This window comes from Impatiens glandulifera, chromosome 8 (genome assembly GCF_907164915.1).
Source record: "Impatiens glandulifera chromosome 8, dImpGla2.1, whole genome shotgun sequence".
Taxonomy (NCBI): Eukaryota; Viridiplantae; Streptophyta; class Magnoliopsida; order Ericales; family Balsaminaceae; genus Impatiens; species Impatiens glandulifera.
The window spans coordinates 44,211,541-44,283,629 of NC_061869.1; the positions used below are offsets into that span (position 1 = coordinate 44,211,541).

At 29.7% G+C, this 72,089-nt stretch overlaps 4 protein-coding genes and 8 non-coding genes across 13 annotated transcripts in view; 1 reads left to right on the forward strand and 11 right to left on the reverse strand.

The window, feature by feature from the left end:
* Nucleotides 1-25,865: 25,865 nt before the first annotated feature.
* On the reverse strand, nt 25,866-31,435 carry LOC124913377 (D-cysteine desulfhydrase 2, mitochondrial). Its single transcript, XM_047453962.1, has 7 exons — nt 31,312-31,435; nt 30,747-31,090; nt 29,359-29,401; nt 28,925-29,245; nt 26,861-26,990; nt 26,592-26,768; nt 25,866-26,138 (listed from the first exon to the last, which is right to left on the reverse strand). Exons 1-7 carry the CDS (start codon nt 31,433-31,435, stop codon nt 25,931-25,933), a joined length of 1,347 nt encoding a protein of 448 aa, XP_047309918.1. The 3' UTR covers nt 25,866-25,930.
* A 3,495-nt stretch (nt 31,436-34,930) lies between these two features.
* Nucleotides 34,931-35,870, forward strand: LOC124913378 (uncharacterized mitochondrial protein AtMg00820-like). Its single transcript, XM_047453963.1, has 2 exons — nt 34,931-35,287; nt 35,781-35,870. Exons 1-2 carry the CDS (start codon nt 34,931-34,933, stop codon nt 35,868-35,870), a joined length of 447 nt encoding a protein of 148 aa, XP_047309919.1.
* Nucleotides 35,871-38,418: 2,548 nt separating this feature from the next.
* On the reverse strand, nt 38,419-42,682 carry LOC124911747 (60S ribosomal protein L17-2-like). The gene is made up of 7 exons (XM_047452261.1): nt 42,552-42,682; nt 42,376-42,412; nt 42,181-42,221; nt 39,678-39,908; nt 38,868-38,970; nt 38,726-38,793; nt 38,419-38,646 (listed from the first exon to the last, which is right to left on the reverse strand). The coding sequence occupies exons 1-7, from the start codon at nt 42,552-42,554 to the stop codon at nt 38,593-38,595; spliced, it is 537 nt and encodes a 178-aa protein (XP_047308217.1). The 5' UTR covers nt 42,555-42,682; the 3' UTR covers nt 38,419-38,592.
* LOC124913509 lies at nt 40,168-40,299 on the reverse strand. The gene has a single exon (XR_007096754.1). It is a non-coding gene; the product is annotated as a small nucleolar RNA snoR74 (small nucleolar RNA).
* LOC124913501 lies at nt 40,387-40,521 on the reverse strand. The gene has a single exon (XR_007096746.1). It is a non-coding gene; the product is annotated as a small nucleolar RNA snoR74 (small nucleolar RNA).
* LOC124913503 lies at nt 40,605-40,739 on the reverse strand. The gene has a single exon (XR_007096748.1). It is a non-coding gene; the product is annotated as a small nucleolar RNA snoR74 (small nucleolar RNA).
* Nucleotides 40,823-40,957, reverse strand: LOC124913504. The gene has a single exon (XR_007096749.1). It is a non-coding gene; the product is annotated as a small nucleolar RNA snoR74 (small nucleolar RNA).
* On the reverse strand, nt 41,041-41,172 carry LOC124913506. The gene has a single exon (XR_007096751.1). It is a non-coding gene; the product is annotated as a small nucleolar RNA snoR74 (small nucleolar RNA).
* LOC124913505 lies at nt 41,257-41,388 on the reverse strand. Its single transcript, XR_007096750.1, has one exon. It is a non-coding gene; the product is annotated as a small nucleolar RNA snoR74 (small nucleolar RNA).
* Nucleotides 41,473-41,604, reverse strand: LOC124913502. The gene has a single exon (XR_007096747.1). It is a non-coding gene; the product is annotated as a small nucleolar RNA snoR74 (small nucleolar RNA).
* Nucleotides 41,692-41,823, reverse strand: LOC124913507. Its single transcript, XR_007096752.1, has one exon. It is a non-coding gene; the product is annotated as a small nucleolar RNA snoR74 (small nucleolar RNA).
* A 26,008-nt stretch (nt 42,683-68,690) lies between the features above and the next one.
* Nucleotides 68,691-72,089, reverse strand: part of LOC124911791 (squamosa promoter-binding-like protein 12) — a 5,061-nt gene continuing 1,662 nt past the window's right edge. For both annotated transcript variants that reach the window (XM_047452308.1, XM_047452309.1), the window contains exons 2-5: nt 71,586-72,089; nt 71,182-71,318; nt 69,678-69,944; nt 68,691-69,137 (exon numbers count right to left, since the gene is read on the reverse strand). The exon at nt 71,586-72,089 is cut by the window's right edge. In XM_047452308.1, coding sequence (XP_047308264.1) covers nt 68,824-69,137; nt 69,678-69,944; nt 71,182-71,318; nt 71,586-72,089 — 1,222 coding nt within the window. In that variant the 3' untranslated portion in view covers nt 68,691-68,823. The remainder of the gene's footprint in view (nt 69,138-69,677; nt 69,945-71,181; nt 71,319-71,585) is intronic.

A 72,089-nucleotide genomic window follows, 5' to 3' on the forward strand; every position in this document is an offset into this window, starting at 1 on the left:
TTACCCCCTTCTCAACACTTATAATTATTTTTTAGTTTTTTGGGAATAGTCAAAACCGAGGGTGTTTTTAAAAACCTTCGCAATTACCCAATTCCCAACATTTAGATTTTATTAAGTTTTTTTCGGAAGAGTCAAAACCGGGGTTTTTTTGAAAAACCTTCGCAATTACCCACTTCCCAATACTTATAATTATTTTCAATTTTTTTGGGAAGAGTCAAAATCGAGGGTTTTTTGAAAAACCATTGCAATTACCCCCTTCTCAACATTTAGAATTATTTTCAATTTTTTTGGGAAGAGTCAAAACCAATAGTTTTTTAAAAAACCTTCGCAATTGACCCTTTCCCAATACATAGAATTATTTTCAGTTTTTATTGGGAAGAGTCAAATCCGAATGTTTTTTGAAAAACTTTCGCAATTACACCTTCCCGACACTTAGAATTATTTTCAGTTTTTTGAGAATAGTCAAAATTGAGGCTTTTTTAAAAACATTCGCAATTATCCCTTTCCAACTCCTAGATTTATTTTCAGTTTTTTTGGGAAAAGTCAAAACCGAGGGTTTTTTGAAAAAAAATCGCAATTACCCCCTTCATAATTTTAAGATTTATTTTCAGTTTTTTTGAGAAGAATCAAAATCGAGGGTTTTTTGAAAAACCTTTGCAATTACCTTCTTTCCAATACTTAGAATTATTTTCAGTTTTTTTAGGAAGAATCAAAATTGAGGGTGTTTTGAAAAACTTTCGCAATTATCCCTTCCCAATTCTTAGATTTATTTTCAGTTTTTTTGAAAAGAGTCAAAACCGAGTGTATTTTGAAAAAACATCGCAATTACCCCTTCCCAACACTTAGAATTATTTTAAGTTTTTTTTGGAATGTTTTGAAACTGAGGGTTTTTTGAAAAATCATCGCAATTACCCTCTTCCCAACAATTAGAATTATTTTCAATTTTTTTGGGAATAGTCAAAACCGAGAATTTTTTGAAAACCCTTCGCAATTACCTCATTTTCAACACTTAGAATTATTTTTAGTTTTTTTGGACGAGTCAAAATCGAGGGTTTTTTGAAAAACATTCACAATTACCCTCTTCCTAACACTTAGAATTATTTTCAGTTTTTTTGGAAAGATTAAAATCGAAGATTTTTTGAAAATTCATCGCAATTACGCCCTTCAAACACTTATAATTATTTTCATTTTTGGGGATTAGTCAAAACCGAGAGATTTTTTAAAAAAAAAACTTCGTAATTACCCTTTGCCAACACTTAGAATTATTTTTCATTTTTTTTTGTGGAAGAGTCAAAACCGTTGGTTCTTCGAAAAACCTTCATAATTTTTCCATTCCCAATACTTAGAATTGTTTTCAGTTTTTTTTGGGAAGAGTCAAACCCAAAGGTTTTTTAAAAAACCTTGGCAATTACACCCTTCTCGACACTTAGAATTATTTTTAGTTTTTTGGGGAATAGTTAAAACCGAGGGTTTTTTGAAAAAAACATTTGCAATTACACCATTCCCAATACTTAGAACTATTTTTTGTTTTTTTGGTAAGAGTCAAACCCCGAAGGTTTTTGAAAAACCTTCGCAATTAAACCCTTCCCAATACTTAGAATTATTTTCAGTTTTTTTGAGAAGAGTCAAAACCGAGGATAATTTGAAAACCTTCGCAATTACCCCCTTCTCAACACTTAGAATTATTTTCAGTTTTTTGGAAAGAGTCAAAACCGAGGGTTTTTTTTGAAAACCTTCGCATTTACGCAATTACCCAATTCCCAACATTTAGAATTATTTTCAGTTTTTTTTTCGGAAGAGTCAAAACCGGGGTTTTCTTGAAAAACCTTTGCAATTACCACTTCCCAATACTTATAATTATTTTCAATTTTTTTGGGAAGAGTCAAAATCGAGGATTTTTTGAAAAACCCGCAATTACCCCTTTCCCAACATTTAGAATTATTTTCAGTTTTTTTGGGAAGAATCAAAACTAATGATTTTTTTAAAAACCTTCGCAATTGCCCCCTTCCCAATACATAGAATTAGTTTTAGGAAGAGTCAAACCGGAAGGTTTTTTGAAAACTTTCGCAATTACCCTTTCCCAACACTTAGAATTATTTTCAGTTTTATTGGGAAGAGTCAAAATTGAGGCTTTTTTAAAAACCTTCGCAAGTATCCCTTTCCAATTCTTAGATTTATTTTCAGTTTTTTAGGGAAAAGTCAAAACCGAGGGTTTTTTGAAAAACAATCGCAATTACCCCCTTCCCAACACTTAAAATTATTTTCAGTTTTTTTGGGATGAGTCAAACTCGAAGGTTTTTTGAATAACCTTCGCAATTACACTCTTCCCAATACTTAGAATTAATTTTAGTTTTTCCGGGAAGAGTCAAAATTGAGGGTTTTTTGAAAAACCTTCGCAATTATCCCTTCCTAATTTTAGATTTATTTTCAGTTTTTTGGAAAGAGTCAAAACCGAAGGTTTTTTGAAAAACCATTGCAATTACACCTTTCCCAATACTTAGAATTACGTTCAGTTTTTTTGGGAAGAGTCAAAACTGAAGGTTTTTTGAAAAACCTTTGCAATTACCCCTTCTCAACTCTTAGAATTATTTTCAGTTTTTTGGATAGAGTAAAATCGAAAGTTTTTTGAAAATTCATCGCAATTATCCTTCCCAACACTTAGAATTATTTTCATTTTTTTTGGTATAAGTCAAAACCGAGAGTTTTTTAAAAAACACCTTCGTAATTACCGATGGTTTTTCGAAAAACCTTCATAATTTCCCGTTCCCAATGTTTAGAATTGTTTTCTGTTTTTTTGGGAAAAGTCAAACCGAAAGGTTTTTTGAAAAACCTTGGCAATTACCCCCTTCTCCACACTTAGAATTATTTTCAGTTTTTTTGGGAAGAGTTAAAAACGAGGGTTTTTTGAAAAAAAATTCGTAATTACCCCCTTCCCAATACTTAGAATTATTTTCAGTTTTTTTGGAATAGTCAAAATTGAGGGTTTTTTTCAAAAACCTTCGCAATTATCCCTTCCCAACTCTTAGATTTATTTTCAGTTTTTTTAGGAAGAGTCAAAACAGAGGGTTTTTTAATGAAAAACCTTCGCAATTACTACTTTCTCAACACTTTAAATTATTTTCAGTTTTTTTTTAAGAGTCAAAACCGAGGGTATTTTGAAAAACCTTCGAAATTACCCTTTCACAACACTTAGAAATATTTTTAATTTTTTTGGGTAGAGTCAAAACCGAGGGTATTTTGAAAAACCTTCGAAATTACCCCTTCCCAACACTTAAAAATATTTTTAATTTTTTTGAGAAGAGTCAAAACCGAGGGTTTTTTTGAAAACCTTCGCATTTATCCAATTCCCAACATTTAGAATTATTTTCAGTTTTTTTGGAAGTGTCAAAACCGGGGTTTTTTTGAAAAACATTCGCAATTACCCACTTCCCAATACTTATAATTATGTTCAATTTTTTTGGGAAGAGTCAAAATCGAGGGTTTTATGAAAAACCATCGCAATTACCCCTTCCCAACATTTAGAAATATTTTCAATTTTTTTGGAATTGTTAAACCTAAGAGTTTTTGAAAAACCTTCACAATTACCCCCTTCCCAACACTTAGAATTATTTTCAGTTTTTTGGGAAGAGTCAAAACCGAGGGTTTTTTTGAAAACCTTCGCAATTACCCAATTCCTAACATTTAGAATTATTTTCAGTTTTTTGGGAAGAGTCAAAATCAGAGGTTTTTTGAAAAACCTTCGCAATTACCCACTTCCCAATACTTATAATTATTTTCAATTTTTTGGGAAGAGTCAAAATCGAGGGTTTTTTGAAAAACAATCGCAATTACACCCTTCCCAACATTTAGAATTATTTTCAGTTTTTTTGGGAATAGTCAAACCCGAGAGTTTTTTGAAACCTTCGCATTTACCTCCTTCTCAACAGTTAGAATTATTTTCAATTTTTTGGGAAGAGTCAAAATCGAGGGTTTTTTGAAAACCATCGCAAAATTACCCCTTCCCAACATTTAGAAATATTTTCAATTTTTTGGGGAATAGTCAAACCCGAGAGTTTTTTGAAAAACCTTCGCAATTACCCCTTTCCCAACACTTAGAATTATTTTCAGTTTTTTGGGAAGAGTCAAAACCGAGGGTTTTTTTGAAAACCATCGCAATTACCCACTTCCCAATACTTATAATTATTTTCAATTTTTTGGGAAATGTCAAAATCGAGGGTTTTTTGAAAAACAATCACAATTACACACTTCCCATCATTTAGAATTATTTTCAATTTAGTTGGGAATAGTCAAACCCGAGAGTTTTTTAAAAACCTTCGCATTACCTCCTTCTCAACAATTAAAATTATTTTCAGTTTTTTGGAAAGAGTTAAAATTGAGGGTTTTTTGAAAAACAATCGCAATTACACCCTTCCCAACATTTAGAATTATTTTCAGCTTTTTGGGAATAGTCAAACACGAGAGTTTTTTGAAACCTTCGCATTTACCTCCTTCTCAACAGTTAGAATTATTTTCAGTTTTTTTGGAAGAGTCAAAACCGAGGGTTTTTTGAAAACCTTCGCAATTACCCAATTCTCACATTTAGAATTATTTTCATTTTTTTGGGAAGTGTCAAAACTAGGGTTTTTTGAAAAACCATCGCAATTACCCTTCCCAACAATTAGAAATATTTTCAGTTTTTTGGGAATAGTAAAACCCGATAGTTTTTTGAAAACCTTCGCATTTACCTCCTTCCCAACACTTAGAATTATTTTTCATTTTTTTGGGGAAAAGTAAAAATCGATTGTTTTGAAAAACCTTCGTAATTTCCTTCTTCCCAAAATTTAGAATTATTTTCAGTTTTTTTGGAAGAGTCAAATCGAAGGTTTTTTGAAAAACCGTCACAATTACTCCTTTCCCGACACTTAGAATTATTTTCAGATTTTTTGGGAAGAGTCAAAACCTAGGGTTTTTTGAAAAACTTCGCAATTACCCCTTTCCCGACACTTAGAATTATTTTCAGTTTTTTTGGGAAGATTCAAAACCGATGGTTTTTTTGAAAATCTTTCACAATTACCCTATTCCCAAAACTTAGAATTATTTTCTGTTTTGGGGGAAGAGTCAAAATTGGGGTTTTTATGAAAAACCTTCGTAATTACCACTTTCTTAACACTTAGAATTTTTTTCAGTTTTTTGGAAAGAGTTAAAACCGAGAGTTTTTTTTTTAAAACCTTCGCAATTACCCAATACCTAACATTTTAATTATTTTCAGTTTTTTTGGGAAGTGTCAAAACCGGGTTTTTTGAAAAACCTTCGCAATTACCCCTTTTCCAATACTTATATTTATTTTCAATTTTTTTGGAAAGAGTCAAAATCGAGGGTTTTTTGAAAAACCTTTGTAAATACCCTCTTCCCAAAACTTAGAATTATTTTTCAGTTTTTTTTGTAAAGAGTCGAAACTGATGGTTTTTTGAAAAATCATCCCAATTACCCCTTTCCCAGCAATTAGAATTATTTTCAATTTTTATGGGAATAGTCAAAACCGAGAGTTTTTTTAAAGCCCTTCGCAATTACCCCCTTCCCAGCACTTATAACTATTTTTCATTTTTTTAGAAGAGACAAAACCAGGGGTTTTTCGAAAAACTTTCGCAATTACCCCTTTCAATACTTATAATTATTTTCGAGTTTTTTGGGAATAGTCAAAATCGAATGTATTTTGAAAAACCTTCGCAATTACCCTCTTCCCAACACTTAGAATTATTTTCCGTTTCTTTTGAAAGAGTAAAATCGAAGGTTTTTCAAAATTCATCGCACTTACCCCTTTCCCAACACTAATAATTATTTTTCATTTTTTTTTGGAAGAGTCAAAACCAATGGTTTTTTGAAAAACTTTCGTAATTTCCCCCTTCCCAATACTTAGAATTGTTTTCAGTTCTTTTGGGAAAAGTCAAACTCGAAGGTTTTTTGAAAAACCTTCGTAATTACCCCCTTCCCAACTTTTAAATTTATTTTTTAAATTTTTTTGGGAAGAGTCAAAATCAAGGGTTTTTGAAAACCCATCGCAATTACCAATTTCCTAACACTTAGAATTATTTTTAGTTTTTTTGGGAATTGTCAAAAACGAGGGTTTTTTGAAACCTTCGCAATTATCCCATTCCCAATACTTAGAATTATTTTCAGTTTTTTTGGTAAGAGTCAAAACCGAAGGTTTTTTGAAAAACCTTCGCAATTACACCCTTCCCAATACTTAGAATTATTTTAGTTTTTTTGAGAAGAGTCAAAACCGAGAATAATTTAAAAAACCATCGCAATTACCCCATTCTCAACACTTAGAATTATTTTCAGTTTTTTTGGTAAGAGTCAAACCCGAGGGTTTTTTTTTAAAACTTCGCTATTACCCAATTCCCAACATTTAGAATTATTTTTAATTTTTTTGGGAAGAGACAAAACCGAGGATAATTTGAAAAACCATCGCAATTACCCCAATCTCAACACTTAGAATTATTTTCAGTTTTGTAGGAATAGTCAAAACCGAGGGTTTTTTTTTAAACTTTCGCTATTACCCAATTCCCAACATTTAGAATTATTTTTCGTTTTTTTGGGAAGAGTCAAAATCGGGGGTTTTTTGAAAAACCTTCGCAATTACCCACTTCCCAATACTTATAATTATTTTCAATATTTTTGGGAAGAGTTAAAACTTAGGGTTTTTTGAAAAACCTTCGCAATTACCCCATTTAGAACACTTAGAATTATTTTCAATATTTTTGGGAAGAGTTAAAACTTAGGGTTTTTTGAAAAACAATCGCAATTACCCCCTTCCCAACACTTAAAATTATTTTCAGTTTTTTTGGGATGAGTCAAACTCGAAGGTTTTTTGAAAAATCTTCGCAATTACACTCTTCCCAATACTTAGAATTAATTTTAGTTTTTTAGGGAAGAGTCAAAATTGAGGGTTTTTTGAAAAACCTTCGCAATTATCCCTTCCTAATTTTAGATTTATTTTCAGTTTTTTTGGGAAGAGTCAAAACCGAGGGTTTTTTGAAAACTTTCGCAATAACCTCTTTTCCAATACTTAGAATTATTTTTAGTTTTTTTGGGAAGAGTCAAAACTGAGTATTTTTTGGAAAAACCTTCGCAATTACCCCATTTCCAACACTTAGAATTATTTTCAGTTTTTTTGGGAAGAGTCAAAACCGAAGGTTTTTTGAAAAACCTTCGCAATTACACCTTTCCCAATACTTAGAATTACTTTCAGTTTTTTTGGGAAGAGTCAAAACCGAAGGTTTTTTGAAAAACCTTCGCAATTACCCCTTCTCAACTCTTAGAGTTATTTTCAATTTTTTTGGAAAGAGTAAAATCGAAAGTTTTTTGAAAATTCATCGCAATTACCCCTTCCCAACACTTAGAATTATTTTCATTTTTTTTGGTATTAGTTAAAACCGAGAGTTTTTTAAAAAACACCTTCGTAATTACCCCTCCCAACACTTAGAATTATTTTTCAATTTTTTGGTAAAGGTAAAAACCGATAGTTTTTCGAAAAACCTTCATAATTTCCCCGTTCCCAATACTTAGAATTGTTTTCTGTTTTTTGAGAAAAGTCAAAACGAAAGGTTTTTTGAAAAACCATGGCAATTACTCCATTCTCGACACTTATAATTATTTTCAGTTTTTTTGGGAAGAGTTAAAAACTAGGATTTTTTGAAAAAACATTCGTAATTACCCCCTTCCCAATACTTAGAATTTTTTTCAGTTTTTTTGGAATAGTCAAAATTGAGAGTTTTTTGAAAAATCTTCGCAATTATCATTTCCTAACTCTTAGATTTATTTTCAGTTTTTCTGGGAAGAGTCAAAACAGAGGGTTTTTTTATTGAAAAACCTTCGCAATTACTAATTTCATAACACTTTAAATTATTTTCAGTTTTTTTTGAAGAGTCAAAACCGATGGTATTTTGAAAAACCTTTGAAATTACCCCTTCCCAACACTTAGAAATATTTTTAATTTTTTTGGAAAGAGTCAAAACCGAGGGTTTTTTGAAAAGCCTTCGTAATTACCCCTTTCCCAATACTTATATTTATTTTCAGTTTTTTTGGGAAGAGTCAAAATTGAGAGTTTTTTTTAAACCTTCGCAATTACCCCTTCCCAACTCTTAAATTTATTTTTTCAGTTTTTTTGGGAAGAGTCAAAACTAAGGGTTTTTTGAAAACCATCTAAATTACCCCTTCCTAACACTTAGATTTATTTTCACTTTTTTTGGGAAGATTCAAACCCGAAGGTTTTTTGAAAAACCTTCGCAATTACACCTTTTCCAATACTTTTAATTATTTTCAGTTTTTTTGGGAAGAGTCAAAACCGAAGGTTTTTTGAAAAACCTTCGTAATTACCCCTTCTCAACACTTAGAATTATTTTTAGTTTTTTTTGGGACGAGTTAAAATTGAGGTTTTGGAAAAAAAAACCTTCGCAATTACCCCATTCCCAACACTTCAAATTATTTTCAGTTTTTTTGAAACCGGGGATTTTTTGAAAAACCTTCGCAATTACCCTCTTCCCAACACTTAGAATAATTTTAAGTTTTTTTGGAAAGAGTAAAATCGAAGGTTTTTTGAAAATTCATCGCAATTACCCCCTTCCCAACTCTTAAATTTATTTTTTTAGTTTTTTTGGGAAGAGTCAAAACTAAGGGTTTTTTTAAAAACCATCGCATTTACCCATTTCCTAACACTTAGAATTAATTTCAGTTTTTTTGGGAATAGTAAAAAACGAGGATTTTTTGAAAACCTTCGCATTTACCCTTCCCAAAACTTAGAAATATTTTTCTCTTTTTTGGGAAGAGTCAAAACCAATGGTTTTTGAAAAACCTTCGCAATTGCCCCATTCCTAATACTTATAATTATTTTCAGTTTTTATGGGAAGAGTCAAACCCAAAGGTTTATTGAAGCAATTACACCCTTCCAAATACTTAGAATTATTTTTAGTTTTTTTGAGAAGAATCAAAACCAAAGGTAATTTGAAAAACCTTCGCAATTACCCCTTCTCAACACTTAGAATTATTTTCAGTTTTTTGGGAAGAATAAAAACCGAGGGTTTTTTGAAAACCTTCGCAATTATCCAATTCCCAACATTTGAAAAACCTTCGCAATTACCCACTTCCCAATACTTATAATTATTTTCAATTTTTTTAGGAATAGTCAAACCCGAGAGTTTTTTGAAAAAACTTTAGCAATTACCCCCTTCCCAACCCTTTGAATTATTTTCATTTTTTTGGGGAAGAGTAAAAACCGATGGTTTTTTGAAAAACATTCGTATATTCCTTCTTCCCAAAACTTAGAATTATTATCAGTTTTTTTGGAAAGAGTCAAACGCGATGGTTTTTTGAAAAAATTTCACAACTACCCCCTTCCTGACACTTAGAATTATTTTCATTTTTTGGGAAGAGTCAAAACCTAGAGATTTTGGAAAAACATTTGCAATTATCTCCTTTCCGACACTTAGAATGATTTTCAGTTTTTATGGGAAGAGTCAAAATCGAGGGTTTTTTTTGAAAATCTTTCGCAATTACCCTATTCTCAACACTTAGAATTATTTTCAGTTTTTTGGGGAAGAGTCAAAATTGAGGGTTTTTTGAAAACCTTCACAATTACCCCCTTCCTAATACTTATAATTATTTTCAATTTTTTTGGGTAGAGTCAAAGTCGAGGTTTTTTTGAAAAACCTTCGCAAATACCCCATTCCCAACACTTAGAATTATTTTCAGTTTTTTTTGGAAAGAGTCGAAACTGAGGGTTTTTTTTGAAAAATCATCGCAATTACCCCCTTCCCAACAATTAGAATTATTTTCAGTTTTTTTGGGAATAGTCGAAACTGAGAGTTTTTTGAAAACCCTTCGTAATTACCCCTTCCCAACACTTAGAATTATTTTTCTTTTTTTTTAGGCAGAGTCAAAACCAATGGTTTTTTGAAAAACCTTCGAAAATGCCCCTTCCCAATATATAGAATTATTTTCAGCGTTTTTGGGAAGAGTCAAAACCGAGGGTTTTTTGAAAAATCTTTGGAATTTCCCCTGTCCCAATACTTATAATTATTTTCAATTTTTTTGGGAAGAGTCAAAACCAAGGGTTTTTTGAAAGAACATTCGTATTACCCCCTTCTCAATACTTAGAATTATTTTCAGTTTTTTTGGGTAGAGTCAAAATTGAGGGTTTTTTGAAAAACCTTCACAATTACCCCCTTCCCAATACTTAGAATTATTTTCAGTTTTTTTGGGATGATTCAAAACCGAGAATTTTTTGAAAAACCTTCGCAATTTCCTCCTTCCCAACACTTAGAATAATTTTCAGTTGTTTTGGGAAGACTCAAAACTGAGGGTTCTTTGAAAAATCTTCACAAATACCCCCTTCCCAATAATTAGAATTATTTTTATTTTTTTTTAACAGTCAAAACCGAGGGTTTTTGAAAATCTTTCGCAATTACCCTTTCCCAATACTTAGAATTATTTTCAGTTTCTTTGCGAAGAGTCAAAACCAAGGGTTTTTTGAAAAACCTTCGCAATTACACCATTCCCAACACCTACAATTATTTTTAATTTTTTTGGAAGAGTTAAAACCGAGGGTTTTTTGAAAAACCTTTGCAATTACCAATTTGGGGAGAGTTAAAACCGAGGGTATTCTAAAAACCTTCGCAATTACCCTTCCCAACACTTAAAATTATTTTCAGTTTTTTATGGAAGAGTCAAACTCGAGGGTCATTTGAAAAACTTTCGGTGAAAACTCATATCACCAAAGGTTTTACACATCTCTCGGAATTTATTTTTAATAACGAAAGATTTCTTTCTCTCAAGACCAATATCGAGAGTTTTATAAAACTCTTTGTAAAATCTGTCAGTAAAGATCCTTTTTTCACCGGTGATAGTTTTCTCTCGCTTTGATCACCAGGCCAGATTGGTTTATGTGTCGCGTTTAATGTAATCCAGAACTGTTAAGATAAAATGGGTTTGTTTAAATTGGTATAAACTACATTCATCACATTTGGTTGGTGACTTGATGTCGTGTCATATATCATTTACTCATACACATTTAATCTATCATTATCACCTAGCAAATGTCGTTTACGTAGATAGTTGTATACATTTGAGTCTTCAATTGTTTCCCCATGAGAAGCCCACGTATAATAATTTTTCATGAATCTATTTCTTAGCAAAAAATTGTGGCATAATTTAAACGGAATGAACTTTTGAATAAGGATTTTTTTGCAAGGGCACCTGATTTTTTTACCATCCATATAAGAAGGTTGAGCTATGACAAATGAAATAAACTCTTCTAAATCTCTTTAAAATATTTCAATGTATTCAGGTTTATTATTGTACACCAAACCCGATCCTCCCTCATTTTGCAATCTACAATATATATATATATATATATATTATCAAATATAAGATTAAAATGTATTTATCCAAATATATAAATGATGTTGTATATAAAATCATGTATAAGAATAATATATGATATATATAATCAAAGACAATATAAGAATAATATGTTAAATATATAAAAATGTATTCAAGATCTTGATCTTTGTTCATCAAATGGTGAAGATTCAAAAATGTGATACAATATGAAGACATACATTAAAATGAGAATATTATTTACTTTTAATATATATGATGCTGAAGATAGAGACATATATTTACCTTGATATTAAATGAAATTATATATATTGAAGAACTTGATGCTTTTGATCAAAGGATGAAGATAGAAAATAGAGAGACATATATATTATAGTGTGTAATTGTAGAAGATGAAGTGAAGGAAGTAAGTACACAAGTACATTGGTAGTTGGTGGTAGTTAGAATTATTAAATAGTTTGTTAATGCTAAAATTGTTGTTAGTGTAATTAGTTTTAACGTGAAATAGAGATCCTCAATAGGTTTCTCAATATTATATAATATTAATTATTCAAACATTAAAGTAATTTGGCGTTAAACACGGTTTAGTGCAAAGGTTATTGCACTCTTATACAGCGGAATTATAACAGAGAGTTGAAAATATTTACTAAAAATGTCATTCTCTATGTACTTGTTTTCACAATAATGCGTATTATTGATATTGCAAACATTAAAGCAATTCGATGTTGAACACGGTTTAGTGCAAAGTTTATTGCACTATCAAACAGGGAAATTATAACAGAGAGTTGAAAAATATTTACTAAAAATATCATTCATTCTGCACTAGTTTTCGCAATAATACGTATTATCAATATTACAAAGATTAAACCAATTCAGTGTTGAACGCGGTTTAGTATAAATGTTACTCCACTCTCAAATAGGGAAATTATAATAGAGAGTTGAAAAATATTTACTTTAAATGTCATTTGTTTTGCACTAGTTTTCGCAATAATGTGTATTATCACTATTGTAAGGATTAAAGCAATACGGCGTTGAACACTGTTTAGTACAATTTTTACTACACTCTCAAACAGGGGAATTATAATAGAGAGTTTAAAAATATTTACTAAAAATGTCATTCGTTTTGCACTAGTTTTTGCAATAATGTGTATTATCAATATTGTAAAGATTAAAATAATTCGACGTTGAACACGGTTTAGTGCAAAGTTTATTTCACTCTCAAATAGGGCAATTATAACATAGAGTTTAAAAATATTTACTAAAAATGGCATTCGTTCTGCACTAGTTTTCGCAATAATGCGTATTAACAAAATTGCAAAGATTAAAGCAATTCGGTGTTGAACACAGTTTAGTGCAAAGTTTACTACACTCTCAAACAGGGTAATTATAATAGAGATTTGATAAATATTTACTAAAAATGTCATTCGTTCTGCACTAGTTTTTGTAATAATGTGTTTTATCAATATTGCAAGGATTAAAGCAATTCGGTGTTGAACATGGTTTAGTGCAAAGTTTATTGCATTCTCAAACAGGGCAAGAGTTCTTAAATAATTTCAACATATTATTATTGCAAAAATAATAGCAATGAGACGATGAAGGTGGATTAATGCAAATGTTATTATAGATTGATACTATAGCCGAGACTTGAAACATTTTTTTTGAACTAGACATTGATCATCGATATTATTTGCAATAATTTCTCTGGAAAATATGCCTAAAAACAGTGCAAAGTGTATATAAATGTATGTAAAATTTAATTTTTTAAAGAATAAACTATATGAATAAACTATAACCATAAAGTTTTCAAAAATTATGTAAGCAAAAATATAAAAATCATAACCATAACATGTTAAGAATAAATAATCATATAACCAAAAATCATAAATATTTATAAGCATTCAAACACCACAAAATATAACTCTTCATAAACAAATTGTTAAAAACATTCATAACCAAAACATTCATAACCAAAACCATTCATAACCAAAACATTCATAAAACAAAACAACCAAACTATTGTTCAAAAATTTAATACAAACCATTCAAAAGAAGTAAAAGTTCATAAATTAAATTTTATTCATTTTGTTGCCTTCCAAAATGCTTTCCATGTTCTGTGCATCCATGACACCTAGCACATATTCAATCAAATTGATTTCCACCGATAACACTTCTTTGATCTAATGAATATAAACAACAAAATTAGTACTATCAAAACTCGAAAAATGTAACATTTTAATAAAAAAATCAAAGCATCCACAAAATATGACATATATTTTTCGTCGTGTCATTGACAACCTTAATAGTTTTACTATTTATTTTCCGTATATCAACAAGGACATTATATATACCTTCATTCGTATCCTTCATCTTAGCTTCTAAGCTTGTAATTTTTGATTTAAATGTTGCAAGCTTCGCTTTCATGGTTTTGATCTCAGTAGATGATCTCTCTGGTGTGGTTTCTTTCTCATTTTCGGAGCTTATGTCATAAAAAGGAGTGGATGAGCTTGGCCTACATGAAAGAATATATTTTATAGTAGATCTTGTTTAAAATATGATAAAATGAAGAGAAAAAAGGTTTAGAGAGATAAATGGGATGAAGAAAATATTTGATGAAGAGATGGAAAAGATGAAATGATGAAATGATGAAGAAATTTAATGATGGCGTGTAGAAGTTGAAAAGAAGGTTATGGTTGACCGAATTGATGGTGAAATGGGAACCGAGGAGACTTAATTTATTAAGACTCGCAACTAATCTTGCATTGAATATTTATTAATATTTTCAAAATTTATGTTTCATGTGAAAATTCTTATAGTTTAATTCATAATTTAATGCTAAGAGATTATTTATAAAGTTTAATGTGAAACCTACTAGTAATAGATTAATATTAAAAAAAATTTAAATTATTAAATATGCTATATTGCTGAACTTCTTGCGAAAATATTATATATAATTTTTATTGCGAAACGTATTGTTGTTATATTATAAATATGTCAAACGAAATTTTTAAAACTAATAAATATATATGCAATGTAGTTTGCATTAATAAAATTTCATACCATTGCAGAACTGGTTGCGAAGAGATTATATATAATGATTAATGCATAACTTAATGCTATAATATTACAAATATTTCAAAAAATATTTACAAAACTATTATATAAAATTGTAATATAGTTTGCAGTAATATATTATAATAGAATTGCAGTACAAGTTGCGAATATATTATTTATTTATGTTAATGCAATGTTTATTACAAATGATTTATCAATATTATCTCAGTTACTTCCGATTTTAATTTGCAATAATCACAGCCTTATTTATATAACATTTGATAGAATAGTAAATGGAAATAAATTTTATTGCAAAACTTTTTGTAAACATTGACATGAATATATGTTAGTATTATTATCAGCATTATTCCGTGTCTTTCTTATTACTTGTTTAATTGTAAGGATATATATTAATATAAATTTAGAAAAAATATCAGATTTTTCCATTTTAGTAATATATTTTTATTAAATATTTTCCAAATTATATTTTCAAATAAAAATACATTTTCGTTGAAAATATAGTTGAAAGATTTGCAATATTTTAAATTTTTATTGCAATGAAGATTAATTGCAGTTCTTCAAAACTTGCATTAAAAAACAAAATTATGCAACTATATGTTGCGATTTGACAATTTTTTGTACTGTAAATTTATTGGGAAAAATTAAGTAAAGAGTTAATTAACTTAGAAGAAATTGTTGATAAAAACTAAGTAAAGAGTTAATTAAATAGAAATTATAAAATATTAAACGACTAAGTTTTAATGATGTTTAAATAAGAATAAAGCTAAGCTGTCTAATTGTTTCTATGCAGGTGCATCAAACTCTAATAACTTAGACATGGTCTATGTAGACTAATTAGACGTGATACGTAGTTAGACGTTGAGTTCTAACTCCATTAGACATGGTAGTCTAATGGAAAACGTAGTTAGGCGTTGGCGTCTAATTCCTTCAGACAAGTCTGAAGTGATATGTAGATAGACGTTGAAGTCTAACAGATACGTAGTTAGACGTTGAGGTCTAACTCCATTAGACGAGGTAGTATAATGGGTAACGTAGTTAGACATTGACGTCTAACTCCTTCAGACAAGTCTGAAGTGATACGTAGTTAGACGTTGCAGTCTAACAGATACGTAGTTAGACGTTGAGGTCTAACTCCATTAGACGTGGTAGTGTAATGGAAAACGTAGTTAGATGTTGACGTCTAATTCCTTTAGACAAGTCTGAAGAGATGCGTAGTTAGACATTGCAGTCTAACTTCATTAGACTTTTTGGTCTAATGGAACACGCTATTAGACGTTGACGTAAAACTCCCTTAGACTAGGTAGTCTAATGGACACGTCTAATGCCTCACTTCAGCAGTCGTTTAAAGTTAGCATACGTCTACCCACGATCAACTAGATGTTTACTACTCTGCTTTACTCACTCATGTGCAGTCTAACAAATCAGCTAATTGCATCAAATGAACAAATGCCACGTACGCAAATGTCCTTCCAACGGTTTGTCTAGTACAAGACAATATCATAGAGTATATTCGGAGCACTACCAGTTCGGTACAGCCACGATCCATTTGCTCAGAGTCTGTTGTACTCTTGTACTATAGGTGGCCTTCCAATAGATGTTTGCCATGTGTCCATGAAGAAGATTCGATCGTTAGTGTCCTTATACTACAAATAGATGTTCAAGGACAACGGACGAATCACCAGCTATCGACTATCAATCTTACTTGCTTACACTCCTGCACTTACTGATTTCTATCATCTTCTAAGTTCAAGAGAGAAAGAATCAAAATACTGTTTAGTTGAGAGATATTATTGATAATATTGTAAGTTAAATAGAGGTTGTTCTGTTCAACAGAGTGTTAGATGGTTCAGTAAACAGTATTTGATTCAAAGAGTTTAGTTAAATCCTTCCGGTTGTGGAAGAAGGGGTGAAGTAGGAGTGTTTGCTCTGAACATCTATAAACAATCTGTTGTGTTCTTTACTTTCTGTCTTTCATATTTCATTGGTTCAAGCTTCAAACCCGACGAACACTTCCGCCTTGAATCTGTTTCAAGAGTTCGAAGGATTTGTGAAGAATAGAAAGAGATATTAATCCCTAACAGGATTTCTATCGAATTGTTTGTCATAAGCTGTTAACAATAGTCAGACCCTAGTCTCTATTGGAAACACTAATCCTATCAAGTGGTATCAGAGCCCTGTTTTCTATTCTCAAGCATCAAGAACCTAAATCATGTCTAAAGATTTCAGCTCCTCCAAGATTTACTACGGTTTTAGGAACCGCATTTAGAGACTATTAACTGCGGTCTTATAAACCGCAGTTAGAGACTATTAACTACGGTTTTATAAACCGCAGTTAAAAGCTAGTATCTGCGGTAAATTTACCGCCCTTAATTGTCAAAATCTCTTTAACGGCGGAACTATTAACGGCGGTTGACTACGGTAATTTTACCGCCGCAATTGTCTTTTAGCAGCGGTAAATTATACAATAACGGCGGTAAAAACCGCCCTTAAATGTTACGTTTTTACTAGTGGGAGCATGTCTAATGCCTCGCTTTAGCAGCCGTTTGAAGTTAGCATACGTCTACCCATGATCAACTAATTGTTTGCTACTCTTCTCCAAGCAATCATGTGCAGTCTGACAAGCCAGCTAATTCCATCAAATTAACGAACACCACATACACAAATATCCTTCCAACGATTTGTCTAGTACAAGACAATATCAGAGAGAATATTTAGAGCACTACCAGTTCGATACGGCCACAATCCATTTGTTTAGAGTCTGTTGTACTATTGTACTATAGTCGGCCTTCCAATGGATGCTTGTCACGTGTCCATGAAGAAGATTTGACCGTTGGTGTCCTTCTACTACAAATAGATGCTCAAGGACAACGGACAAATCATCATCTACCGGCTATCAATCTTACTTGTTTACACTCCTGCACTTACTGATTTCTAACATCTTCTAAGTTTAAGAGAGAAAAAATCAAAACATTGTCTAGTTGAAAGATATTGTTGATAATATTATAAGTTGAATAGAGGTTGTTCTGTTCAACAGAGTGTTAGCTAGTTCAGTAAAATGTATTTTATTTAAAGAGTTTAGGGAATTCCTTTCGGTTGTGGAAGAAGGGGTGACGTAGGAGGATTTGCTCCGAACATCCATAAACAACCTGCTGTGTTCTTTACTTTCTGTCTTTTATTTTTATTGGTTCAAGCTTCAAATCTGACGAACACTTCCGCCCTTGAAAATGTTTCAAGAGTTCGAAGGATTTGTGAAGAATAGAAAGAAATATTAATCTCTAACAGGATTTCTCTCGAATTGTTTGTCATAAGTTGTTAATAATAGTCAGACCCTAGTCTCTATTGGAAACACCAATCCTATCAAAATTATATTCCTTTCAGCGAGTGGGACGCCCTATGGATGTAGGAGAAATTATCATAAGTTACGGTGATCATTTCTTGTTTTTGTACTTTATCTTTTAGTTGAAAACCCAATAAGATAAAAAAAAAATCGTTTTCAAATAAAGTAGTTGTAATGTTGACGACATGTAGAAGAAGAAGATAGCCCATCGTTGTTGGTCGTGCGTTGCGTGAGGGCTGAACCTGGGCAGGAAATCTTAGTGTTGGACAATGCTCGACTCTAGGGGCTCATGGGCCTTGCTGCTTGAGCGTTGGGAAGTGACCTAGTTCGATTTCTGTCTTGGCTAAGTTGTGGCATTTTCAAGCAAACATTCTTCTAACCTTAAAAAATACATACAAAAATTAATTAATAGATATAAACTTATTTTAGTTTATATAATTTATTTATATATATATATATATATAATTGAGTTTTATTTAAAATTAGTCTAGATTTTAATTATTTTTTAACTTAATGGATACAACATTTTTCCAAAATAACTATTTCTTTCTTATTTCGTGCAATGAGCTCGTACAGAAATTTTAGAAAATCGTTGTGATGGCTCGAATTTGTTTAAAATATTTATAAATCAGGATAGTTAAAAATTAATGTTTACAGTTGTGAAATTTGTTATCTCATATAAAAAATTGTATTTTCTTAATTTATAAAAAGAATATACAAATAATCGAATTAATATATAAATTGAATATAGATAGGAATAAATCAATTTATTTAGATAGTAATTAAAATGTATTATCATGATATACATGCAATCGAATTAATATATTAATATAACAAAATTATTGTAACCCCGAAAAATATTTTTTTCGAAAAAATTTATTGTTCGAGAAATTTCAACATCGGTGTGTGTCATGAATTTTTTTAAATTAAAATATTATTTTAAAAGATTTTAAATAAATCTTGACAGTTTGAAATTAATTATTAAAATAATCAATTTGGATTCAAGTTTAAATAATCTTTTTAGATTTGCAATAATCAAAATAAAATTCGATTTTTAGATATCTATATTTAAATTAATTTTTAATTACTTTAGAAGATTATTTATTTGAAATAGAGTCGCCAATTTATTTTTAAAATCAATAAAATGTGTAAGTGTACGAACGCATTTTTCACTAGAGTTTTGTTTAGTTCGAAGTTTGGTAATTTTCGGGAAAGTACTTTTGTGTTTCATCCTCCGTATTAGTTTTAAAATTGTCTCTACATTATAAAGTCTTAGCTTTTGAAAATTGGTTGTATAACGTTTCATTTTAACTAGTTATTCTTCTGATCCTAGACATTCACGTGTTTTTGTGTATTTAAAATTGTAAGAACAATATTTAAATATTGGTACATATTGATGATGATGACGACTAAGGAAGAGTATATTTGAAGAACATCAGTTTAAAAGGCACTAGGGTTTAAAAATAAATCCAAACTAACCGTTGTCAAAATATTTTGTGAAAAATATTCCAAAAATATTTTGAAATCATTTTTATTTTTTGGGAGTTTTTAGAAAATGGTTTGAAGTCCCAAAATTATAAAAATAATTTTGGAAATTGAAAAAGGCAACCAAACAAGCCCTAGGACTAGTGTCCTCCTTGGGTGTGTTTTTATCGATCGGGGCTAAGAGGCCTCGATCCTAAGTCAAGGATCCTTGGTCGGGGTCTGGAGATACTCGGTCGAGGTGCGGAAAAGCCACCGGTCATGGGTTACCTTGGGGCTAACTTCATCAATCATAGGTCTGGGAGTTCTCGTTCAGGTGCGAGACTCCTCGGTTCTTGGTTAGATTTCTCGGTCGGACCTCTTGGTCCTAGTTGAAGAAAACTTGGTCAAACTCCTTTCGTCCTGATTCTTTGAGTTGAGGGTTAAACCTCCCGGTATTAGCTGAAATTCCTTATGCGGACCTTTCGATCATAGCTAAAATTTCTCAGCCAGACCTGTTGGTCCTCAAGAACATCAAAACTACAAATTTTGCAGTTTTGATTGAGGCTTGTATTCTTTAATCCAAGGGTCGGGATAGCTTTACAAAGCTCTCATTAACATTATGAACATCATCTCAAGGTATCATTCGGTCTGGGTGATGTTCAATTTGTTCAAAATAGTTTTAAGGCCAAAAAATGAGTTTTTGGTTTTTAAAGTTTGAGGAAGTGTAAGGAGCTTTCCAGTAGCTTCCTTATACTTCATATGATTGATTGATACCAAATGATGAACACGAAAGGTCAAATTATTTTATTTATTTTTCTTGGCATTATCTTTAATTGATTATGATTTAATTATTACACTAATTAATCTAATTAATTGTTTAATTAAGTTTTGGTCTTCAGATTAATTAATTTGATTTTGTTTATTCAAAAATAATTAAAATAATTATTTTAAAATTTATAAATTGGGTATGTGGATTTTTTAATGCTTACAATTATGCTTGTAAATACGAATTGAATCTCGGATATCCATAATTAGGGTGGGTCGGTACGGTATACCTTAATTTTTTATTCATACCTTATACTTTACCGAACGTTTCGGTATAACAAAATACATACATTTATCGTTCCTTGATTTTGGCATACCTTAATTTTTGTATAATTTAATTTCGGTACAATATCTTAATACCTAAAAATGTATATGGATTACATATATGGAATAATATTAAAGTATAATAATATTTTGATTTAATTTAATTTTTTAAAATGATATTTTTATAATTGAATTAAAATCAAATCTATTTTAAATAAATAAATCTTTTAAATTTAGAAAAACAAAATAGATATCTTGAAAGTTGAGTCTCTATGTTCGAAGAAAAAAATAAATTTAGTAATTAGTTGCTGAAAATTTCATAATGAATGGATGAATTTAATTTTTGAAATAGAAATTAAAGCATTAATATTTAATATTTCATTGATTATTTTATTTTTTTATAAATATTATTTATGTATATACCGATATACGGAAATTTTGAAAATCTCATACATTTACTGTACCTATAATTTCGGTATCGGTATCACCTTAATTTTTTTCAGTATACTAAAAAATTGATATTTTTAATAGTTTGTGGTACGGTGTTTTTGATATACCAATAATATAAGTATTTTTTAACCCCATATATAATTACATAATTACAAATATAGATAAAAAAAAATAATGATTATTTGCACTTATGAATTCCAATGTACTTACTTATAAATGAATGAAGTTAAGAGAATTTATCATAAACTAGCATGTATCACGTGCATTTTCACGAGTATAATAATATAAAAAATCGTGAAAAAAATATTACGGTAAAAATGTGATAACATTTTTAATTTTATTTTTAACCGTTTTAAATTTATGGGCGGGTCAACCCATAATCCGACTCAAGTATCTATTTACTCTCACAATGCAGAACGATCTCTTAAACAATTGTTACAATTTGATTTCTCAACTCAATTAGTTTGACCTCTAAAGTCCACTTCTTCTCCATACTACGAGTGAAAAAGAAAATGTAAAGACTACAATTAAAGTAGCCCAGACGAGACTTACTATATCCATATGAATTATGTCCTCTATCTTTATAAATATGACAGAATTCTTCCATTATTGCTCACTAATAATAGTAAAATCTATAGCGCATAGTCAAAAGAAAATAATGGCCGGTTAAAAACTATTGATGAACCACCGTGTTTATTAGATTTGGTGTTGAATTTAAAATATAAAGTGTTATTAGTCTAGTTGGTTAAAGGATTGTACTTATTTTGTTAGGTTGCAACATACCTATAACATTTTTAATTTTATTTTTAACCGTTTTAAATTTATGTGCGGGTCAACACACAATCCGACCAAAATATCTATTTACTCTCACATATATGTCCAAATTAACCACAGTTCTCGACCTGACAATCCAGACACTTATATATATATATATTGGTTAGTTAAAAAGTTAAACTTATATTGTTAAAATGTCTCGCGTTCATCACATTTGATGTTGAATTTAAAATATAAAGTATTATTAACTTAGTTGGTTAAAGAGTTGTATTTATTTTATTAGGTTGCAAGTTCGAACCATACCTATAGCATTTTTATTCTTATTTTTTAAATTTTATTTTTAATCGTTTTAAGTTTATGGGCGGGTCAACCCAGAATTCGGCCAAAGTATCCATTTACTCTCACATATATATCCAAATTAACCACAACTCTCAACCCGGCAATCCGGACACTTTAAAAATGAAGCATCATTATATATATATATATATATATATATATATATATATATATATATATATTAGTTAGTTAAAAAGTTGAACTTATATTATATTATTAAAATATTCTGCATTTATCAAATTTGGTGTTGAATTTAAAATATAAAGTGTTATTAGCCTAGTTGGTTAAAGAGTTGTTCTTGTTTTGTTAAGTTGCAAGTTCGAATCATACCTATAACATTTTTAATTTTATTTTTAACCGTTTTAAGTTTATGGGTGGGTTAACCCAAAATTCGACCCAAGTATTTATTTACTCTCATATATATATATCCAAATTAATTACAGCTCTCGACCCGACAATCCGGACACTTTAAAAATGAAACATCATTATATATATATATATATATATATATATATATATATATATATATATTAGTTAGTTAAAAAAATGAACTTATATTGTTAAAATGTCTCGTGTTTATCAAATTTGGTGTTAAATTTAAAATATAAAGTGTTATTAGTCTAGTTGGTTAAAAAGTTGTAATTTTTTTGTTAAGTTGCAAGTTCGAATCATACTTATAACATTTTTAATTTTATTTTTAACCATTTTAAGTTTATGGACGGGTCAACTCAGAATCCGACCCAAGTATTTATTTACTCTCATATATATATCCAAATTAACCACAGCTCTCGACTCAGTAAGCAATCCGGATACTTTAAAAATTAAGCATCATTATATATATAAATATATATATATATATAATAGAATTGGATATAATTTAAAAAAAGTTATTATTTTAAAATATAAATTATTCATTTTAAAAATAGAATAACTTTAATCAATCATCTTTTACGAAGATATTTAGAAATTCTTCAGGGAATTCCATTAATCAGTCATAAAAAAGATTTGAAAGACACTCCATTTGAACTACATCGGTTTGCACATGGTTGTTGTTGTTGTTGTCAGATATTCCCTGAAGAAGGTAATGTTTTTTTTTTTTTTTAAGTTCTTTGTTAATTATTCCATTAATTAGACTAATCTTAATTAATGTTTACTATAACCTATGAGAAGTTTGGTTGTATTAGAAAGACAAAGCGTAATTGATGTCTCTATCTAGCTCATTATATTATCTTATAATATTGAGAAGTTCAAGAAATTAACCATGTAGTTGTTTAAATATTAGTGACATTAGCTTTGAAAGAGACGCTGCCCTTTTTATTTGTTTGTAAAACGCCAATATATACACATTAGAAATCTAACTGTATGGCCAATAAAACAAGTAGTTGTTTGGTTTTAGTCTTATTTAATTCTAATCTTGAAGTTTTATAACTATAAGCTGGTTTGGCAAAAATTTCATAACCCGGCTTAAAATATAACATATCTTTTACAAAAATGAAATATTTAGTTGTTACTTAATAAAATAATTTAATATTAACTACTTGACATTATGTAATTTTTTGGTTATAATAGATTAATAAAAAAAAAATAGTTTCATTTATAAAAATAAATAATTAAATACAGTTACAGAAAAGTTCAAAGTGGCACTTACCACAATATGAAAAGGGTTCATTTATTGAGAAGTATCTATAGACTAAATCTCAAAAGATGCCTTATTGAGCACTTGTTATTGACAGGGACAATCATCATTTCATAACATAGAAAATTGTAGTTGTAGTCATAGTTTGTCACATTTACTCATATAGAAACTAAATTAAATACAATAATATATTTTATTATATATATTTGTGAAAGTCACAAATTTACAATAAAATTCCAATAAAAATTTTATTTATGTCCTAAATTAGTCATAAATTATATACATCTACTAATTCAAAAATAAATGTCAGTTAAAACAAAAAAAAAAAAAAAAAACATACAAAGTTACAAAATATATTACAAAAAAAAATGTTATGACATGTTTAGTGAAGAACGGTGTTATGTGTAAGGTCATAAAAGGCAAAATCATAAATTATATTAACAATTCATTCAATTATCGACTAGAATAATCATAATCGAGATGATCCAAATGATTAAATTAAGAGTACTTCTTCAAAATTTAATTATCGAATAGAATGGACATATGTAGAAATATTTTTTATTTTTTCTTTTCTCATTTTCATGGTATTATTTGTATTACAATGATTAAATATAATGAATAAATATATGAAAAATGATTAGGAGAGAGAATTTGGGTGAGGGAATAAGACAGGAAATAACGTGGTATAATCTGATTTGCTGAAAATTCAAATAATTTCTCTCTTTTCTCTCAACTTTTTCATTTTTCTAACCAATGAAGTGATGTCAAGTCATTCCTTCTCTCATTCTCTCCCCCAAATTCTCTATATATCTCTCTTCTAAATATTATATATATATATATATATATATATATATATATATATATATATATATATATATATATATATATATATATATATATATATTTATTTTATTTTATTTTTATGCCATCACATGATGGATGCCTTGCACATTTGTTTATGAAACCTTAAAGAAGTGATAGGTTGTGATTTGGTCATATATATATATATATATAACATAAATTATTTTTTTACACTGGTTTTATTTATTTATATATATATATCCTCTTATTTTGGTACGCTTGATTAACCTATTAAATTGTCAATCTATATTTTATTTATTCCCTTTATGCAACTATATTATGTATATTAAATTTTTTGAAGTATTTAGCAAAAATATTTTAAGTAAATCAAATGTTAGACAAATGTGATGGGAATAGAATCTCAATATATGCTCTATAGAGAACTTGCTAATAAAAGGGACAACCCACATTTTATAATATATTAATATCCTAGTCTATGTCACATTAATCATATAAATATATCTGATTTTGAACAAAAGTATTGTTTATTACAAATGTCAATATTAAGAAGAAAAAAAAGTTGGCATTTTTACATTATCTTCGCTTATCGTGTTTAGATAAAAATCGAACACTTAATATTTATTTTTTAAAACACACTTAAATTACTTTAAATTTTATCTAATATAATAAATATTTAACTATAATTTTTTCTATTTTATAAAATTAGCAAGATGTCTCAAATATTAAACAAACAAAAAAAAATTATAAGGGTCAAGAAACAAAAGTTCACCCTCAATTCACACAAACTCTTTCTAGACCGCTAGATAAACGAGTTTAGACACATTTTGTATCCCTCTTCTAGTTTAGAGACAACAAAAGGTGGATATCTCCAACCTTCGTGAAGTTTTGGGTTCGAATCCGTTAGGTAACAAATTTTGCGTCTAGTTAAGTGGTTAAGTGTGTCTCCGATTATGTGTTTACCGCGGGGATTAGTTGCACTTCATAGAAGAAGTGAAACTCAACGTTCTCAACCAAAAAATAAATAAATAAATAAAAAATAGAAAGTAATTTCAATGGAAGAAGTTAGCAACTTGGCATGACTATGTTATAACCTTCGCTTCAACTTAAACGTTATAGATACTTTTTTTTAGAACACTGGGTTCCGCTGCTCTTATAGAGTGCGACTAATCCCCGCGGATTAAGTACATAGCCCGCAAACATACTTAACCATTAACCAGGCGCAGAATTTGTCGTCTGACGGGCTCGAACTCAGAAGCTCATGGAGGCCTAGGGGGTATCCACCTCTTGTTGCCGCTAGGCTAGAAGAGGGGATAACGTTATAGATACTTAAACGTTATAGATGAGAATCTAACCCGTAATTTTTAATATTTTAAATACCGACTCTTGTCATTTGAACTATCAAATGGGTTAATTGTGATATTAATTGTGACAAAATATAATTATCTAAAAACTCAATTATTGTTATATAAATTTTTAGAAATAATGAATTTACTAACATTAATTTCAAAATTTTTTAGAAATAATGAATTTACTAACATTAATTTCAAAATTGATGAAAAATACATATTAAGATTTCAACATGTGAAAGAAGACCTGTACCTTTGTGCAAGGCCAAACATACCAAGTGTGCCCCCAGTGTGAAGCATTGCAACTTTTGTGTCCAAACAAAGACTAGTTGCAACCTCCCATGCTGACAGAGTATATATTGGATCAACCAGAATGCCTGTTTCTTTAGCAATTTCTTGGCATTTCTTCACTTCTCCTTCTAAAACCTTCCCAAATCTACAAACACCAATCAATATATATATATAAGATTAAATAATATTCCCCATTTGAAAACACTTATTGTTCTTGTCTATGTATATATAGATATGTGTCCTAACACAATTTAGTCAAAAATTTATTTATGTTTCTATAAAAACTGATTTCAGGTCACAAATGGGTACTTTGGGTTTAAGGAACCGAGAATTAATTTTTGGATAAAAAGTATAGCTTTTGGATTAACAAAAACATTATGATACATTTGAGCACCTGAAAAGATAGTTTTATCATTTGAACCGAATAATTCAATTTATTTTTTCAAAAGCTAGCACAGCCTCTAAATTCAACTTTAAAAGTTTTTAGTGGGAATCGAATTAGAGGACCTATATTCTCTTAAGCAAGACTATTTCTATTGAACTACGTGAATTACCAAATAACTCTTTTTTCATCTAACGTGATCAATCAATGACTTACTTTCTTGGGCGGTTGCGCTCTATCCATTGAACAATTTCCCCATTTGTTGTGTTCAACAATTCATCAACAAATGGAGATGGAAAGGATCTTTGAAAATCAAATATTAGCTTCTTCTCTTGTTTTCGATATCCATCAAGTGTATCGGCTAACATTACAGCGGTGACCTCCCATGGAAGCCTGAAACTCAAAAATCAAGATATGAGTAAAATTGTTCGAAAAAGAGAAAAAGGAAACTGAGAATCATTGAAATTTGAAATAGAGTGACACACCCTAAACATATTACTCCAAGAGCTAAACCAACAGCAGTTGTCCCAGTACCCGCATCTACAACAATTTTTAGTTTTTCTTTCTTCCCAAATACATTATCCCGAGACAAATAGTCTACAAGCCGAATAACACCTGTCATAGTGTGATTTTTTTAAGAATAAAAAGAAAAAAAAGGTTGCATCTTGATCTCATTGAAATTTACCAAACTTACAGTTGTAACAAATAATCTCACCATTGGTAAAAGGTGTGAATGGGTAAGATCACAATTTCAAACAGATACATTTTTGTTTATAAAAAAAGTACTGTAGTTGAATTTATTGCTCAAACTTTTTACTACCAAAATAAGACTGCAACTAAAACTACATAACTTATCTAAGAGTAACATAAGAGTGCATATCCAATAAAAACATGAGAAAAATGGCAGAAGGATGAAGCTAATCAATATCTACAATCAATTCCATTAGTGTCCATTTTCTTAGTGGAAATGAATAAAACAATTTGGGATTAGGTCCATAAATTCATCATCAACTCAGATGATAGCATCTTGTTGTAACTTTAAAGGAAAAATAGGCTCCTCATTTCCACAAGGATATTTACTGAAAATTGTCGTTACTGTAAGGCACAAAATTTCACCAAAGACAGAAAACAATCTAAGCAAGTTTTAGCGAATCGAGGAAATGAAATATAATAAGATTGTAAATCAAGACTTGAAAAAGAAAAAAGGAGATTGCATTTTTTTTTGGCAAAAAAAGAAAAGACCTTCTAAAACCTACAAATAAGAAGAATTTACAAAAATTGAACGAGATGTTGAATATGATCGGTTCTCATTTTTAGAAGATAGAAAATGTACATCATAAAATTTCATCAATGATTATTAAATGATTCAATCCAACCTAATCAGTTACAATCCTAATGTGTCATGGATAACGTCTAATTAAGGTCATTTTTTCATTCTTCGAACAACTCATAACTTGCATTTGGTGAAGTTGTTTGGACTATATTTTCACAATTTACTATGAATCAACTCATAACTTTCATTTGGTGAAGTTGTTTGGACTATGTTTTCACAATTTACTATGAATCAACTCATAACTTTCATTTGGTGAAGTTGTTTGGACTATGTTTTCACAATTTACTATGAATCAACACGTTAGAGTATATTCCTTTTCGGAGATTGTATATTTGCCTTAATTAACTACGTCAATAAAAAAAAGGAGATCTTGAAATGGAAGCAGTAGATCAGAAATTTTTTGTTTTGAATGGAAGAACGCATGCATAGTGCGGGCAAGAGTGTCTCGGAAAGAAGTTTTGTGTCTCTTTCTTTTTGGTGGTGTGGATGAGGCAGCTGAAAGAAGAGTTGAGAAGATCCTAGTGAGTACCTTCGGAGTGAGGATAAGAAGAAACTGAATATTGTTAAATCAAAACTCGATGAGGAGAAGAAAAATGTTGTAAGATTGGTATTAATTACGACGAAAATAATGTGAAGTGGAAGACAATGTCAACACTGCTGAGGGAATCTCTATTCAAGTGGATCTAAGAAATTTCGAGAACTTTGAATCTCAAGAAGTTGATATGAATGGGGTTGGAACAATTGGGTTCCCCTTCCCCAGAGGATAGTCCGGACCAACATTTTGTTTTTACTGTACGCTTAGTTTATAATAACTATTGTTGTGATTTGACCGAACTAATTATAGGTTTTCAACAATATGTAACCTTACATTTACAGTGGTTTAACAAAAATCTTTGATTTTCCAAAAACAATGGCGAAAGGATTTGATTTTGGTATTGATCTCGACGACATCAAAGCTAAGGGAATCCATCTTGAAGTGGATCCCAGCAGCTACAAGACCTGATTCTCATTCATTGACATCCCTTTGATTTGAGTGACGTGAATCGATGATATGATGATCATGAGGGTTGTTGATCCTTATGTGTTGATGATGATGGCGGGAGGTAACAGTGAGATTACTCATTATTCGTAACAAGAGCTCTTTGGTTTTCAAAAAGAAAATGCAGGAAAACTCATATAACCTAACAAGAATGGTATCTAGAGTTTAGCCTCTTACCTAGCAATGCTAGCACCTCTCCAGCCCCTTCATTGACAATGACAACTTTCTTTGAGCATTCATCATGGTGCTGAACTTCACCTGTTACAGGTAGAAAAGTTTCCTCACATAAATCACTTAGCCAATTAACATGACCATTAGTGCCGGCTATCAAATTGGCGTGTTTCAACAACATTTCCAATCTCTTGGCATACTCAGACCTAGGGACATAAATGACATTTCCATATAGCATTGATATGAGGTTGTAGCCGGTAGGGATTTCAGGTTGTTCTCCTCTGAGAAGCAAATGTGGCTTTACTCCTCTCTCCGAACATGAAACAGCTGCCACATATTGAAGCAAATGGATCAAACCATTTCATAATTCTATGGAAATGTTCTAAAACTCACCAAAATTCAATTATTAGTTTGTTATCACCATTCACATATATTATTACCAACTGCTGCTGCATGTGCACTTTGACAACCTCCACATGTAACCTGAAAATTCCACAATATGGTGTAACAGTGGTAGTAGGGATACTTTATAGACTAAATAAGAACATATTCTAATTAGTAGAACAAGTTAGGAGTTAATGTAACAGACCTCTAGAGTTTATACAAGAAATATGATAAAGTAGGGTTTATAGAAGAAAGGAGATGAGAACCAAAAAATATTATGAATGATAAGGAATAGCCTAGGCTAAAGGAGAAATAGTTTTGTATTTCAACATACATAATCTAATAAGAAATATCCTACCTACTTCCTCTATTCTATTTATAATAGTAAGTTAGCAATATCTAACAATTATATTCTTCTAATTTGTAACAACCCTTAGGTTATGTTTGGATGTGAATAACTGGTCTTAGAATTAGAATTATAATTCCAATTTTATATAAATTGATCATAAAATTGCAATTCAGAAGTGGAAAAGAAGAAATTGAAAATTAAAAAATCATATACATTCAATTCCATTGGAATTATAATTCGAATTATAATTCATCAAACAAACAAAGGATTCGAAATTGGGCCCCAATTCCAATTTAATTTCAACTCTGCACCAGCCAAACATGGCCTTAGGAGAAACACGCCTTACGCCTTAATTGCATAAGTGTTATAACACTGTAACTGGAAAGAACTGTGACACTTTCTTGGGTTTAGGGTTGAAATTAAAAGAAACGATAAGGTGAAAAAAAGAATGGCTAAGCCCTTAAATGAGAAAACCATGAATAACCTCCATAGTTAAGAGTCTGCACTCTATTCGTATATTGATAAGCTTTCAACTAACTCGCCTTATTTATAAACACATGGATGCACCACATGTACTATTAGTTATAACAAACTATTGAGCTAACTAAAACCCTCTAACAACTTTGGGTACAAGGAAAGAAGCTCATTTTTTGCTTCCTGAAATTGCGTCAAAAGCCTTCCTCAACTTGTGATAGACTCGTTTTGCTTTGTGAACTTTTAAACAATGCTCAATTTACTTCTCACCGTCTTTTCTTGGTTAACTCTATTAATTCCTTTACGTAAATTATAGAGATTAAGGAGTTGCAAATATTGTATAGAGATGATTTAAGAAGTTAACCAAAGAATGACAGTAGGAAATAATTTGAGCCATTTCTAAAAATGCAGTGAGTAAAACGAGCTTGAAACAAGTTGAGGAAACTAAACGAGACTGTGATGCAAGAAGGAGAAAAATGAAGTTCTAACTAACTAACATAATAAACTTCAAGAACCTCCTAACTACTAACTTAACCTACTAATCCTTAACAGAAACAAACAGCAGAATGAATAGGCTAACAGGAAGCTTCCACACCAAATTACAAGCAAGAGTAATCTCACCATATCAGTCACTGCATGATCTTCTATCAGAGGAAACAATGCATCCAGTTTTCTAGCCTTATTTCCATTGACGAGTGGGTGCAAAAGATCATCCCTCACCACATAGAAGGACGGTCTATGATCATAGTCTACTTTGCTACCAGCCAAACAAGGATTGACATTATTAAAAAATGAAGTATTTTCAGGGGCTTCTCTGTTGTGATTCTTAAATATTATTTGATGAATTTCTGCATCAGGCTTGGCTAGTCTCCATCTTCTATCAAGCAACTTGGAGATAAGCTGGTTCCAACGGATTTTGATGTTAGAAAAATCACAAAAATGTTCCAAGACATTTGAGATTAAATCTAATAACCATTGAAATAAGCATAGAAAATAGCATGAGTAATATACAGGAAAGCGAATGAATTAGATTATGTTCAGCTGCAAAGGCTCGTTAATTCCTCAAACGGAATAGAAATCCTGCTAAATTTGATGCAAAATCAGCGAATCTGATGCTTGAAGAGTATTGCGAAGTGTGATATGTATATATATAGATATAAAGAGAAGAGAAGAGAGACCTGATGGCCGTTTTTGAGGACGGAAACTACAGGAGCTGTTGATAACTGAAGCATTTTCATCTTGCGGATAACTGAGAAAGTCTGAGGCGAGAAGGTTGAAGATTTTAAGGAGAAGCTCTGAAAGCTCTGCATTTCAAGCTGAAGACATTGTCGTGATTAAGATGAAATTGTAAAGCTTAAACCCTAAACCCTGAATTTCCGAATAACAAAAATAGTTTCGGAACCTATTTTATTTTTTCTTCAAGCATTCAAAACCGATTTATTAAGTTTAAAATAAAATTTAAATATAGAACCAATTTGAGCAGCGAAGTTGTTACGAAAATAAGTACACAAAATTTAACATGGTCACTTGTCCAGAACTAGAATTAGACATTGTCGTCGATTTGTCACTTTTCTCACCTCTCCTCGTGAAAAATCGTCTTCAAATCTAAAACTGTAGATTTATTTATTGCGTGAATTTAAAGATTACAAATATTTTCGCCAAAATAATAATTTTTTCAGCTTTATATATATATATATTTTGCATAGTCATATTTCTCAAACTTTTATTCAGAAGATCATGTTTAACGCCTTACAACGTTATAACGTTAAGTGTTTCACAAAGCCATGTTTAGCGTTAAACAAAACAATGTTAAGCGTTTCCTAGTAATATATGCACCGAACTATTGTTCAGATGTCCATGTTTAACGTTAAATAGAGTCATGTTAAACCTTTCGAACTAATTTGAAATGTCTTTTTTTTTACTAATTTTAGAGCAATAATCAACCAACAAATCGTCAATAGTTACTTCTTATGAATGAAAGATAATAGTCATTTATTGACATATTCAATAATTGTTGTTCAGAAGTCAACGTTTAGAGGTAAGTATAGTCATGTTTTTATCGATGTATTAAGTCATGTTAAGCCTTCCGGATTAAGTTGGAATTAATTTAGATTTACTGATTTTAGACCTATAATCTATCAATCAATCATGTCAATAGTTAGTGTTTATGAATGAAAGATATCAATTCATTGACATATACAACAAATTGTTTTTCAGATGCCCATATTTAATGCTAAATAGAGCCATATTTAACATTTTACAAAGATATGTTAAGTCTTTCAAACTAATTTGGAATGAATTTAAAGATAAATTCTAAGTCTTTACTACCAAATTAGATGTTTGACATGGCTTTTCAAACAGTTGTGTTGTTGTTCATATGGTCATGTTTAGCGCTTTACAATGTCATGTTTAGCGCACCAAATAGTCATGATTAGTGTTTTACAAAGCCATATTTAGGGTTTCCTAGTAACTTAGAATTTGAATTGAAATAATTTTTGGCTTTTTTCTCTTTTTTAGCTCTCTCGGTTTGGTAATGTTATGAGCGAACCTTCTCATTTGTTACCTAGAGCCAAATTCTCAATGTTGGAATGACTTTTTCCTTCGAAGAAGAATTTCGTGAATTTTATAAATCATATGTCCAATCAATTGGATTCGGCATTTATAAAATAGAGACCAAAAATGGTTAAAATAGTAATCAGAAATACTTCACAATTATTTGTGCCAAAAGTGGCATGAAAGCATCACGGTCCAAAAATGTTGTATAATCTAGACCTACAACTAAGACAAATTGTAATGTTAAGATTAATGTAGTTATCTGGAATAAGATAAATTTGTGATAACAAATGTATGTCTTGAGCATAACCATATATTAAGCACTAGGAGACACGACATATTAGATCCTACAAAATAATAGACATAAATGTAAAGAGGGGATTGAAATTAAACGATGAAGCTGAAATAACTTTGACCAAAATTTTCAATCGTTTGTAGTGAAAGCTGGTGTTGGGTTGAATTTTTTAATGAACTCAACAAGTTTTGATAATTTAATTTAAATAATCAAAAAGGGGGAAATTGTTGGGTTGAATTTTTTAATTGATTTAAAAATACTTAACAATCTTGATTTGATGATTGATGAAATAGTTTTGGATAAAACTAAGTTCAATAATTGTTAGTAATATCAAATATATTAATTACGATTCAATAATTGATTCTTATTCTTGTATCATTTGCAAGAAATCAAATCATGAGTCAAAAGATTGTTATTTCAAATGCAAAAGATGCAAAATCCCTAATCATTCTCAAAGAGATTGTCAATTTCAAAATCAGGAGAAAAAAGAAGATAATACAAAATTTGTGAAAGAAGATTATGATGTTATGTTTGTTCTCTAAATGGTGAAGAGAAGTCAAAAATTCGATGGTATCTTGATAGCGATGCTAGCAACCATATGACAAGCAATAAAGATATGTTTGTGGAGCTCAACTCGGACATTACTTCAACCGTTGTTCTTGGAGATGGTTCTTATCAAGATGCGAAAGGAAAAAGAACCATTGTTAAACCAACTTCGGGAGGTAACAAAAGCTTATCACGGATGTTCTATATGTCCCTAATATTTCATATAATCTTCTTAGTATTGGACAACTTATTAAGAAGAACTTCTCGGTATATTTTGATGATGTAAGTTGCAAAATATTTGACAAAAAGAAGAATGAAAGATAAAACATTTTCTCTTACGTTTCCATTAAAAAGTGAGTGTGCATTAAAAGTGGAAAATGAAGATTTGAATAAATTTTGGCATCTTCGATATGGTCATCTAAATCAACGGGGACTTCAGTTATTAAAAGAGAAAAATATGGTGGTTGGACTTCCTTCTATTCAAGTGATGAATGATATATGTGAAGGTTGTATTTATGGAAAGATGCACAAGCTCCCATTTCCCAAAACTACATGGCGAGCTAAAGGACCACTTGAACTTGTCCATTATGATATATGTGGCCCGATGCAAACTCTTACTCCTAGAGATAAGAGGTATTTCATTCTTTTTGTTGATGACTATACAAGAATGATGTGGATTTATTTCTTTAATCAAAAGTCCAAAGCATTTTCTATTTTCTTACGATTCAAGTCTCTAGTTGAAAAGGAAAGTGGTCATATAATGAAGTGCTTGAGAACTGATCGTGGAGGAGAATATCTCTCAAATTCCTTTACGGAATATTGCAAAGATAATGGTATCAAAAGACAATTAACCGTCAGTATATCTCCACAACAAAACGGTGTAGTTGAACGAAAAAACCATACGATTGTAGAGATGACGAGAAACATGCTGAAAGGAAAGGGAATTCCAAATCTATATTGGGCCGAAGTTGTTCACACAGCTATATATATTCTCAATCGATCACCAACCAAAGCGGTCAGAAATAAGACTCCATTTGAAGCTTGGTATGATAAAAAGTCCGTCATTGATCATTTTAAAATATTTGGGAGTATTGCTTATGCTCTAATCTCATCTCAAATTCGGGAGAAGTTTGAAGAGAAAGGCCAAAAACTTGTGTTCATTGGCTATAGTGATGAATCCAAGGGATATCGATTGATGAATCCATTGACCAACAAAATTATTGTATCTCGAGATGTTATTTTCGATGAAAAAGCTACTTGGAATTGGAAGTGAAAAAAAGTTGAAGACTTGAGATCACAACTATCTACTGATCCAATTGCATCCCAAGCTAGTACATCCCAAGCTAGCTCATCTCAACCTTCTGCACAAGACTCAGAACCTGATTCAGATAGTCCTCCAAGAAAGACCTGAATGGTTCAAGACATTTATGATGAAATTGAGTTTGGATTATTTTCTTGTGAGCCACAATCATTCCAAAAATCTTCTCAAAAAGAATATTGGCAAAAAGAAATGAAGGACGAGGTATCTACAATTGAGAAAAATTCAACATGGGAACTTGTGGACTTGCCAGATGGAAAGAAAATTATTGGTTTAAAATGGGTCTACAAAGTAAAGTACAGTGAGGATGGTTTGATTCAAAAACATAAAGCTCGACTTGTCGCAAAGGGTTATTCTCAACAACCGGGAATTGACTTCTCAGAAACTTATGCTCATGTTGCAAGAATGGAGACAATCCGTACTTGTGTAGCCATTGCAGCTCAATTGGAGGTAAATATATTTCAACTTGATTTAAAAATCAGCTTTTTTAAATGGAGAAATTCAAGAAGAGGTGTATGTTGAGCGGCTCGAAGGTTTTTTAAAAAGAGAAGAAAGTTTATCGATTAAAAAAGACACTATATGGGTTAAAGTAGGCACCCCGAGCGTGGAACAACAAAATCAATACCTCCGATTATATCTTTTGTCTTGGATCAAATGTAATATCATGGAGCTCAAGAAAACAAAAATTTGTAGCATTGTCATCAGCCGAAGCAGAGTATATAGCATGTACTGATGCAGCTTGTGAAGCTGTTTGGCTTCAAAGATTTTTAAAGGACATGAAGTTTAAACAATGTGAGCCGACAATTATTTATTGTGACAATATGTTAGCTATTGCAATGACAAAGAATCATGTTTTAATGCTCGGTCCAAACATATTGAACTACGACATCATTTTATTCGAGATTTGGTTACTTAAGAATTAATTTTCATGAGGTTTATCAAGATGGAGAATCAGCCAACAGATATCATGACCAAAACCGTCACGATTGATAAATTTGACAAATTCAAGAAGAAACTCAAGATTACTAATTAAGAGGGGTGTTAAAAATAATAAATAATTAATAAATTTTGGAAAACATTTAATGTGATGGTGAAACTCAGGAGTTGAAGATGAAGCGTGAAGGAAGATGAAGCTCAAGAGATGCATTGTTTAGTGTCATGAATTGTATTTAATTTGAGTTCTAGATCCTTCTGTCTTATCCTTTAAATTGAGGATCACTTATTAGTTTTTCAATATCAAAATTAAGTGAGTTGTAGCTACTTAAGATTTCTATCAATAAAATCTTATTTTCTTAGTTATAATAGTTTCCGCACCAACATCATTCTCCACCATATGTATTTGGAGAGACTTGTCTAACATTTGCAACTGATTTTTGATATACATGGGGTGTTCCTTCTATAGAGGTGTTTTAGAGATTGTCTTTGTAAGGATTTTGAGGAGGGAATCTTTCCTAAATTCATTTGTATTTATGACATCGGATAAAACATTGATCCCGGTTTCAAATATTTCAATTGCATTCATGTTTTGTGCTTATGTTGATGTTTCTATATCTACCAACTTTTATGTGACATCTGCCATCTTTTGTGCAACAATGTCAATTTGATTTGTAGCTTCTACAATACTCATTAATGCAGTTGTAGGTTATTTACCTTTGCTAGGCTGGTTCCTCTTTCTTATACTCATTCTCAATTACTAACATCACCCCCAGGTCATTTACATCCCCTTGATTTTTCACTTGATGCTCCACCATCTCAGGCTCATCACTGCCCTCCTCTATCTAGTGGGTGCTTGGAAATGGACGCGTCCAACAATTCTTCTAAATTTGAATACTCATTCTCTCACATGTTTGATTAAGCGTTTACATGGCTTAGTTAAACGTTAATCATGACTTAGTTAAGCGCTAAACATGACTTTATTTAGCGCTAAAATGACACTGTTTAACTCTAAAATACTCTGTTTAACGCTTAATATAGCATTCAGAACTACAATTTCAAATTTTTTTTTTGACAGAAATCTAGTCTGCTGAAATTTTTAACATTCATTTGTTAAATATTTAACATTAATCTCTTAAGCGATTAATATGTTAAGCGTTAAACATGCATCTCGCTTAACATGGCCTTACGGTTAATTTGACATGACAAGCACTACAAATGACATAAAATTTTGTACATAAAAAGAGTTTTAACTTAAAAATTGTTTCAACTAAAATTTCAAATCATCTTAGTTTAAAACTTATTTTAAGACAATACATTTTAAGCTCCTTAGAATGACATCAATATAAATTTCAAAACATATTTATTGGTCTAAATCTCATTTTAAATACATATAACTTACCGCTACAAACTAAAAAGATAGAACATAAATCTTGTTTCAACATGTAACACTTGATTGAAATACGAATATTGGTTTTACACTTTTAACAACTAAAAAGCTAAAATATCTACAACAGAAACAAAACAATAAAAAATTAGAAATAATTTATCTTAAAAAATTTTGATAGACGTGTTTGATGTAGTTTCAAATCGATATCCTGAAAAGGAAAAAACAAAACATTGTTATTTTTGCAACAGAAAAATAAATTTTGAATAACAAAAGACAAATAGTGTTAAAACTTACTATTTTCGAACGTCAAAAGATGAGAGAGTATTTCCGAAAGAGTTTAGAAGACGGAAGAATGATGAACTAGAGTTCGTTGAAGAATAATAGCAAAAAGAACTGTGAACTACGAAGTTTCTTTGCAAACTTGCTCGTTTCTAAAATATAAAAATCACAGAAGAAAAAAATATACGAAAAGACGAAAAAAAAGCACTAACATAATTATATATTTTTAACATTATTTTTCCTTTTTCTTTTATCAGAAAATTTTAAAATGTTAAATTTTCAATTATTTTAAAATTAGTTTATAAAAAAATTAATTTAAATTAATAATTTAAAAAACTATTTAAACAGATTCATTATCTTATGCAATACAAAATAGAGTTTAAACAATTAAAATATCAGTTTAATCTCACAATCACTCTTAAGAACACTATGATAACCTAATAAAATTTAACTATTCTTACTAAAATCAACATGAAACAATTGGTACAGTTAACCGTTTGTTTAGTCTACCAACTAGAATAATATTTTAATGTAGTACAATTTTTGTCATAAAGGATTAAAATATTTTATTAAACCATGTTTTTCGAAAACACAAAATTATGGTACAAAACTTCTAGAAAAAAGTAATTTAGTTACAATTATGACATGATTAATAGCTAGAAACACTAATTAAAAAGTTTAAAAGAAAAAATTCTCCAAAAAAAGAAAAACTACAAATCTCACAAGAATTCAAATTGAAATGACAAGAAAATACCAAATAATTTATGACATTAGATCATGATAAAATTAATGAGATAAAAAATTATTTTCTCTAAATCAATTGCAAATCAAAACCAACCTAAAGAAATCAATCACTAAAGCAATGTCTAGAGTTTAAATTCAAATCAACCTAAAATTTTAAAATCAAATGGAAATAATAAATCAAACTATTTAAAGTAATATATCTACATTATAAATAGACAAAGAAAAAGAAGAAAAATCAACAAAATAACTTAGTTCAACAACATATCACAGAAAAAACAACATTCAAACAAAGATCTGATTAACATAAAAAAAAATGGTGAAAACCTCTTTGTACTTGAAAATTATCCATACAAGAAGTCAAAATAGTTACTAAAACAGTAAAAAAATCAATTCAAGAAGATGCACCACTTCACAAAGCTTGAGATTTCCTAGATTTACCGCTGGTTGCAATCTGAGTTTCAGGCTGCAAGCATAATGTTCAAATCAACAACATATAATGAATAAAACTATTTATGATATTAGTTATTTACAGAGAAATTTACCTCTTTCTTAACAGGCTCTTCCTTCTCAGACAAGGTCAGCTCAATATGGCAAGGGGAAGACATATAGGCTGTGACATTATTCAAGTAACAATTTTAACTACGGTTATTCTATAGAGAACAATTAATTAAGAAGACAACTTACGGTTGATTCTTCCGTGGGCTCGGTAAGTACGGCGTCTCTGCTTCTGTGCTTGGTTAACCTGAATGTGGGAAATGTGAAGTGATTCCACATCCAAACCTTTCACCTGAAGAAAATAATCCAATGGAATTATAAAAAGGTAGGTTATTAATATAAAACAAATTATATACTTTTATCAAAAGAAATGGTACTTTAGTATTTTGAACAATAATTTGATTAACATCATCAATTATAGTTGAAATGATGGTAACTTATTTGAAGATTATTCAAATAAACATCACCTAACAAGACTATTGTGCATTTTAGTCATTTAAATCAAATCATGAAATTTCTTAAGAAAAATAAATATAGGACCATGTAAAAAGATTTTTACTTTGTAATCAGAAAAGATTAATTTCAAATAGTCCAATTTTAGATAAGAGTTGTTAGGATTAGGATTATTAAATGTTTCAAGTTATTATTTTGAGAAATGACTTGGGTGAAAAGTTTAAAGAGAATTTTGGTTGATAATTTGATTGATGAGAGCATAGGTGAAAAGATAATGTGTTATTTGAAGATTATTCAAAAAACCCAAACTTTACATGGGCTAAGAATATTTTGGTCATTTAAACCAAATAAACAACCTTCTCATCAAACAAGTTGAATTTTACATAACCAAAATATTTCAAGAAATCACATAGCAAAGAGAGTTCAGTTGTGGGATATGAGTAACTATCAGTGATTCTAAAAATATTGTTGTCATTTGAAAAATATTAAAAAATTAAAACTATAAAATTTCATCTGAGAAAAAAAAGAACATAAAAGATAACCTACCTCAGCATTACTTTCAGCATTCTTGAGCAAATCAAGAATGAATTTTGCAGATTTAACAGGCCAACGTCCTTGGCCATTAGAGTGTCTGTTCTTAGCCTGGGCAGTTCTTCCAACGCCTCTACAAAAACGAGTGAAGGGGATAGCTTGCTTGTGGATTAAAACATCCTCCAAGTACCTCTTTGCCTTGATCAAAGGTAACTTCCTTATGGCGTGCGCGGTTTCTCTAGTATTCTGTGTTAGATAAAAATATCACCATTAGAGAAAAACATAAATTTATATTACATTATTATAAAAATATGATTAATCATGTAATAAACAATCCCATCATAGCTTATAAATGCTTCACCCAGAAACATAGCATTTGTTTTCCATGAAGATTACAAGTGACAGGGCAAAGAGGCAACAAAACCCACATCAAAAGGAACTATGAAATGAAGTCTACAGCTAATTAACAAAATGTTGCAAGAAATACATTTCATATATATATTAAAATTGTAGCATCGATTACTGAACCTTTCTATCAGTGACTACTCAAGGGATTCACCCAATATCAATGCACAAATCAGTTTCCCTGAAGTATACGAGAGGCAAGGCTATAAAAGTCCCAGGCCCCTGCTTTTTTTATCAGGTTTAAAACCACAAATTAAAAAAGAAATGCAAAATCGACAATTCAAACATAGATCAACACATAAACATTTCAAATATATGAACATGTAGCATCATTTACTGAACCTTCCTATCAGTAACTAATCAAGAGATTCACCCAATAACAATGCACATATCAGTTTCCCTGAAGTATACGAGAGGCAAGGCTATAATAAAAGCACCAGGTCCCTGCTTTTTTATATCAGGTTTGAATCAAAAATTGATAAATGAAAATTCTACAATTCAAAACTAGATCAACATGTCAACATTTCATAAATATGAGCATGTAGCATCGTTTACTGAACCTTCCTATCAGTAACTAATCAAGAGATTCACCCAATAACAATGCACATATCAGTTTCCCTGAAGTATACGAGAGGCAAGGCTATAATAAAAGCACCAGGTCCCTGCTTTTTTATATCAGGTTTGAATCAAAAATTGATAAATGAAAATTCTACAATTCAAAACTAGATCAACATGTCAACATTTCATAAATATGAGCATGTAGCATCGTTTACTGAACCTTCCTATCAGTAACTAATCAAGAGATTCACCCAATAACAATGCACATATCAGTTTCCCTGAAGTATACGAGAGGCAAGGCTATAATAAAAGCACCAGGTCCCTGCTTTTTTATATCAAGTTTGAATCTAAAATTGATAAATGAAAATTCTACAATTCAAAACTAGATCAACATGTCAACATTTCATAAATATGAGCATGTAGCATCGTTTACTGAACCTTCCTATCAGTAACTAATCAAGAGATTCACCCAATAACAATGCACATATCAGTTTCCCTGAAGTATACGAGAGGCAAAGCTATAAAAGCACCAGGCCCCTGCTTTTTTATATCAGGTTCAAATCTAAAATTGGAAAAATGCAAATTCTTAAATTCAAAGATAAATCAACATGTTAACATTTCATAAATATGAACATGTAGCATCGTTTACTGAACCTTCCTATCAGTAACTATTCAAGAGATTCACCCAATAACAATGCACATATCAGTTTCCCTGAAGTATACGAGAGGCAAAGCTATAAAAGCACCAGGCCCCTGCTTTTTTATATCAGGTTTTAATCTAAAATTGGAAAAATGCAAATTCTACAATTCAAAGCTAGATCAACATGTTAACATTTCATAAATATGAACATGTAGCATCGTTTACTGAACCTTCCTATCAGTAACTAATCAAGAGATTCACCCAATAACAATGCACAAATCAGTTTCCCTGACGTATACGAGAGGCAAGGCTATAATAGCACCAGGCCCCTGCTTTTTTATATCAGGTTAAATCTATTAATGGAAAACTAAATTCAACCTCTACATTTCAAGTCTAGATTAACATGTAAACAATTCATAAATATAAACATTTAGCATCGTTTACTGAACCTTTCTATCAGTAATTAATCAAGAGATTCACCCAATAACAATGCACAAATCAGTTTCCCTGAAATATACGAGAGGCAAGGCTACAAATGCACCAGGCCCCTGCTTTTTTTATCAGGTTTATATCATTAATAAAATGCAATTCTACAATTCAAACCTAGGAGAATCAAACAATTAACCACAGTTTTGTATCATTTACTAAATAAGATGGGTCATTGGGAAACTGCTTTTTTCATCGGGTTTAAAATGTATAAATACATTTAAATGATGGCTGAAAACATTTATACCTAGATTAATTATAGAAGTTACTAAGCAGCATGATCCAAATTCACAAACCAATAATTATTTCAATAACAAAGTAATTGGCAGCAGAATAATCCAGGAAATATAAAAGTGCATGTTGATCAAATACTAACTACTGATCACAGAAGTCAAATAATGAACGGACATGTCAATGTAATTATTATACCTTAAAATGAACTCTGAGGTCCGCGCCTCTAGCTTTGCAGGCTGAAAAGAGGGAGAACAAGAAAATGTAAATCTTAGCATCCGTAGATATGTAACAATTATCGAATCGAAAGAAATAATAATAAAATCGTAAAACTTTATCAGATCTAGTGTAATTTTACATCACAAGGTAGAATTGCTAGAAAAAATCCCTTACACTTGGTAGGATTGTCTGGTTCTTTGGAATACTTCACCTGAAATAAAAACAAGTGAAGAACTTAGGATCTACGAAGACTAAAATTGCAAATCGTACACTCAAAGACAGTCGACAGATATACAGAAATTTATATCATAAGGAAATGAAAACATTTGAGACAAAGAGATCGGACGAACCATTGGTACTGCTACTCCTTCGGCGGCGACGAGCTAATGCAGTAAACCCTAACTGGTTTGTTCCTCTTTTGGAGAAGAGCAGACGAGATATTACGGCGATGATTTCAGTCATATATACGACACAGATAAAAAAAAAACCCTAATTGGTTCATCGTTTTAGGCCCATATGTGATTTGGGCTTTATCATGGTCTTTCATATTATTCAAATTTTTTTGGTTATTAGTTATATATATTAATATTTAATATAATACAACACTTTTATGATTAGAAAAAGAAAATTATTGAGAAATATTAAGTTTTGACATCTCTAGTTACTTTTATAATATTGAACTACAATCCACATACAATAATTATAAAAATGAAAAAAATAAAAATCAGAATAACTAAAATCCTTTTTAGAAAGAAAATACATCATTAATTGGATGCACTTCCACGTAACCATCGGAACTAGAACAAGAATTAGTATTAGAACGATAACTTCATCGTCACTTGAGTACTCAACGAGTTAAGTTGCAACGTTATTCTTTTGATATTTTATATTTTAATTTTTCTTACTTCATTCAGATATGAAATGTCTACTTTGATAGAATCATGATCTTCCTTCCTTTTATATCGTTTAAATTTGAGATGATATTATATTGTATTCGATGCGATATTATGCTTAGTCGGTTTATATTTATCTTCTGAAAAATACTCATAATCATTGGTGGATAGTTTATTATTCATACTCCGATTGCGATTGTGATGATGATCTTTTCTCAAATTTATTTATTTTTCGTTCTTAATAACAAAATATATTGTCGCATTTAGAGTTATTTTTTAATATTTTAACAAATATTTATTGAAATTTATCTCTATTTTGAAAGTTATTATTTATACGAGTTTCTCGTTATTTTTATCATATATAAAAATAATTAGTTATATCTTAATAAGACATTTTTCGACATTTATTACCAATACACGGGCAAGGACAATTTTTCCGTTCAAAATATTTAATATAATATAGTTTGTTCCACTTATTTACTTCACTCATTATTATTGAATCTCATACGAGTTTTTATCTTTAAAATTACCTTAAGAATTGCAAAATTATTGAATTTTTTCTATTATAATTTTAATTTTTATAAAAACATCATATTATATTCTCATTTAGTTATTTGAATTTATATATGATATTATTTGTAAATTATTATTTATTTAATTTGTTAGATGTAACTCTATTTTAATTAATAAGAATTAATTTCTTATACAAAAATAAATAATATTTAAGGAGAGAAGTTTAATCGCACACCTTGTGCATTTGAATCTATTTATGAGATAAAAGAAACCAAATTAATTTTTGCGAGTGCATTTGGATCTCTTTATGAGATCAAAGTTCATCGGTTCGGTTTTCGGTTTTTTTAGTTACTCGGTTCAGGTTTTTCGAATTTTTTTTTAGTCAATTCGAAAATCGACCGTAATCGAATAAATTTTAATAAAATCGAACCGAATTCAAATTGGTTCAAATAATTCAAATTCGAACCGAATTCAATTATTTATTATTTATTGCCAAATGTTGAATTCGAAATATTATAATTAAACTAAAATTTATTTATTTTTCAATTAAATTATAAAAACAATTAAACTAACATAAATAGGGATGGCAACGGGTACCCTACCCGTCGGGTAGTGAAGTACCCATCCCCGAACCCGATTTTGATTTTACTACCCGACCCCGAACCCGACCCCGACGGGTATATGTAATGTTATCCCCATCCCCGATTCAACGGGTACCCGATCCCCGACGGGTACCCCATTACCCGATTAAAAACTTAAAAAATGTAGAAGTTGAAGAAAAAGAAACATAATAATTGTAATAAATAATAAAATTATTAATAACGAAATGTTAAAAATATAAACAAAAACATTACTTAACTAAGTATTTATGTTATAGATCTTGAAAAAAAATAAAAACTTTGTTTGTTGTTGTTAAAGTGAAGAAAAGTTAGAATAAATGTAAAAAAAAATATTGACTTATGTTGAAGATCTTGAAAGAAATAAGAATTTTGTTGTTCTAAAGTGAAGAAAAGTTAGAATGAATGTTAAAAAAATAAACAAAAACATTACTTACCTATGTATTTATGTTGAAGATCTTGAAAAAATAAGAACTTGGTTGTGTTAGAGTGAAGAAAATATAATGAATATTAAAAAAAAAGTTAAAGATTGAATATGAAGAGTGTTGAGATTGAAATACATCTTATTATTAAAAGAAAAATTGAAGATGATGAGAGAAATAACTTTTTTGGGGAATATAAAGAAATAATGTCTTGTTGGGGAATATAAAGAAATAATGTTTGAGTGGAGTATGGATAAGAGCAAAATATTAATGATGATATTTGTAATAATGAGATATTTGAAATGTCACATTAAACTATAATAAAAAATATATTTTATTTTTCATATTAATATAATCGGGTATCGGGTTTGGGTTTCACACACTCCCCATCCCCGACCCCGTACCCGATCGGGTATCTTCTCTCATACCCCATGCCCGACCCCGACCCCATACCCGATTTAAAATACCCGAACCCGACTATCGGGTACCCACGGGTATCGGGCATACGGGTACCCATTGCCATCCCTAAACATAAAACCCAAATTACATAAGTTTTTTTTTGAATTAAAGAAAAACTAGAATGAGACCCCACAATCATGGTCCCCGCTTAAATTCAAAGTGCTTCCAGATTGAATCGAACTCATGACATTTTGGTCTCTTAATCCGACTCTTAACACTAGGCTACCATTGTGGGGTAACAAATTACATAAATTATTACATCATAATTGCCATATTTAAAATCTAATTCATCATTAAATAAAATATTCCATAGATAATCACAACATCATTCTTTGGCCACCAAAATTTAGATATTTCACTAAACAACAATCATAGTGGACTTAAATATCGATTGTTTCAATTCTGCAATAAATTGAAAAAAATAAATTATACAACTTATTAATAATTAAATAAGAACTCAATTGCAAGCAAAGTATGTGCTACCCTTAATGTGCATGCACGCTAAAAGGAGTAGACGCCCATTAGTACGTCTAGACTTTCTAAAAGCTAAAATGAATTCAAATTGACGCGACACGCTTGTCTCCTTCTCCACATTGTGACAAATCCCACTTTTGAAAAAATACTTACTATGAACTCCGTAGTGAAGAAGTGACGCTCTAGAAGATAATCTCAATCACTAAGGAGATCTCGGGAGAAGGATTGGCCCGAATCGTTGCCTCGTCACCTTCACGAGCCCTAATATATTGGGTGTTCAATTGACACTCCACCTATCTCAAATTTATTTTGCGTGATGTAGCCCTTGGCTACGATAGGTGTCGATGTGCTCCCCACAAGCTCGAAAGAATCCTAAAAAGTCAACAACTTTGTAACCCCCAACTTGATCTCAATGTCGTCTCATAGCTTAGCACGCGCCGTAGTGAGGCGGACACGTGACAATATGGGGGAAGATCGCGGGGTGGATCGATATTCGATGCGTTTCAACCTTGGTTTACGTGTCATACATCTTTTAAAATGAAACATTTAGTTTTTAAAAGATTTTAAGAATACCTAGAGTGGTAAGAAATGAACTATGTAAAAATAATTAATCCTTTATTCAAATTTTAATAATCTGGGGCTAAATAACAATTTAACCAGAACCTGGTTTAAATTAATTAAACATAACTTAATTTAAAAGATTATTTATTTCAAAATCAGAGTCGACAAGTGATTTTATGAAAATCAATAAAATGATACATGTATAAACGTATTTATACTAGAGTTTCTAAAAAGGTGGTTCGTTGTCTGTTTACGCTCATGAAAGGACTTTCACGCTATGTCCTTTACACCCGACTAATGATGGTTTTTAAAAATTATTCTAAACAAAGTCTGACTATCATAAATTCATTTATAACATTTATTACATTTAATTAGTAATTCAAGGGTCCTAAACAAGGATGAGTTTAAATAGCGTAAATAATTGTATTAAATTATTTAAAAGGGGTGTGTACATGTTGAAATGATATTTAGATTTAAAAAAACCTGAAAATATCAGAGGGAAACGTTAGAATTTAAAAATAAATTTTAAACGGGGCCTTTTCCAAAATATTGATTTAGGAAATATCCCAAAAATATAAAAAAATATCATTTTCTGACCTTTTGAGATTATTTGAAAATGGGTACAAGTTCCAAAATTACAAAAATAATTTTAGATTTTGAAAAATGGAACCAAACAAGCCTTAGGACAGGAGTCCTGAGGTTTAGGTTCGGTTTAGCCGATTTAGGCTCGGTCGGGCTTGGTCAAGATTAGGATGGTATAAACCATGGTTTAGGTCGTATGGGTTAAGAGACTAGAGAGCTCGGTCTTGGGTTCGTGAGGATTGGTCCCAAACTCGAGTTGCTCGGTCCTAAACTTAGGAGGCTTGGTCCTAAGTCAAGTCTACCAGTCTAAGTGCTCGGTCCTAGAGTTAGGTAGTTATTAGTCATAGGTCTAATGTTAGGGTTAGTTTTACCGGTCCTAAATCTAGGAGGCTCGGTCCTAATAATTGGTCCTAGGATAGAGGTTTTTGGTCTTAGTCCACGGTCCTAGGCTAAAGGCTCTCGGTCCTATGTTAAAATAATGATTGGTCCTATGCTAAGGGAAAGACTCAATCCTAAGTTAAAAAACTTGGTCGGGCTCCACGGTCCTAGGCTAAAACCATTAGTCTTGGGGCTCAACCCTTCCTCAATAACACTGATCCTGATTCTTGGGGCTAGATTTTCTCGGTCGTGACTAGATGTTCTTGTTTTGGTTAGAAATTTCAGAAGTTCATAACTTTTGATTTGGATAATGCAATCATGATATATAAGCTACAGTTAGTTCATATGATCATGAAGAACAAAAACACTAACATAAAATACGATTTCAATATCTTAACAAAGATCAATTTCAAAACATTATTTCTAAGTTAAATTTTGGAATTTTTCAAATTAAGCCATTTCAAGACCTGATTTTTATTCCATTATCTTAGAAATGATGAATATAGTTGAACTCAACCAAAACAAGAACATCATTCAAACATTAAAACAGTTTTTGAAGATTGAATCAAAATCCAAAATTTTTAAAAAATACAATTTGATCAAACATGATCAAAATAATGAAACACTTGTTTGGAAATCATTCTAACGCATCAAAAACATGTATAACAACTAATTGGATCAAAAAATCCAGATTATACTCAAGAACACAAGATTTCAAAAATCTAGTTTTTAAGCTTAAATTTTAAAAATTGCAGTTTGATCAAACATGTTCAAAACGTTATTACAGTTGCATGAAAACCATTCTAACATATTAACAAACATGTATAGAAACTAACTAGGTCAAAAAAATCAAGAGTAAAACCAAGGAGACATTTTTTAAAAAATCCAGTTTTCAAACTCCAATTTTCAAAATTCTTAATTTAAGTTTATTTGATCGATTCTCTTTCAACAAAAAGTTTATATAAAATGATTCTAAACAAAGAAATTGCATAATCAAGCTTAAGAACATATCAAACCCGATCAAACAAGAAAATTTGAAAAAACTCAAAACTTTCAATTACAAATTGATTTATAGGCGTTCTGGATTCATACCAACACATGGAGAACACTCCTAGGAGGTGCTGAAAGCTATCTAGAAGTCTGGTTCAAAGCAAGAGTCGTTGAAGAATATGATAGGATCAGTGCTATCAATAGAGACTGGGGTCTGTCTATTGATAACAACTTACAATAAACGATTCGATTTTAACTCGGTTAGAAGTTAAAATATGTTTTCATTATTCACAAATCCTTCGAACTCTTGAAACGGTTTCAATGGCGGAAGTGTTCGTCGGATTTGAAGATTTGAACCAATGAAAAATGAATGACAGAAAATAAAGAACACAGAGAGTTGTTTATGTGTTCGGAACAAACTCTCCTACATCACCTCTTCTTCCACAACCAGAATGATTCACTAAACTCTTTGAATAAAATACAGTTTACTAATCTAGCTAACACTCTGTTGAACAGAACAACCTCTGTTCAACTTAAAATATTAAGTACAATATTCTCTTAACTAGACAATTTTTTATACTTTCTCTCTTGAACTTAGAAGATGATAGAAATTAGTAAGGCAAGAGTAAGCTTATAAGATTGTAAAAATGAGCAAAGTAACCGGTGATTCGGCCGTTGTCCTTGAGCATATATTTGTAGTAGAAGGACACCAACGGTCGGATCTTCTTCTTGGACATGTGAAAAACGTCTATTGGAAGGTCTCCCAAAGGACAAGAGTACAGCAGACTCTAAGCAAATGGATCATGACTGTACCGAACTAGTAGTGCGCCGAATATCCTCTCTAATATTGTCTTGTACTGGACAAACCGTTGGAAGGACATTTGCGTATGTGGCGTTCGTTCATTGGATGCAATTAACTGGCTAGTCAGACTGCACATGAGTGAGTGGAGCAGAGTAGCAGATAACTAGTTGATCGTGGGTAGACGTATGCTAACTTCATATAGCAACTGAAGAGAGGCATTAGACGTGCTCCATTAGAATATCTAGTCTAAGAGAGTTAGACATCAACATCTAATAGCGTGTTCCATTAGACCGACAAGTCTAATGGAGTTAGACTGTAACGTCTAACTATGCATCCCTTCAGACTTGTCTGAAGGAGTTAAACGCCAACGTCTAACTACGTTACCCATTAGACTACCACGTCTAATGGAGTTAGACTGCAACTTCTAACTACGTAGCTGTTAGACTGCAACGTCTAACTACGTACCATTTCAGACTTGTCTGAAGGAGTTAGACGCCAACGTCTAACTACGTGTCTATTAGACCTCAACGTCTAACTACGTATCTATTAGACCACAACATCTAACTACGTATTTGTTAGACCGCAACGTCTAACTACGTATCTTTTAAACTGCAATGTCTAACTACGTATCTGTTAGACCGCAACGTCTAACTACATATTTGTTAGACTACAACGTTTAACTACGTATCTGTTAGAACGCAACGTCTCACTATGTATCTGTTAGACTACAATGTCTAACTACGTATTTGTTAGACCGCAACGTCTAACTACGTATCAGTTAGACTACAACGTCTAGCTATGTATCTGTTAAACTGTAATGTCTAACTACGTATCTATTAGACCGCAACGTCTAACTATGTACAACTTCAGACTTGTTTGAAGGAGTTAGACGCCAATATCTAACTACGTGTCTATTAGACCTCAACGTCTAACTACGTATTTGTTAGATCGCCACTAGTAAAAAAACCATTAATAGTAACCAAAAATAGTAACCGTTTGTTCAACGGTTGATATTGATGGGGGTAATACCAACCGTTTTAAAAACCGTTGATATGAAGGGGATCAATATCAACCGCTCTTAAAACTGTTGATATTAACTCATCTATATTAATGGAATTTTAAAACGGTTGATATTGACTCAACTCTATATCAATAGTTTAAAAAACCGTTGATATAAAGGGGGTCAATATCAACCGCTCTTAAAAACGGTTGATATTAACTCATCTATATTAACGAAATTTTAAAATGGTTGATATTGACCCACTCTATATCATCAGTTTTAAAAACCGTTGATATTAACCACATCTATATCAACCACTTTAAAAACCGTTGATATTGACCCACTCTATATCAACAGTTTTAAAAACCATTGATATTAACCACATCTATATTAACCACTTTAAAAACCGTTGATATTGACCAAATCTATATTAACCATTTTAAAAACCATTGATATAAAGGGGCAATATCAACATGTATTATAAGACTTATTCTGATATGTATTATTTTAAATTAATTATTTTTATATTTTGTATATTTTATTACTGAAACTTTTGTATAAATTTTGTTATATTATATTTTATTATTGCAGCAAAATATTTGAATAAATTTTATTTTTTAGTAAAAAAGAAATTATTCAATATTTTTATTAAAAGTTGTTTTGAGAATTTATTTGTAATTTTTGAGTTATTTTTATTTATTTTATTTGAGGAATAAAAGTGAGATAAGATAAATATATATATATATATATATATATATATATATATATATATATATATATATATATATATATATATATATATATATATATATATATATATATATATATATATATATATATATACGAAGGAATATTTTTTGTAGGGAAAGTAAAAATAAAATATTAATAAATTTATTGTTTATGAAAATATAAAATATTAATAAATTTTAATATTTAATAAGAATAAAAAAATACTATTAAAAAGGAGAAATTAAAATTTAAGATTTAAGATTTAATGAAAAAAATTGATAAATGGATAGATTAGAGAGAAACTATGAAAGATATATAATCATATATTTTTATTAAATTTAAAATATAATTAATAATTATTTATATAAATATATATATGAATTTATTAATAATTAATTATATGAATTATATATATATATATATAATATAAATATTAAATAATAATAATAATAATAAGTAAAAAAAATAAAATTTTATGACAATATATTTTAAATTTAAAAACACAATATAATTTCATATTTTATGTAATAAAATAAATATATATATATAATTAAATTTGAAATATTCATATTTATTTAATAAAATATACATATAAAATATTTTAAATTTAAAATTTTTATATAAATTAATTTGATTTGTTATTTAATAGAGTATATATATATAATATGGGAGCTGCTTTTCCCACCCCCCTCCCTCACTTCTCAATCAACTCTAAAATGACTTATTTATCTCTGCCATCTTTATATATTTACATTTCTTATTTTATTTATTTTACTTATTTTATTTTATTTACTTATTAAGTTTTTTTATTAAATATAATTAATTAATTAATTTTTAATATTTTTTAACTTTATTTATTTAATTAAAAATACAAAATATTATTATTTTTATATTATAATTATTTAAAATATATTAAATATTAAAATGTGTACAAATTTAATAAAATATAAATATTTATTATTTTATTATATTAATTATATATATATTTTTTAAATACTTATAAAAATCATTTTTTTTTATAAATAAAATTATCTAACAAATAAATAAAAATAAATAAGATAAAGTCTTTAATATATTATACAGTAATAATTAGTGATAATGCATAATATTTTTAATAATATTTTTTATTAAAATATTTTATATTTAACTTTTTAAAATATTTATTTTATATAAAATTATTATTTTATTTTAATTTATTTATTATAATTTTATTATTAATATATAATATTTAAAATTAATTATATATCTTTTAGATTTTTTTATCTTTTAATTTCTTAATATGAAGTATTTTAACCCAGTTTAGAAAAGAGTACATGTGTCATAAAAAAATACACCAAAGTAAATAAAAATTTTAAAATAAAAATTCTAATAAAAATACACCAAAGTAAATAAAAATATAAAAATAAAAATTCTAATCTATATTTCCTCCAAATTCAGAAACGTCTTTAGGTCATGTACCTGTTATTTCGTACCACAAATTAGCACGTGTTATATAACTAGTTGCCCATCCTTTAACTTGTCAGATGAATGATTACACCACCACATTAGAAAGGTGATAATGAGGGTGTAAAAAAACTTGCAGCAAACAAAATAATTATTAATATATAATATTATTAAATAAAATATTATGATTATATTAATTATTAATTATTATTTAATAGATAATTTTATTTATAAAAATATTAATAATTATTAATATTATGTTTGACTAATTATTAATATATAATATTATTAATTAAAATTAAAAATAATTATTAATATATAATATTATTAATTAAAATTAAAAATATTATGTTTGACTAATTATTAATATATAATATTATTAATTAAAATATTATGATTAGACTAATTATTAATTATTACTAGATAAATAATTTTTTTAAGTATTTTAATATATATATATATATATATATATAATTAATATAATAAAATATTAAATATTTATATTTTATTAAATTATTATATATTTTAATATTTAATATATTTTAAATAATTATAATATAAAAATAATAATATTTTGTATTTTTAATTAAATAAATAAAGTTAAAAAAATATTAAAAATTAATTAATTAATTATATTTAATAAAAACACTCAATAATAAAATAAAATAAAATAAAATAAATAAAATAAAATAAATAAAATAAGAAATGTGTAAATATATAAAGGTGGTAGGGATAAATAAGTCATTTTGAAATTAATTAAGGAGTTAAGCGGGGGTGGGAATATGGGAGGGGGTGGGAAAAGCAATTTGCATATAATATTACCATTTTAAAATAGTTGATATTAAATATTTTTTAATATTTTGAATTTAATAATTTATATTTATATATAATATTTAATAGTTAATATATATATATATAATATTTAAGTAATTAAATTTGTTAAAATATAATATATATATATATAATTAAAATAAATAAATAAAATATCATTAAAATCGTGGGTTGTTATACAAAATAATTAATTAATTCTCCATTATCTGATAACTTCTCCTCCTCGATAACTTCTTCTCTCCTCAATCACCTCTCTTCCCACAACTTTTATTTTTATGACCTTGATTACTTATTCTCTCCTCAATCTCTCTCATCCCTCAACATGTACTCTCAAATCTCACCGACAACTATCCTCCTTCAAATCAATGCTCTTAATTCCTTTCTTATTTTCCTTATAGGTAATTACACTAAGAAGTTATTAAATAGATTAAACAGATTCTCCAACAATGTTTATATTATTAACTTTAATTTTTAATTATTTATGTTGTAAATATCTTTATATGTAGGTATATCAAATTTGGACGGATGTAGTTAATTATGAAGAAGATGAGGTTTATGATAGAAGATGAAGATGAGGAAGAAGAAATAGATGATAGAAGATGAAGATCGAATTATTATTTTTTATTTTCTGTAGTATGAATTTTTTTATTTATTTAAATGTAGTATTTGTATGTATTGGAATTAAATTGTTTTAATGTTAATTTTGGAATTATATTTAAAAATTATCTTGTCATTTGAAATTTTGTATAAAATAATTAAATTTATTTTAAAGTGATTTTTAATTAAATAATTGAAATAATTTTTTTTATAAATTCGGAATAAAAAATGTCAACAACCATTATAATTAAGAAATTACAACTACAAAATGGTTCTTAATAACAACTGCCTGATTGATATTTCTTAATAACAACCGCCCACAAAACGGTTGTTATTGAGTAATAACAACCGCCCCAAAATGGTTGATATTTCATGTTTGAGCAATGCCTACGGAGGCTCTGGTAACGGATGTCAACCGCTTTTTGAGCTGTTGTTATTACTCAATACTAACCATTTTTTGTTTAATAACAATAGTAAAAACCGTTGATATTGACCTTTTTTTTACTAGTGCGCAACGTCTAACTATGTACCACTTCAGACTTGTCTGAAGAAGTTATACGCTAACGTCTAACTACGTGACACATCTAATTAGCCTACTTAGACCACATCTAAGTTAGCAAAGTCTAATGCACCTGCACAGAAACAATTATACAACTTAGCTTTATTCATATTTAAACATCATCAAAATTCAATTGTTTAATATTTCGTATTTTCTGTTAATTAACTCTTTACTTAGTTTTTCCCAACAATTTCTTCTAAGTTAATTAACTCTTTACTTAGTTTTTCGCAACATAATATTTTGACAAAATCCAGTTCTTGACCGGATTTTTAGAATTTGATACCTATTGTTATAGATGTTTGATGATTTTCATCACATAGAATTGATGAGTATTCATAGTAGGGTTAGGTCGGTTGAGGAGGGGTAGATCAGGTCGAAATTACCCTTCAATGAGCTTGTCTTCAAAGTCTTATCCATTGAAGGATAATGCTTTTAAATAAGGCAATTTCGTTGGAGATGACGAGGGGAGCACGTGGCCGAAAAAATCAACGGATTTGATTGTCTGTGGAGAAAGATGGAGTTTCTAGAAGAAACGTGTCGACGACGATCGCGAATCCGGCGACCCTTGCACTCGATCGGAGACGACGAGTGAAACGACGCTGTTTTGGGTGACAAAACATCGGGTTCCGTCGGAGTTTCGTCCGTAGTCAACTCGTTTGACTAACGGGGTTAGTCCATCCCGTTAGTTGATTGAGTGTGGCAGGCACGCACTTAAATTCATTCTAGCGGGCTACGTGGAAGCGTCTGGGCTGTTGGATGAAGCTTGGGCGCTAATCTGATAGTCCAAGATTCTGCTGTAGAATTTTAACAAAACTCCGGCTACACTGGATTATCATATTTTATTTTTATTAAAAAGGTTATAAAAAGTCGATTTTAATTTCTTTTTTTACGTTTTTCTTCACCAATAAGTTCACAAATTTTTTTTAGAATCATAATAGAAATTATGATCATATTTTATTTTCTAAGTTTTTTAAAGAATTTTGGGATATTTTATTTAAATGCTTTAAGTCATAAATTAAACATAATTCATGATTAAATCACAATTAGATATTTTTAACCTTTTCTTTGGTCTAGTTTGGATAAAATAAATATAATATTTTATCCTCAAATTATTTTTAGAATTTATGACAATTTTCCTAATTATGATTTAATTTCTTCTTTGAGTTATTTAGAATATAAAAATTCAACATATTGTTTTAATATTATTTGAAAATATTAAAACAATATTTTGAATATTATTTGAAAATAGAGTAAGTCAAATTTTCATGCTTACATAATTCCCTTCTCGAATCGAGTTTGAATAAAACAAACTTAGCTTTTGGAAAATGTGGGTCCGAAGTTTGACCAAAAAAATTTGTACCCTAACCTATATTGAGGTAGAAGAATAAAACCTGGATGACACTAGATATTGGTGAGGAGTCATAAAAATGACTCATAGCTGGGGATAACATGTGTGATAGGATCGGCGTAATCAATAGAGACGGGGTCTGGCGATTGATAATGGCTTAGGAAAAACGATTTGATAGAAATCCTGTTAAGAATTTAGATCACTTTCTATTATGCGCAAACCCTTGCAAACTCTTGAACGATTCAAGTGCAGAAATATTTGCTTGGGTTTGAAGCAAAGAACCAAGAATGATAAGATGACATAAAGAAACAACACAACAGTTTGTTTATGAATGTTCGGAGTAAACTCTCCTACGTCACCCCTTCTTCCAACCACAAGAAGGATTCACTAAACTTTCAATGAATCAAATACAGTTTGTTTTTAGCGTTTGTTTGATGATTTGCTTCACAGAGCATTGAGGAGTATTTATAGTAGGGTTATGTCGGTTGAGGAGGTGTAATTCAGGTCGAAATTACCCTCCATTAAACTTATCTTCAAAGTTTTATCCAGTTCACTGACAGCCTTATCTATGACAGGATAAGACTTTTGGATAAGGGGATTTCGTAGGCAATGATAAGGGGAGCACCTGTCCGAAAAAATCAGTAGATTTGATTGTTTGTGGAGGAAGCTAGAGCTTCTAGAAGAAACGCGCTAGTGACGATCGTGAATCCGGCGACCCCTGCGTTCGATTAGAGACGACGAGTGAAACGATGCCGTTTCGGGTGACAGAATGCCAGGTTCCGTTCGCGGTCAGCTCGTTTGACTAACGAAGTTAATCCATACTGTTAGTTGATCAGGTGCGGCATGCGCACTGTTGATCTGTTGTAATGGGCTGCGTGGGAGCTTCTAGGTTGTTGGATGAAGCCTGAGCGCTCATCTGATTGTTCAGGATCCTCCTGTAGAATTTTAACAAAAAATCGACTACACTGGATTATCATATTTTATTTTTATTAAAAGGTTATTAAAAGTCAATTTTAATTCCCTCTTTTACGTTTTTCGTCACCAAAAATTTCACCAAATATATTTTTTGAATCATAATAAAAATTATGATCATATTTTATTTTTTTAGGTAATTTTGGGAATATTGAGGTATTTTATTTAATTGCTTTTAAGTTATAAATTAAACATAATTCATGATTAAATCAAAATTAAATATTTTTAATCTCTTCTTTGGTCTAATTTGGGTAAAATAAATACAATATTTTATCCTCAAATTATTTATGGAATTTTGGACAATTTTCCTAATTAAAGTTTAATTATCACAATAATTAACTTTTAATTAAGTTTTAATTCCTTTTTGAGTTATTTTGAACATAAAAATTCAAAATATTATTTTAATATTATTAAAAATAATAATATTTTTTGAAAATAAGGTAATTCAAATTTTCATACTTAAAAACTTTATATTAAATTATAATTTAGCTTTTTATAGATAGTGGTTAATACCCCAAAACGAATAACTTACCGTGATAGCCCGCCATATGTGATCCAATTGTGTGGAGCTCAGGTCCGTCCAACGTAGGGTCATGTGCAGTAATATAGTGGGGTTCTAGATGATACACCCAATATGCCTCGACCATGTCGTCATATTATCACACATGGGCTTACCATCTATCAAGTTGAACTATAGAGGCATATTTTGCTCCACCTACAACTTACCAACTGCAATGTTTTTTTTCTTACCTCGTCTCCTCCTCGAAGAAGATCTTAAAAATGAACACAGAATTATATAGAATCATAAGAAAATACATAATCAAACATCGGTACCCGTATCATGTTCAAACGGGGGTTGTGTCTCATCATCATCGAAGTTAGTATTCTATAAACCATTAATGATCATATCATTATCACTCTCTAATATCTCATCCAAATCGATGTCACCGATAGAGTCGAGTAATGCTAAAGGGTCCTTAGACGATTCCTCATTTCTCTATATGAGGTCCTCTAACTAGAGGCCAAAACCCTTACTTGTTACTCTCCCTTTAGGTGTCATGTTTGCTGCAAATATAGAATATAATGTTTATTAGAAAAATATACAATTTGCCCCCGTGCCTTAATAAACATTATGAAACCTTAATTAAGGTAACGGAGATTTATTGGTGTCACAATTTTCCATCCAGGCATTGATGCCATATCCGTAAAGTAAAAAACTTATTGTGGTTTGGCTTGCCATAATGAATGGTTCATGCATCTGAGTTTGTAAAGTCATGTTCATATTTATACAAACATAACCATACTTATCAACCTTAATGCCCGATCTTTGTGATAAACATCGAACCATCCACACTTGAAGAGAACCACTCGTCTTCCACTAAAAAATGCTACTTGTATGATTTCATTGAACACTCCATAGTAGTTAATTGTCTTGGCCCCATTATTTCCAAGAACCAATACATTGTTATTTTGGGTGGTCAAGCTCCTCGTCGTGTTTCTTAGTGTTAAATATGTACCCATTTTTTTTGCACAAGATATACTTCTTAGCATATATTATAGGCCCACCTCCTAAAATTTTAAGATTCATTATTCTATCGGAGTCATCGGTTAATTTCTCCACCTATTCAGTAGAAATTATTGTTAAACACATTGTATAACTATTAAAAAGAAACTGTTGAGACGATTTACTTACTTTTTCTTTGAAATAAGTAACATAATGTTTATTTCGTTCTTCATTAGAAATATTGGGTTTGCATGATTGCATGAAATCACTGCACAAGTGTTAAATTAAATTATTGTTAAAAGTACTAAAACCGTAGCTAGTAATGAACAACATAATGAAATCACTGCACTTATAATATTCTTTAGCCTCGCGACAATTTTTTAAGATGTACGAATGAGCATGATCAGGATCCCCCGGTTTGTATGTGTATGCCGTGACATTAGATAGCTCTTCCATAGTAAAGAATATGGACAATGTTGTACTAGTGTATATCGAGGCATCCCGTGACTCTTAATCCTCCAAATAGTGGGCACACAAGTTTATACTCTCATTCATAAGGTAACTCTCGATAATTGAACCTTATGGAAAGTTCTTATTCATAAGGTATTTCTTTAGTGTGCTCATATATTGCTCAAGTGGATATATCTATCGATATTGGACATGCCCTCCAAGGCAAGCCTCAAAGGCTAAATGAACTGGCAAGTGCACCATTATATCAAAAAAATAAGGTAGAAAGATCTTCTCCAGTTTACAAAGTGTCAAGACAATTTCGTCATGTAGTTTTTCCAATTGATCGCGTTGTAAACTCTTTTAGCAAAGCAACCGAAAGAACCTTGACAAATTCACTACAACATTATACACATCATCGGGAAGTAGGCCACATATAGCTAGTGGAAAGAGATACTATAATAAAATGTGATAATTGTGACTCTTCAATCATGACATTTTTTTCTCCTCTATATTTACACACGCTAATATTTGAATAAAATTGTCCGGCATTTTAACATCTTTCAGAAACTAACATAATCGTTTCTTGTGTTCCGATGACAGTGCATAGGGGGGTGATGGACACTAAAGAACACCCTCAACCTCAACAGGATGTAAGGAATACTTTATGTTCAATAAGACCAAATCTTTCCGAGCTTTAATCCCATCCTTGGTCTTTTCTTTGAAATTCATTAAAGTTCCCAACACGCTATCACATATATTCTTCTCAATATGCATGACATCCAAGTTATGTCTCAACAACAACGATTTCTAGTAAGACAATTGGAAAAATATACTAAGTTTGTTCCAGTTATCACCCTGGGATTCATGAGAAATTTTCATTCTCTTGGGACAATACTTTATCAAGAAAATGTCTTTTAGATCTTGTGCTTACATCTGAATTTCGGTGCCCAATAGTAGTATAAGAGGCGCTATATGTTCAGTATGCCCGTCAAACGTATCACTCTCTTTGCGCCAACGATGATTAGGCAGGAGGAAGCACTAGTGACTCATGTAACACTCTTTTTGGCAATTTGTTAACCTCAATGATGTAGTATTCTTAAGACGGACATACAAGTTTGCCCTTTCTACTCCATCCAGACAAATTTTCATATGCCGGGAAATCATTGATAGTCCACATAAGAGTTGCCCATAAGTTAAAATATTGTGATTTTCTTGAATCGTATGTCATCACTCTATATGTCACAACTTCATCATCTCTTCAATAAGTGGCTCAAGAAACACGTCAATGCAATCTTTAGGGCCTTTTGGTCCTGAAATTAACATGAACAGAAGAAAGTTGTTTGTGTTCATACATATAGTGGGAGGGACATTTTAAAGGATGACAATTAATGGCCAAATGATGTACGATATTTTCTCATTAACAAAGGATTGGAAACCGTCACTTGCCAAAGAAAGTCGCAATTTCGAGGGTTTGTTGCGAAAATTGGGTACGAGTTATCAAAGATCTTCCATGTCATTGAATTAGCAAGATGCCTCAATACATCATCTTCGGGATTGCTATCTTTATGCCAAGTCATCCATGGAGTGGTTTTGGAATACATGTAAAGTCTTTGCAGACTCGATTTTAATGGAGAATATCGCAACACCTTATTGAGAATAAACTTGCCATTCACATTTTTTTTGAATTGCACCACTAGATTGATTGATATTCCATCTAGAAATCCCATGTACTTTATAATTTTACAAATCCTTATGTTCTTTACGAAAAAGCATACAATTATTCTTACACGCATCAATTTTTTGTATGATAGACCCATGTTTGTAATGAATTTCTTACACTCATAATACGAATTTGGCAGTTGATTATGAACTGATAATATTTTTCCTTCAATAATCTCAATAACAAATTAAATGAAGTGTTTGTCCATTGGCCTACATTCTTTATGTAAAAAAGTTTTAGTAGAGATGAGGCTTTGGAAATTCGAGAACCTTCATACAAAGGTAGTTTCGAATCATCCAACAATTGATAAAATGCCTTAGCATCATCAATGGGATGTTCATTGTCATTGTTCAAATTAAGGTACAAATCAACAATAATCTTCCATTAGGTGATCATCACAAACGCCAACAGGTTCATCAATGGTATTACTCTCGTTATTTTGTTGTACATTGATCGATTCGTCTACAAGCTCATCATTTGATTCATCTTCACACTCTCACTAACAACATTTACACTCTCACGTTCAATTCTTCTTTCCCCGTGAAAATACCAAAAACAATAATTCTGTCTTATTCCGAATACAATTAGATAAGTTCTAACGGCTGTCTTATTCTCATATACTCGATTTGCACACTTTACATAGAGACATGCAATCAAAGATCTTCCCGTAGACATTTCCGTAAATTTTATGAAATTGTCAAACCTCTTGAAATATTTTGGATCAGTCCGACGTAGGGTCATCCATATTTTATCAAGAACTTCCATTGAGACTAGACAAAATATTACTATATCAAATAAAGCATATCTTTTCTAATATCATACAAAATTCTAATATCATACAAAATATACGTAAACCATATATCTAACATGCATATTTTTTCAAACGGAAACATCACAATTTAAACCAAACAAGGCATATATTGATAAATCTAAATCTAAATCAATATATTGCAAATCTCATATCAAACTCACCAAAAATAATCTATCATACTAAAGCTAATATAAATACCAATTATAAATTAGCATACAAATCCTAACTATCATACAAATCATACGACGAGCCAATGAAATGAATCCTAATCGGTTTGTTTGAAGTTTTTCATATTATATATATACAATATGAAACTGAAAAAAATTGAGTGTTTAAACTCGTATATTCATAATTTACTAAATAGTGAAAGTTTATTTTAAAATAATATTAGTTATATATTATTATTATTATTTATATATATAATTAAGTATTTTTATATATAAATAATTATAATATATATAATTAAATATAAAATTAATTAAATAATAATAAATAATTGATAATATAAAAAGTTATATTTATAAAATTAATTATTAATTTATTTATCTGAATAAATAATATTTTTTTTATAATTTATAAATATTAATTCATATTTTACTAATAAAATCGTAAAATTAAAAATTATTTAAAATTCATAAAATCGTACCCACATAAATTTAAAATTTAAAGACTTCAACTACTTTGAGAATTTATCTAAATTAAATTCATGAGTGTACCCTATAATCATAAAATTATAAGACTTCAAAAATAAACTAAAAATTTTAATGGTGTCTTCATCATAGATTCACGCCAATAAAACCGTCTTCCTCTAAGCTGGTGTGGTTTGGTCCTTATCATGAACTTTCAAATGATTCCCATTAAAATAAAATAATTTATTCATTATTATTTTTCTATTACATTAAAATTAAAAAAGTTTTTATTTTTTTTAACAAGAGTTTAATATTAGGAGGAGGAGGCTAGTTAGCTAAATATTTTATATTGATTGCTTCAATAAATGAAATATTCAAACTTTTTAAATATCAATCTCTCAATATTAAATAAACTTTATCACTTGATCGATGATCCTTTTCTTCTTTATGAAAAAAAAAAACTTATATTTTTGAACAAACAATAAAGTTCCATTAATTGAATGATGTGATGTGTCCTATTTAATATATAAAAAATTTAAATTTAGGGAGTTACTATTAGTCTATTACCCATAATTATGAACTATTAACTTATAGTAATTTAGTGTATTAAAGAATGACTTAAACTTTGTGTTTTGAATTTGAGACAATTTTTTTTTATTATGTTATTTTTTTTATTTGCGACATTTTATTGTTTAAAGTAATATTTTTAATAACTTATATTTTTACCTTTCAAAGTTCTAATATCAAGAAAGAATTAAATATTATTTGGTGAAAACTCTACTCACATTCTTTGTCTTGAAGGGAGGTGAATTTTATTAAATCAATGATTAATTTGTTTTAATGGAGCATAATATCTAATTAGGCTCTTTTATATAGTGAGTTTTTAGAGAGATTAAAAACTTTTATTTTATTGTTCTATTAGTTAATGAAATTAAATAAATATTTATTAAAAATATAATACAAATGTGGCCAAGTTAAGCACAGGATCAATGATTAATTTGTTTTTAATGCTTAATGGAGCATAATATAGTGAGCTTTTAGAGAGACTAGCATTTATCCTTGCATTTATTCGAGTAATAATATAAAAAATTGTGAAAAAAATATTACGGTAAAAATTCTATGGGCGGGTCAACCTACAATCCGACTCAAATATCTATTTACTCTCACATATATCCAAATTAATCACGGCTCTCGACCCGGCAATCCGGATACTTTAAAAATTAAGCATTATATTATATATATATATATATATTAGTTAAAAAAATGAATTTATAGTGTTAAAATGTCACACGTTTATCAAATTTTGGGTTGAATTTAAAATATAAAGTGTTATTAGCATAGTTGGTTAAAAAGTTGTACTTGTTTTTGTTAGGTTATAAGTTCGAAGTGTCATAGTTCTTACTCTTTCAAAACCTATTTTTCTATTTTATTTTTACAGTTTTATTTATTTATTTATTATATATATATATATATATATATATATATATATATATATATATATATAATAATTGGATTTATAATGAAATACTTTTTGAAATTGAATATAGAGAAATGGTACTAATAAATTTGTTTGAAAATATTATCTTGAATGTGAAACAAAATTGATAGTATATTTGAAACTATAACTTAGTTTGATGTAAATTATATTTGTATTAATGATTTTTAATTTAAATTCAAAAATGTTATCAAATATCAATTGTAGTTATTGAATCCTAAGGAAATTTGGGCTTGAAATATTTTCAAATGCAGAAGTTTATTGAAATATTGTAAGCATAAAAATGGGGGTGATTTGTACATTTTTAATAACTTATTTGTCCAATTTATTAAAGTTGAAAACTTTTTATAGTCTTATTTTCACTTAATATTCTTAGGTTTCATTTTAAAGACAAATAAAAGTCACATCTATAATACTCAATTTTTTTTTGTCATCATTGTTTTCATTGCCTTTATTATCATCTTCGTTGTCAACATATATGGTTTGAACTTGAGGGAGTTTTAATGGTTAAGACAACCTAATTATCGTCTTTCTTCTCTCGTTCATCATTGTTTTCGCTATTCATAAAAAAAAAATATAATAAATTTGATAAAAGACATAAATTTAAATTTTTATTATCAGCACCGACATTTTCCTCTCCAACCGCTTACTCTCATTATCCGGCTAACCAATAATATCATTTTTACCTAATAGACCTATCATATTACAAATCTTTTAACCTCAATTCTACACTCAACCATCTCAACAGTACTAACATCTTTACTATTACTTTTGACAAACCAACAATCTTATCGTATCACTAACATCTTTACATTCATTTCTTTGGTAAACCAACAAATCATTAATATATTTAACCACCAATATTTTTTGTTTCTTCAATTAACATCTCATTACTAATCTCGTGATCTCACTTTTAATATTTTGTACCTCAACTATCTCATATCATTACCGCGACCTCTTTACCCTCATTTCAACAAACTAACCACCAATTCAATCGACTTATAATTCCTCAACAAACCAACCATCAATCTCAATCACAATTTCACACACCTCTTATCTCTCGGTAAACTAACCACCAATCCCAATCATATTTTCAGACGCCTCTTATCCATCGGCAAACCAATCACCAATTTTAATCACATTTCCATACACCTTTTATCCCTTGGCAAACCAGCTATCAATCTTAATCGCACTTTCACACGCCTCTTATCACTCAACAAACCAACCACTAATCTAAATCGACCTCTAATCTTCTGACATCACGATCTTTTAGTATTGTTTTTTTATCACTCGACAAACCACATCCCAATTACACTTCCACACGTCTCTTATTCTTAGTCAAATCAACCATCAATCTCAATCGACATTTAAATCACGACATCACAATTTGGTCAATCAGATATTTGATTCATATTTTTTTTTAAACTATTATTTGTTATCGACGTCTTATCTTTCAACAAACCAATCTCAATCACACTTGGTTACAAATATACTTGTTTTTGATAACTTTTGAATCAAACTCCATCTAAACCAATACAAAAGTTTACATAAAACATACATTCAAATTATTAACAACAAATATTAGATCAAACATCTTTACTAAATATCATTTAAGTATTATTAATTCAAACTTAAACTAAGATAAACAATTACATCAAACATGTATTCAAGTCATTTAATTTTATTTCATTAATCAGTTACACATTTTCAATATTTTCAACACAAATCAATCATATACCTTCAACAATCTTTATTGACTACTTCCTTTCTTCCTCCGTTCCTTCAAATCTCCACTCCTGTACAACAACTCCAAACAAGTTGTCATCGATAAACACTTCTCCGTTCATTGACATTCTCCAAAGCATGACCGTTATCCTTTTGAAGGATAAAATTGGAAGATCCAACTGTAACTTATTACTAAGTCCATCATAGTCAAGCACCTTAAAAAACTGACAAAAGATTAAAAAATGAGAAAATTGTTGACTGAAACTTCAAAAATAGTTAAAAATTGAGAAAACTTGGTAGAGATGTTATATCTATGTTGATCCAAAACAAAAAGATTAATAAATACCATTGATAAAAATTGAGCTTGGGTAACAAACAGTGGTGCTAAACTATGTATATTACATGATTTCCTGTAAAACAAATTAATTTTGTTGTGAGAAATCTGAAACAAAGACATATCAAAGAAAGAAAAATAGAAAAAAGTATTACCTGCAAGAGAACAGGTGATCTCAGTCGATAACAAGCTAGTTATCCTATATAGACCATCGCAGGCATAAATTTTAGTAGATCTATGTACATTGCATTTGAATGAAATGATTACAATTTTCACTTTCATCACCATCTGTCCACCAGAATTTTGATCCTCTTTGTATCTCATTCTTCTCGTAATAAGTGATCAAAAAACATAAGACAGACTAAATTCGAAAAGAAATGGTCGGCGGCTAATAGAAAAGCTAAGTAGGGAATTATGTCTTAGGGTTTCTTTTGAGAGACTCACCATTTTATAGTCTGTAATCTGTCTGTAAAATACATTTTAATCCTTAAATAATTTTGAACTTTCAAAATTATACCAACATTTATAAATAATTTAAAATTTGCATCAAATTTATAATAAATTTTAACCGTTTTAAATTTATGAACCCACGATTCGATAAAAAAATTCATTTACTCATATATATATATATATATATATATATATATATATATATATATATATATATATATATTCAAATTAAGCATATCTCTCAATTCGGAAAACCAATCAAATTAAACATATTTATTGTTAAAAATATTATAAGTTTATCAAATTTTGTGTTGATTTTAAAATAAAAAGTCTTATTAGCCTAGTTAATTGATTAAAAGATTATACTTGTTTTTATTAGGTTACAATATTTAAATTAGAAACATATATATAACATTTTTTATTTTATTTGTAACCAACCACAAAATATTCACAAATTCTTAACATTTTTAAAACATATTAATATTTTTTTTTATTATAGAAGAAATTAACTTGGTTAAATAGCTAACACAATATTTTATTTATCTAATAGATACAAAATTTTAAAGTGGGATAAAATTATGTTCAAACATATGACTAAATATGTAGGTCCTAGGGTAAGTCCAGCAAACACATGGACTAGGACAGACTATTTAATAATAAAAATATGATTTTAGTTTAATTTATTTAATTTTAACATAATTATATGTAGTCTAGTGGTTTAAGATGAAGAAAAACCTTTTACTTAGTGATTATATGTTTAAATTTCACCAAAAATACTTTTTTTAATATTTTTTTTAACTAAAATTAAGGTATCAAACAAAAATTTTCACATTTACTTGCATAGGGAGCATGGGAATGGGACAACTAAATTCTCAAACACACCATATGTTATATAACATAGGTTGTTATATAACATAGGTTGGTTACTTAATGAATTAATCCAGCTATAAAAGAGTTAAGTACGTTACTTTTATAAACAAATTTTGTTGCGTGAATTGCAAACTCTTAGAAAAAAAATTCTTTTTATTATAAATCTTTTATTTATTTAATTTTAAAAATAAATACAATTCTAAATGTCATAATCTTAATTCAAATTAGGAGGATGTTTTAGATTTTTATATTTATTAAGAAATTGTCAATCTCTCCTAGATAATATTTTTTTCACTTAAAATTTATGCATTATATTTAAGAGACTTTCATAGAACTAACATGTATTCCGTGCATTTGCACGAGTAATAATATAAATATCGTGAAAAAAATATTACGGTAAAATTTTTATGGGCGGGTCAACCTACAATCCGACCCAAGTATCCATTTACTCTCACATATATCCAAATTAACCACAGCTCTCGACCCGGCAATCCGGACACTTTAAAAATTAAGCATCATTATATATATATAGATTAGTTAGTTAAAAAGTTGAACTTATATTGTTAAAATGTCACGCGTTTATCAAATTTTGGGTTAGATTTAAAATATAAAGTGTTATTAGCCTAGTTGGTTAAAAGGTTGTACTTGTTTAAAATGTCACGCGTTTATCAAATTTTGGGTTGAATTTAAAATATAAAGTGTTATTAGCCTAGTTGGTTAAAATGTTGTAATTGTTTTGTTATGTTGCAAGTTTGAACCATACCTATAGCATTTTTTATTTTATTTTAAACCGTTTTAAGTTTTTGGGTGAGTCAACCCACAATCCGACCCAAGTATCCATTTACTCTCACATATATCCAAATTAATCACAACTCTTGACCCGGCAATCCGGACACTTTAAAAATTAAGCATCATTATATTATATATATATAGATTGGTTAGTTAAAAAGTTGAACTTATATATTCTTAAAATGTCACGCGTTTATTAAATTTTGGGTTGAATTTAAAATATAAAGTGTTATTAGCCTAGTTGGTTAAAATGTTGTAATTCTTTAGTTAGGTTGCAAATTCAAACCATACCTATAACATTTTTAATTTTATTTTTAACCGTTTTAAATTTATGGGCGGGTCAACCCACAATCCGACCCAAGTATCCATTTACTCTCACATATATATCCAAATTAACCACAACTCTCGACCCGGTAATCCAAACACTTTAAAAATTAAGCATCATTATATATTATATATATATATATAGAGAGAGGGAGAGGGAGAGAGAGATTAGAAACTTTTATTTGATTGGTCTATTAGTTAATGAAATTAAATAAATATTTATTAAAAATGAATAAAACTGTAGCATATCCCCACCTTCGAACTCATGATTCCTCAATAATGCTAGATATATTGACCTCGTGTTATCGCTATGCTAGAATAAGCATAAATGATAATACAAATGAATAACTAATTACTATTTTAGATAATTTTACTTAAGTATCAGAATTAGAGTCCACAATTTTTAAATACTGGTTTGATTATTTTGAAAATACCCTTCAAACTAAGTAAATTCCAACATACAATCTCTATACAATCTCTATGTCAAGATTTTTGCAAAATGTTGTCTAGAAGATTTGTTGAGTGTCATCCCGCTTAATAAACCTAGTTTGTCATAAAGTGTTGCAGATGTCAGACATAATAAATATGGTTTCGATAAACCTGATATAGACCATAATCCTTTTTTTTCTTCTTCATATTGTCATAGCAGATTCCTTATCTTGCGATCGCATTAACCTGGCGCTGTCTTCTGTTTGATCCTCAGATGTTTGAATGTGAGCTATACTCCCTGAGGAGTTAAATGTTCAGTGCTTCCCGAAACCTACCGGAACCTCATCCAATAATAAGAAAGTAATTTATTAATATTACTAATCTCTAGTTTTTTAGTTGTGATACCCAAATAATGTTTTTGAAGGATCACCATCTGATAATATGGTAGATGTTGAAATTCTCGCAAAGTGAAATGATTATTAAGGGTTGTCACAAAAATTATGTTGTCAGATTTGATTGTTGAATTTATCCAATCTCTAAAGCCTTAATTTTGGAGGTGATAAAGGTGGTGATGATGTTGTCATTTTTTTTTATATTTTTTGCTTAATTATATTTTTGAAGACTAATAAAAAGCATAATCTGTGGATAAAAGAACAAAACTCAGATAATTCATAACAAAATAAAAACACCCAAAAAAGAATATCTTTGAATTTTAATTTTAACAAATTTCCAAATAAAATTTCATAGAATTGCAAAAATACTACTAGAGTACCATGAATTTACTTCATACCCAAATGCAAGAAACCTGTCAATTTATTTTGAGAGCAATAAGTAAAACTTAGGACAAATTCTTAGTATCTCCTACTAAAAATGAAACTTGAAGGAGATTAATTATCAAAATAAATAGTTGAAGAATCCAATTTCATTTGTTAAACAAATTGGAATAGATGTCATGAGTGTAATATGGTGCTGATTGTTTAAGGAATTGGTTTGTCTGTTGATCAAGAACATCCTCAGCTGGTGCAGGCTGCAAATACTCATTCATAGGAGGAAAAGACTGGTTTGTCCCTAACACTACATTGCTATGTAAAGGAGGATGTCGGTCCAATGAAAATGTTGGTGGTTTGTACGGACAAGTAGAGTTAGTTGACAGAAGAGAGAGAGCACAATGAAGGTCTGTTGTTGTTGATGAAGCCAAGTCGGTAGCAGTAGTAGAGGATGTTGATTTCTTCAGACCTGCCCAAAACTCAAATCATCTTTAATCATGGATTTCAAAATTAATAATTTGGATCATATTTAGAGATTCAAAAGTCACTATATGATGAAAAAATGTATGGAAAAAGTGATTTTTGGGTTAAATTTATAGATCATGTTAATGAAAGGATATCAAATAAATCTTTTTACCACATGGGTAATTTTTTTATTTTTGCTATTTTGATGAAATCAAGATACCCAAAAGGATGATCTAAAAAATAATATGATCATGACAATTATTTTTTAAAAATGTTACTTAAGACTCGAATTCATGTCCTTTTGCGGATATGAATTATTGCGCTCTATGAGCTACATGAGTCTTCAACTTTTTGGTTATCTCCTTTAAATACTTAAATAATCTCTACACATTCATCTTTTGTTTTTCTAAATTACATATCAAGCCATTATCGAAGTTAACCAAAAAATGCTTGATACAAGTTGAACAAGTAAAAAATGAGTTTTTTTTTCCCAAAAACAAAACAAAAGATGTGTTTTAATTACTGTAATAAAAACAAGACTAACCTTGGTAGCTCATAATTGAACTGGTGCCCTTGGATGATTGTAAGTGCCTTCTTACAGTCTGATCATTACTTAGAAGCTGGGTGCCCCCTTGCCAAATTGGCTGCTGCTGTATGAAGCCATCTTCTTCTTCCATGCTTTCAGATTTCCATGGAAATTCTTTTGTTAACATAAACTTGGAGCTGTTTTCCCATAAAATATTTTCATATGATCTTTCTTGAACAAGAGGAGGACTATTGTCCAGTATAAAACTAATTTGATGTCCTCCATCTGCAAGTTGACAGAAAGATTATTTCTTAAAATCCAAATAAACCACTACAACAAACAAGACTTCTGAATCTACTGAAACCTATTAATTGGCAAAAAAATAGAAAAGAAGAAGCAACTAATCAGTGTGATTTCAATGAAAATCGAACCTCAGAACTCATGGAGGTAAGCCCCTTAATGAGCTACACAAACTGGGTACTTAACTACCAATTCAACATAGCTTAAATACATTAATTTTTTTTTTTAAAAAGGGACTCAATCCTACGTCCCAGTGTCAAGTCATTCATCAAATCATTTAATCGACTTGAATATTTATAAAAAAACGTTTATTTAACTTTTATAATGTCTTAAAATATAAATTTCTACAAATATTTTAATCATTTCACCCAAAATAACTGAAAAAAAATCCAAATTAGTGACAATGAGATGAACAGATTCGATCTCTTTTTAGCTCAAAAGAAACAAGGTTGGCAAGAGTTGAGAAAGAGATAGTCTTCTATACATAGGTGGAATGTGTCCTATATATACACTCCTTTCCTTATATGGAATACAATTAAGGTAATAGAAGCTTTCCTTCTTGGAAAACCTACAATGATGGCCAACTTATTTTCATATCTTCTACACAAACCTTAGAAGTATGCTTCATTTAAAACAGGGCCTATTTGGAAATGTCATTTTATGGTGTTAATGTTTTTCCATCAGTTTCTTGCATAGAAAACATTCACATAACGTTTTTAAACAGGCTAGTATATTCAACTAGATCACATAATTATAAAAATAAAAATCTACTTGTTTCCATATAGAATCTGTCATAAAAAAACCTAATTAATTTATGAGTTACTACAATTACCTAATGTCTCTAAAGACGATGGAAATGGGTACACCCTACTTGTTGGGTAGTGAGGTACCAGACCCCCAACAGTGTACCGCGAATACCCGATGTCTTATTTTGAAATAGTTCGTAAATTTACATATATTTATTGTTGTTTGTAATATAATTGAAACATTTAAAATTGAAATTCTATAAACATTCAAATAAATTTATACTTAATATTCGAAAACACAATAAAACTAAATAAGCCGTTAAAAAAAAATAATAACTTGGACATCGGGTATCGTATACGAATTTCTCTCGATCGAGTGGGTACCACTTGTTATTGGACTTATGGGTACCATTGTTATCCCTAACAAAGAACATAATGAAGTAAAATAAATGTTTTTAATGGTTAAAACATATTACCTAAAAATGGAGCAGATACCCTGGTTGAACTGAACTGGATTGCTTCTTGATGTGGTTTGCGACGCCTCGCATTATGATCAGAGAGCCTTCTGCGGCAACTTCTCTTCTTTTCATCAAATTCGGACATGCCATGGAACCTTCACAAAATTAAAAAGAAATAACTATTATTATCACACCATTTCACCATAAAGGAAGATTATTATAAATGATTTGTTTTCAATGATTTATAATATTTGAATTATGATACAAAGTTGACATATCAAACAATGTAACATGGTCATGAAGGCTAGAACACGCGAGCCTTCAAATGTGACATGCAGAGCTAAATGACTCATTTTAGATATAGAGAATATATCCTCTTTACTTTAACTGAGTAAATTTATAAATGGAAAAAGAGAGCTTACCTACTGCATTGTTGGCAAAATCGACATTCTAGGCCACCAACAACCACCTTGGGGGATTTTGAATGAGCATCACAAACCCTATGCTTGCGATGATAGACTTTAGCCGATGAGAGATCAAGATTGCAACCTTCAACTTGACAACGTGGGGAAGGGATGCTCTGACTAGAGGATTTGACTTTCTTCGTGTTCAAGACAGATGAAACGGGATTAATAGTGGAAATGCATGCATTTTTCACATTGCTGCATGTGGAATTGTTTTCAAAATAGGTACGCTTGCCAAGTTTAAGACCAATGATTGGTTCACCCGAAGGAATTGTCTTCGATACGTTGATTCCATTCTTCGTTGAAAAATCAGTTGAAACTGATATTGAACTTCTTTCTGAAGAGCCATGTCCAAAATCTGAGCCTGAACCAACTCCACCAGATTGATTAAATGATGTTGCATCAATTTCACCATCGTCCTCAACTCCCCAGTTCGTTGGGCCTTTTCTAGGACAATCAATG

Excerpts from the sequence above, each read along its gene's own strand:
- LOC124913377 (XM_047453962.1), bottom strand. The coding sequence starts at position 31,435 with ATGCAGAGCTTTCAGAGCTTCTCCTTAAAATCTTCAACCTTCTCGCCT. Across the intron at positions 31,091-31,311 it reads AGTTTCCGTCCTCAAAAACG|ATTTAATCTCAAATGTCTTG; the intron begins GCCATCAGGTCT and ends AATGGTTATTAG. Across the intron at positions 26,139-26,591 it reads GAGCGCAACCGCCCAAGAAA|ATTTGGGAAGGTTTTAGAAG; the intron begins GTAAGTCATTGA and ends TGGTGTTTGTAG.
- LOC124911747 (XM_047452261.1), bottom strand. Across the intron at positions 42,222-42,375 it reads ACCAGACAATCCTACCAAGT|CCTGCAAAGCTAGAGGCGCG; the intron begins GTAAGGGATTTT and ends CCCTCTTTTCAG. Across the intron at positions 39,909-42,180 it reads ACCTCAGAGTTCATTTTAAG|AATACTAGAGAAACCGCGCA; the intron begins GTATAATAATTA and ends TATCTAACACAG.
- LOC124913378 (XM_047453963.1), top strand. The coding sequence starts at position 34,931 with ATGGTTCAAGACATTTATGATGAAATTGAGTTTGGATTATTTTCTTGT. Across the intron at positions 35,288-35,780 it reads CCATTGCAGCTCAATTGGAG|ATGGAGAATCAGCCAACAGA; the intron begins GTAAATATATTT and ends AGGTTTATCAAG.